Here is a 72,089-nt window from a genome sequence, read left to right on the forward strand (position 1 = left end):
TTGCATATAGGTTTTCTTTCTTCTATTTCTAGGACAATGAATAGGAAGAAATTGGAAGTAACCCCAGCAGTGGTAATCTCATATTTGTTATAACTTGCAGTTGTTTTATTTATCAAATAGTTACTGTGTATCTGTTAAAATTCGGCTAACATTTTTTTTAACTTAACGCTGGTAAAGCTACAGAAGAGTGCAAGTGAAGCTAAGGTCACTCAGTTTAGAAGTAATCAAACATTTGTCTAAAAAGCATTATGTTAAGGCGGTTTTTTTTGGGTCTTGTATGGTGTATTATAGGGATCTAGTTGCACTTGTAAAATTCTACGAATATGCACGATTGACTGTTTTTTTTGTATGAATAGCAAGTAAGAATGTTTTGCTCTGAATCAAAAACACAAAAAATGAATGCCTCTTTGGTTTCACAACTAATTTTGGTTTCGGGCATTATCATAAAAGGACTAAAATGTGTTGCAAAGTTCATTTTTGACTTTTGACCTGGTTTTAACTGAAGTTGCATATTAAGGTTGTTTGTTTTAAGACCGAGCGAAACAGAAAGCATAGAAAATATTTATAAGTTATCTAATGATATATAATATAGCCGTGTGTTACATGGACTAGTAGGTGGGTCCGTAATAAGAATCTTTTTGAAAAAATGTCACTCGCCTATTACCTTTACATATGAGAATAAGGCCCATATGAACCATTGGTTCTCAGCTCCATGCAATATTTCAGCTGGTGTATCGTAAAGTACGGAAGCCGTAAGGGGACACACAAAAAAATATTATTTTCAATTCGAGATCACGATAAAACAATACCGTTTTACCGAGATCTCGATAAAACGTAATTGTTATATCGAGATCTCGGATTATTATATCGTTATCTCGATTCATTGTATCGAGATCTCGGATTATTATATCGTTATCTCGATTCATTGTATCGAGATCTCGGATTTTTATATCGTTATCTCGATTTATTATATCGGTATCTCGATAAAACAAAACTCTTATATCATGATCTCGGATTATTATATCGTTATCTCGATCGATTTATTAAATCGAGATCATCGGATTATTATATTGTTATCTCGATTTATTAAAACGGGATCTCGGATTATTAAATATTATCTCGGTTAAATATATCGAGATCTCGATAAAAATATATCGTTATCTCAATAAAACGAAACTGTATTTCTGAATTCGCTTTTTGTTGTTATCTAACAAATATTCAAATTAATATCAGAAAAAAAAATGCAAAGCACTTTTTAAATTTTTTAACTCAATTCATTTATTTATTTAGTTTCGGAGAATAAACTAGTGGATTTCCCTAACTATTTTTAACCGAAATTCCTTTGTTCAATGTATGGACGACCTGACTACCAAAACATATATAAATATTAAAATACTCAACGTTACCTTTTTTTATTTTCACAGTACCTTTGCTGTTCTTCATCACATATTTATAGATATAACATGTTCATTGTGCCGCAATGACCATTAGTGGGGTTACAGAGAACCTAAATGCCAAAATACGCGTGAAAATTATGAAAATAGCCAATTTTGAATAATTGAAGGGATATTTTGAATAAGGGAATGGACTGCTGCTACCCTTCAGCTCCTATACAGATATTCATTATACCTCATTCAAAAGCTTATTAAAAGAGAAACAAAAGGAATGAATATAGTCAATATGTCCTGCAACGCATATTAGAGGAGTAACCAAGGACTAAAAATAGAAATACGGGTGAACATTATAAAACAGCTTATTTTGAATAATGGAGTGAACTTCTGCGACCCGTCAGCCCCTAAATAAGGAAAAATGTATACACCATTTGAAAGCTTATTAATAGAGAAACAAAATGGTTATAAATAATATGTGCCGCAATGGCCATTAGAGTGGGTTACGGAGGACCTAAATGCCAAAATACGCGTGAACGTTAAGAATATAGCCAATTTTGAATAATGGAAGGGATATTTTGAATAATGAAATGAACTGTTGCGACCCTTTAGTCCCTAATTACATACATACCTTATACTTCATTCGAAAGCTTATTTATAGAAAACAAAAGACATATGGTCAATATGTTCCGCAACGCTTATTAGAGGAGTAACACAGACCTTTCGGCCCCTTTATATACTACTTGAAAGCTTATAGAAAGAGAGATAAAATGGTATATTAGTAAGCTTTCGAATTAGGTATAATGTAAATTTGGAATTAGGGGTTGAAGGGTCGCAACAGTCTATTCCAATATTTAAAATATCCATTCCATTATTTTAAATTGGCTATTTCTTAATTTTCACGTGTATTTTGGCATTTAGGTCCTCGGTAACCTCTCTAATTTTCATTGCGGCACATACTATTTATAACATTTTGTTCCTCTTTTAATAAGCATTCAAATGGTGTATAAAGTTTTAGCTTTTTCATAATGTTCACCCGTATTTCTATTTTTAGGTCTTTCGTTACTCCTCTAGTATGCGTTGCGGAACATATTGACTATATAACTTTTGTTCCTCTATTAATAGGCTTTCGAATGAGGTATAATAACAGCAAAGGTAACATGAAAATAAAAAGAAGATAACGTTGAGAATTTTAATACTTATATATATATGTTTTGGTATTCAGGTCGTCCATACATTGAACAAAGGAATTTCGATTAAAAATAGTTAGGGAAATCCAATTGTTTATTCTCCGAAACTAAATAAATGAATGAATTAAGTTAAAAATTTTAAAAAGTGCTTTGCATTTTTTTCTGATATTAATTTGAATATTTGTTAGATAACAACAAAAAGCGAATTCAGAAATACAGTTTCGTTTTATTAAGATAACGATATATTTTTATCGAGATCTCGATATATTTAACCGAGATAACGATTTAATAATCCGAGAACTCGTTTTAATAAATCGAGATAACAATATAATAATCCTAGATCTCGATTTAATTTAATAAATCGAGATAACGATATAATAATCCGAGATCGTGATATAAGAGTTTTGTTTTATCGAGATCACGATATAATAAATCAAGATAACGATATAATAATCGGAAATCTCGATATAATAAATCGAGATAACGATATAATTATCCGAGATCTCGATATAACAATTTCGGTTTATCGAGATAACGATATATTTTTTATCGAGATCTCGGTAAAATGGTAATGTTTTATCGTGATCTCGAATTAAAACAAATATTTTCTAATTTTTTTGTGTGTCCCCTTACGGCTTCCGTATAGTCCAGTCGAATTGTGAAAAAATTGCTCAGAATGTGGTAAAAGCATCAAACTTTGCAGAGTGTTAGTTGAGGTCATAACTAACATTTTTAGCTATGGACCCAATTTAGAAAATCAAAATGGCGGCTCTGGGCGGCCATTTTGAAATCATGTCCAAAAAAATAATAAAAATAATTAGAAAAAAATATGAAAAATATATTTCTTTACCAATTTTGATAAACTTTCGTATTTCTTATGACAGAGAATATCAACTGAGGACTATTGAAGCATTTAGTGGCCATCTTGAATGGTGGCCATCTTGGAAACGTAAATTTCCAATATATCATTATTCGCTATCCTAAATTTTTTTTTGTATTAATATTAAGTTTTATTTGCATTTACAACTAGTTTTGCTAATCATTTATTTATGACTGTTAATATAGGATATATTCACCAAGTGCTCAAATAAGCTATGCGTATGTAAACACGGTTAACAAATAAATGTATGTAAAGAAATACGTACATTCTTTTAATTGCAGTTAAGCATATAGGGCTCAGTTACTTGTTTACCTTCAAAAAATGTGTATATACAATATGAGTTATGACCACTGTATGTTGAAAAGGAAAACTGCGTAGCTATTAAAATCACTGGAGCTGAAAAAAATAATAAAAAAAATAGACTGGAAAGAATTCCGTAACGCAAAGAGAGGACACGTAAGGATTTGCAATGCCAGGCAAATACAAAAAGAGCAGACATAGACATTTGAGCTGGTAATCAGTCAGTTGTTGTAAGCATAAAACTGTTCCAAGTTGATGAAGGACATGTAATGGGAGAATCACAAGGCAAAAGGTAATAATCCTTTCAAGGCAAATCTTAAGATGAAAATATATTTTGTCAGGAAAAACGAAAAAAGTCTGATGAGTCACGGATTGAAAAAAAAACAGTAAAATAACCAGCCACAATTGTGATGAATCAACAAGAACAATGACTGCAGGGTGTTTTGTTTTTCTTTCTTTTTGATGAGGTATCTGACTATCATTCATCATCAAGCATCGACAATTATGATCGACAATAGTGTACGTTACTGTCACTTGAACTACTAACCATTGTTCTTTTAGCCAGACTCAGTGCAGGAGATTTATATTTCAAGAGCAGATAACATGCTAAATGTTTGTTAAAACTGCACGATTAGACAATTAGACGGAATTCGAGAAACAGAATGAAAGTCAAGAATCTGTTATCCATGGAATGGGCCTCGCCAAAATGATAGAAAACAGTGACGGCTACAGTCTGGAATTGTTTTAATATTTGAAATTGATGATATCTGTAAATTGTACAGTGAATGTTCTTAGTAAATATGAGTTGTTATGAAAGGAATGATCAATACAACACTTCTAAAAATTGAAAACTAGCTGCCATAGATGATATGCAAGCACACATGAATAGTTGCGTCTTTCTCTGGATTCTCAACGAATATGTTAGGGATGTTCTGAAAAAGGCCATGTCTTTTAGTCGTGATGGTGAAGGCCTCTTCATAGTCAAAGTAACTAGAATAGTTTGAAGAGTGAGGCTTGCTACTATAAAAAGGTTTACAGGGACACTCAATATAGGCTTTCAAAATGAATCAGTTCCACAATCTTTGAGACATCTTACTCTCTATCCGATGGCTGATAAATTTCAGTTGTATCCTTTCGACTACTAGTTGCACAATTGAACTATTATAGCTGAGAAATGGTATGTTTGTCTGCCACTCAACGATATAACTGGACTGTGTCACGATGGTATGCCATCATGTATCATTCTTACTGAGGAAACTTATGTCTGTTGGACTGATTCGTGTCAACAGCGTTTACTGAGGGTCCCTGTAAAGCTATTTTTAGTATCAAGCATATATATATATTTGTCTGCTATGGCTATGGTGATGCCTTTATTTTTACCCTTTTATAAAGAGGTCTGTTCTAGAGCGTCACGAATACCTTTGTTGAAAATCAAGAGAACTAATTTATCTTGCTTGTATGCTTGCTATGGCAGCTACATTCCAATTTTGTTAACAGCGTTGTATCAGTTCTTCCTTCCATGAAAACTCCAAGTTGTTCCAGGCGTTAACTGTAAAATTTAGCGTGATGTGCAAGCTTGGAGATTAGTACAATACCTCTTCCAGACCGTGTGCCATCAATGTATTTTATTATTTTGGAAAGCATAGCTCTAATGATAAAAGATTCCTGGCTTTCTTTCTGTGTCTTGTACTCTCTGATTTGCTATGTTGTCAAGTTTTATCAATCATCAAGCAGGATATTAGTGAGTTGACATCTTCAGCACTTACTTTGGCTAGGGGAATATGTCTTGTAGTACAGGTGTACAGTCATGCCCTATTTTTGTCGATTTGAAAATGTCGATGTATCATGGAGATCTTCAGATACATCACCACAGAAAAAATACACTGCAGTCATTGATTTGGTTGATCCAGTATTACCTTACATTGTCTGGTTACTTATTGTTTTCTTTCAATTGGCAACCTATCTAGTATGTTTTCCCTTTTACTGATGAAATATTTTGAGATCTGAACATTTGTTTGACATGAGTTGTGCCATTATGCCTTGTGATTCTGGAGTGCTTCTGCAGTTCCATAGCCCTCATTCAACTGTTTTGAATTGAGCGAAAGGAAAAGCATTTCAAAACCCAACATCTTTATATGTTTGCATCAAAAGAGTGATTGCCAGCTCAAATGTATATGTCTGTTCCATTTGTATCTGCTTGGCATTGCAAACCCTCACATGTCCTCTCTTGTCGTTTCACACATTCCTTACAGTCTAATCGCCCATAATGTTCTTCTGATATCTAGCCCCAGAGTTTTCGAAATCTACAATTTGTATCTTTTCCAACAAAAACTTTCGGTCATAAATTATATCATGTATACGTAATTTCTGTTTTAAAAAGTTACTTAGGCAAACATGTAAGTAACAAAAATTCTGATACTGATATCTTTATTTTGTAAACATGTGCATGCCTTATCTGACTTCTTTGTGAATATCAAATATAAAAAATGTATGAATGCAAACAGTGAATTAATAAGATAAGCAAATAATGATATATTGGAAAATCATGTTTTCAAAATGGCCATCATTCAAGATGGCTACCCAAAAAAAAATCAATATATATGAAGTTCTCAGATGACAGGCCTTGTCATCTGTGATGAATATACCATATGACTATATAATAACTTCCTGCAGTAAGCGCTCAACTTATACATGTTATAAGTCAAAGTGAACACGGTTCCTAAGGAAATGCAAATGTGTAAAAAAAGTATTAAGTAGTACTACGATATGTAAACGTGGATGACAATGTGATCGAATATGATAGACAGAGTGTGATTTGGTAAAACATATACATTTCATTTATTGTTAGATATTTTTAACGTCAATTGAAAACATTTGCGTAATTGATGTTCTTTTAACATTACTTGCATGATATGTAAGTCATTATGTCTGCAACCAAGGTTTTTGAAAGTTTTTTTAAATGAGCAATATCAACAAAACGAATTATCCTGTAATCAGACAATTATTATAAACGACAGGTATACACATATTTTCTTGCTTTATTTGTACTTGTAAAATAAAATCTCCTGTTATTCTATGTTGAACAAGCGGTGGAACGAATATTGGTTTTAGAGTAATAGTTCATTTTATGATCCTCTTCGTGGTCCGCGTTTTAATGCTATTATACCCGATACACAACAGAAGAATAACTCGGGGAGGGGGGTATGCTCACTTTTTTTCCTATTTATATAGCTCAAACAAATACATTTGTATATCTTCGACAATGCATTTTTTTTTATTTTTATCGAAAAATGACTACATATTTTGGCTTAAAAAATCAAGACTTTTCAAGATGGCCGCCATTCAATATGGGAGATATTTCCAAAACTTTTGTTCAACAAGACAATTGAAATCGGCACTGTTGTTCTATTAACCAGGTTTCATGTCAACATCTTCTCTAATATCATTTTCATGATTTTTTGTTATTAATCTACAAAGATTTAACGGCCGCCATTTTAAAATGGCCGCCTCGTCCACAAATTTCGACTTTCAGAGTGGGTCCATAGCTTGAAATGTTGTCCATGACATATACTACTACTATGCCAAATTTCATGCTTTTACCACAATCTGAGCAATTTTGTCAAAAATCTGCACAAATCGACTGGACTAGTAGTAAAGTGTTAGTACAAGCTATTATTTTTTAAATTATATACTTTATGATATTGCTGAAAAAAATAATATTTTTATGCAGAGTATCTTAATATGCTTACTAAGGTCATGATGACGAACTTATACAAATTTTATTACTGGGTAATAAATTGCTTATGTCTTTCAGTCCTGAAAAAAACCCAGAAGTGATAAATTTATTTTGAAATAATGACAAGTATCATGAAAACCAAAGAAATACTTATTGCACGTTTTCATAAACATTTAGAAATTGCATGTAGGAATGACACCAAAAGGAAGAACATTAAAACTAGTGTTTTAAAAATTACTGATATGTACTGCGAAGACTGACATATCGACTTAGCCGAAAAAAATAGGAAAACAATATATTTAGTAAGTGTAAGACCAATTTTTGAACATGGTATTCATGACAAACAAATAAGAACATTTGCAACTTGAAGCTGCTAGCTGTACAAAATGAAATATGTTACCTAGTTTTTACAAATAATAAAATTGTGCTACAAGAAGTTGGTTTGGGATCATTAGAGGAACGTAAAGAAGAAATGAATTGCAAATAAAATTTATGTAACATAAGTCATGTAACACATATATAATGCTTCTTAATATCTATGCTTAAACCTTGGATGATGATTTTCTCTCTCACGGAGGAATCTAGTTACCTGTTCAATCAAAATATATGATAAAAAAGCGACTTAATGTTTCCAGCATTGTTCACCATTACAGTATCTATCTATAACGGTTTCCAAATTCATTTTAAGTCCTAAAAAATCTGTTGTTGGAAATTTCTTCAAATGATCCTAAAATTTGAAATGCCGATATAAAATCAAGTTTTTTTTAATTGAAACGAATGCATAATGTTTGTTTCATTATTATGTTTTAGTTAACTCTATCTGTTACATGTTCACCTACAATCATTTCCTCAGGAGACTGAATTTAAGGTATTTCAGTATAGTAGAGCAAGCAACGATAATATTGCTGGCTTCTTTGTCAGCCCGTACAAACGAAACATAATTTACCTTTCAATTTTGTTTAAAAAAAAATTGTAATGTTAGATACGAAGGGCTATAAGATTTATGAATTTATTAAAGAAATAATGGTATTATTATTGTATCAGCTGCTTCAATTCTGCAGTAATAGGAAGATTCATTGATAACTACAACGTGCTTTCCTTTTATTGTAAGACAGTTACATAACTATGTTACGGGATACTTTCTGAAAATATACATAATCTATCCACAGAACAAGCAAAATTTAATGGTCTCTTTTGTAAAAATATTAACATAAGGATCATAATTTATCGTATTAACCTCGAATATCATCAGTCTCAAGAACACGAGCGTCATTCTATCCTTCCGTAATATCTCAATTGTAAAATATCTCCACCTGTTGGCTATGATTAAACACATTTTATACCCATTTCTAGGAGACACTGGAAATCAATTTGAAATTATTACATCGCATTTTAAAAATATGTACCTATTAGTTACTGTAGTACATACCAGGTTGGGTTAATTTTAGCGCTAAAAAACTTTTTTTTTATCTTTATACCTGGTAACTAAAAGTAATTTGTTTCGCAGTTTGCTTTCACAATTCACTATTAAGAGTAATCAGTTTGGAATAGGAAGAATTCAATTTTCCACAATGACATGCTGCTCACTGTAACAAAACTTTGTTTTTACCCCCCTTAACCTCAATCCTAAAAACAAAATAATATTCACAGCTTCATATAATGGACACCAACTTTAAAAAAAAAAGTATTGGTGTACTACCTATTATAATTTAAAAAAGTTTAAATCCTATCGTGTTATTTACAACAACAAAAAAAGATGTTTTGAAAATTTGTGATTTTACTTTATAACAAAACTTCTGTTGTTTTTTTTTTATTAAATTATAAGATCAGTTTCACCAACAAATAATATGAATATCGACATTTCTACGCACCAACTGTACATAATTCTTCGGTGTCCTACATTTCCTGACTTTTTGTGTTTATTGTTTACGGACAGATGACGGACGAACAGATAAAAGGACAGATGCAGTGAAATCAATATATACAGGTATCTATTATCCGTACGCAGGGCCATACATTTTCTTTTATTTCATCAAATGTACATTTGTTCATATTAATGGATTCAATATTAACGCAAAGAAGAGTGGAATTGGATCACATATAATATTATATAATCTGGAACTATGAATATACGATACATGTCTTTGATTACCTTTTCTGTTTTGTAGACAAAACCGAAAACATCAAAAGATGAACCTGACCTGTAAGTAAAATAGTATACCAATGGTTTATGAACAGTAAAGCAGTAAAACAAATGGAGTTAGTTGGAGATGGTACTATAATACTCAAGGATGCTGGAAGTTAAATCCAGGAATACCTAACTTATCATTTTTTGTCACAATTACTTTTTAAAGTTGCATATCAGAAATAACTCAAAGAAAAACATGCGTTGTTAAAAAGTTTTCTCTTTATGTGGAACCCTTATAAGACACTATGGTTGCAATAAAAACAAGAAGACAAAGAAAAATATATTATACCAAGACCGAAAGATAAACTGGAATGATAAACATTATACATAAAACAACACAAAAACTACTTAGAAATTTCGTCACATCAACTCAACTTTTAAAAACGGTTGTGAATAGTCAGCTTCACATGATTTTATGATCTAATAGAAATTACTATAAAACATTTGATGGAATGAAAGGAAATTATAATTAAATTGTGAAGTCAATTAAAACAAAATGTGTTTCTATTCGCTTTTACGTCGCTTTTTTTTCAAACGAGAACAAATTAAAAAAACTATACCACTGGTAGGTCTTGCAATAAAGGTCCACGGGATGCTTTCAGAGACATATTAGAAAGGGACAGAAATTTGGTATGAAAATAGAACATATACGGACCCCTTAAAGAAGTTTTGCAAATGCTCTTAACGTACAGAGAGTGGGCCACACTCTCGACATGATGATAATGATGATGAGGAAGCGAAATTAATGGCCTCATTATGAAGGGACGTTATTACGAATTTATACATTCGAAAAGGTCGTCTGACTGCGGCAAGTGTTCTACTGCAATGCAATACAAGACTATATTTCTATATCTCAGTCAACCCTTACTGTAGAAGATTACAGGCATATGCTAGCAAAGCTTTTTTATGTACGTTTTCCTCTAGTTTTTCATGCGGTGATCAGGTTGTAATACAATCTTCATTTTTCCCATGAAATGTTAGTCAAATTGCTTTCAATTGCTTTAAAACAATGCAAGATGTTTTAGAATAAATAGTGAATTGCTGTGAGTAGTAGTTGTCCTCTTTAATTGCAAAGTTAATTTTACATTGTTATTTGTGACCAAATATTGTCTAACCTATAAGTATACGTTGTTTTGTTTTTAATTTGTCTACAAAAAAAAAACACCACCAGTGGCGCTAGAATTAAAACAGTTAATAAGGCAACATTTCATAAACACACAAGACGTTAAACGGTAATAGAAATTGAAATGAAAAGTAGCAAGAAAAAAGAATGATTACATGTGTGTCATTTGGAGATGCACACTTGATGAGAACAATTATATTCAATGAAGGAATATGATGTCTTATTTTTCTTAATGAAACTTTAACTTTTGTAGGGGGACACGTGAAATGAAGAAAATATTGGAGAAAATAGCACAAATCCGTAAAAATGACAAGTCATCTCCCTTTAATCCAGGAGAAGCTGTGCAAGTATTGGACGAAATACACAGTGATTTGAGGTAGCATACAGATTCACATATCATTTTTATTAAACTGGGTAGAAATACATCCATTTTTTTATTTTCCCAAGTATATTTGCCAATAGGGAAAGTGTCCCATAAACACACTCTTAACATTGTCTGGTATGTATGCATACATATAGATTGAGGTAAAGTTACAGTAAATGGGCTTTGTCACAGAATTTATTAATATTTTGCTTACACCTTTGGCTCGTTGAACTGTATCTGAAAATTGAAAAAATGATGCCTTTATTTCATTTTTACCTTAAATATTACTGATTAATTTTTTTTTCAAAATAGGTGCCCATTTATATAAAAAGCACATAATATCGTCGAAAAACGTTCTTTAATTTGTCTTTATTAAAATCATCAAATTTCCTGTTTTTTACTCCATAGATTTTCCTAAAAAATCTGTATGTTTTTGATACAAACATTTTCGATTTAATGATGTAAAATAATACTAGGGTCACTGACTTCGTTTTAATGGTTTACATCAAGCAATGTGGTGTACTCAGTGAAAAAAACACACAAAAACGTCAAAATGATCGTAACGTCATCACCTTGTAGACCCTAAATCGTCTATTTTTGACGTTTTATACTACAGACACCAAAAACGAAGTCGGTAACCATATGATTATTTTATAACGATAGAACGGAAATTTATGTATCAACAACATAGTTTTATGATTTTAAGACAAATTTTAGGACGGTAAAAAGGGGAAACACTTAAAATCTTTTATTGAAATAATGAACAAAAATAAATTGCATTTAATGGAAAGTGTTTTTGTGGCAAATCAAGCCACGACTTCAACAGGAAACCCACTTTTTTAAATGAGATGTTGTCAACAAATTTTAAAATTACACTAGTACAGGGTAACTACAATCGATTGCACCATAGAAGGTTATCTTGAATTCTGTGGATTAATTTTTTTCGTGGGTATCAATTTTCGTGGATAAAGAAAATTTGCATTTTCGTGGTTTTGCCAATCTGTGCATACGACGCCTCTACAAAATTTATAATTCGTTAAACATTTAAATCATGGTTCTCTTGTAAGCACGAAACCGACGAAAATTGGTATCCAACAAATAATAATGAATCCACAGTAGTATGTATAATTTTTACTTGCTGTAATATACTTGCTTTTTGCTTTGATGACATTTTTGGAAGCACTACATGCAGTATTACACTGACGATAAAGTATCAAGAGTACAAGGGAACGGACTACAAAAACAAACACTAACACAACATAAATAGATACAACCAGTTAGTGTGCTGTTAAGTCTTGGAAGCCTTCCAGGCAACACATAAAGTTTTGGTTTGAGCGTCACGATGAAAGGTACTTCGGATGCAGCAAATTTATAGAGTGCTATTTTCATTTACTTTCAACGAATAAAAACAAATTTGTTTCCGTAAATAAAATAAAAAAAAACCAAATTTTGCTTTGAAAAAAAAAAAGTGAGATTATTTAATGAAGCAGATATCTTTTGTTTTCATTTTAGTAAATTCTACATCGCACAGGAAACTCTAAATAAAGTTTCAGATATTCTTGCACAGAAACAGAAACCAACGACCCCTGTAGACTCTACCAAACCCGCAAAAAATCATTTAAAAGCGAATGCAAATGTTAAAACAGGACAGTCGTCTCCTAAACCCGATGCTTCTTCTAGATCTAGAGCAGGTGCCACCATGGTGACAAGACAAAATCAAAGGGATTGCTCTTCAAATAGTAATACATCAAGGTCTGACATTTTGCAAGAGATAAAAAGTCTTATTCAGACAAAAAATGATTTAGAAAAGGGTTTAAGGTATGTATATATCAAGCATCTAATAAAAAGGATATGTATGAAAAAGAAGATCTGGTATGATTGCCAATGAGACAACTGTCCATAAGAGATAAAAAAGACAAGGAAATTAACAACTATAGGTCAATGTACGGCCTTCAACAATGAGCAAATATGTAGTCTGATTTAATTTAGTTTATATTACTACATTTGTAACAATTGAATATATCATTTGATCATTATAGTAATCATTCATTTAATGTAAATAGCCCAAATATTATAATTACGAACAGACGCCATTGATGACTATATTTGTATTTCACTACAACCAATACAACTGTCATGGAAACATTTAATCAAAATGCATTCAACAACAAGAACAGTACACAACCATATTATAAGTCAATCAATACATATGTTAGTGTTATGATTTTTAATTTTAGTTTCTTGTGTATAATTCGGAGTTTAGTATGACTCCTCTGGGTGCGGAAGTTTCTCGCTACATTGAAGACCCATTGGTGACCTTCGGGTGTTGTCTGCTCTATGGTCGGGTTGATGTTTGACACATTCCCCTTTCCATTCTCGAATTCAATTTGGTTGACGTTTGGCAAATAATCACTTGTCAAAGGTGAGCGATCCAAAGCTGGTGTACGAAAGGGCGTCTAATTCAGCAATATTTCAAATTTTGCAGCTCGGCTATCCACAATCTGCATTAAATTAAGTAAATTTCGCCAAAATTGTCATTCGGACTATATGGAAAGAAAAAGTAGAGAACCACTAAATTTATTCATATAAAACATGACATGAATGTTTTTTATGATCAGATGCTGACCAAGTGCTGTAACTTTGTAAGCAATCAATCATCAAAGATGGCTTCTTTGTTTAGCATATGACCCTATGGACAATACATACAAATGTCTCTTTTTAGAGAACCACTGAATGAAATATAATGTAACCATAAATGGCATGAATGTTCCTTATGAGATGCCGACGAATTGTTATTACTTTAAAGCTAAAGTATCATAGAGAGGACCGTTTCGTAAATACATACAAATTCCTCCTTTTGAGAACCACTAGATTAGATATTTCGCGTTGGAAAGGTGTACACATGTCTGATTGACGTAAATCCTATATTTACGTTTATTTATAAAGACGGTATACCGTATTACAAAAGGTGTATTATATTTCTTTTTACGATCCCTTTTTGTCGAGCGTTCGACTTTTGCCAAAAAAATCGGGTCATAGCGATCCTACATTCCGTCGTTGGCGTCGGCATCGTCGTTGGCGGCGTCCACAATTATTCAATCTGTCGTAAAGTTTTTGAAATTTACTTTATCAAACTGTTCTGGATTTCTACCAAACTCGGACAAAAGCTCTGATTGTATATAGATATGCTTAATATTTTGTAGAAAGCACACAACCCAATATTGTGTTATATTTTTGTTTAACATCAACTTGACAGATTTTTTTTTTTAAATTGAGATTCACAGCAAGGCCTCCAAAAACAAAAACGCTGAATTGTCACTTTTTTTTAAAAATGCCTTTTTTAGTTGTTATTCTTAACTTTGTACTTTCTAATAACAAAGGTTTAATATACTGAATGTTTCAATCTGTCTATAGTCTAAAATGAGAAATACTTGTTTAAAGGTTGGAAGAAATAATGGTTTCTAGTACAAACAAAGAAAATGTATAATGTCAGGACAGAGATTACAACTAAAACAAAATGCAGGACAACATTTTGTCCTAATCCCTCTCCCCTAAAAATGTAGTGGTAGCTCCTTGATCAATAATTAAAAAATAGAAACAACTGAATATATGTATAACTATCGCTTTTAATAGCTTTTTATCCGTTCAAATATGTGTTTAGCTCTTTATTATGGGTCGTACGGATATATTGATATAGAGAGTAACACTATATTATAATCTTCTTTTGTCAAAGTGGAATATTGCAAACCTTAAAGCGTTCAACGGATCAAAGAACATTACTTGCAAATAATACACCTGGTATGTCAGTGGATTCAAAAACTGTACTAAATGAAATAAATCAAATTTTAATGCAAACATGGAAACAAGAGGCGGAATCTGAAAAAGATAAAAAAGAAACAGAAACCAAAATGAAAGTACTGGCAAAGACTAACGAAAAGGACGCTAAGGCCAAACAAATGGAGATCGAGTACGTATTTCAGTATCAATGTGTGACAGTATAATTAAATAGCAAAACTAGCTGAATACCTGCATCATGTCCGACATATGTGTTGCTTTAATATTTTTCTAATTACATATTATTTAAGGAATGACTGTTATATTTTTTCTGTCTATGAAGAAATAATTTAATTTTGGATGTAACGCGTCTTCTGATTGGCTGACGTTATTTTGTTATCAGCCCATAGACATAATTTAGTCATGTGATCGTGACGTCATCAACGTTTTTTTGTGGTTTTCTACGGTTTAAAATAGAATTTAGAATTAAATTATAAGAAATGACTGTAATATTTTTTCTGTCTATTCGAAATAACATAAAAAATGTGGTGCACACTGTTAAATAATTGCTACGCGCGTTATTCAGTGTGGACCAAATTTTTTATGTTATTTCGAATAGACAGAAAAAATATTACAGTCATTCCTTAAATAACATTAAAAATGTGGTGCACACTGAATAACACGCGTCATTTCTTATAATTTAATTCTAAATTCCATTTTAAACTGGAGTAAACCATGAGAAAACTTTGATGACGTCACAGTCACATGACAAAATTATGTCTATGACCTAATAAACAAAACAACGTCAGCCAATCAGAAAACGCGTTACATCCAACATTAAGTTGTTACATTATAACATCCGATTTATAACGATTACTGAAAGAAATACTGTTGTCAGTTACCCGTACACCACGTGATATATTGTCTTGTTGGTTAGATATAAATGAAAACAGTACAAGGCTACATATATGTTCACTTTGATATTGACTAATAAAACTACCCAGTTGAACTAACGTACATTATATAGGTTTCACAGAGTGTATTAGTAAGTTTGTCGAATCTGCTATTAGTCTCGAATAGATAAGACCTTTCAATCAGTATTTTTCAACATTGGTTTTTTGCTTTAATAAAATCCAGAAATTGTCATAATTCTTGAATAATTTTCTTTAAAACGTTGAAATTTGTCTCCACGAAAATAAAGTGATTTACTCTATGACAATGCATAAATTATGCATGGTTGTTATAAGACATTTAAGGAAAGTCTCTTTACCAATTGATGACACCGACTCTGACAGTTAAAGTGAAGGGGGTCATCTCAAAATAAAAGGTTCTAAATACTTACACAATGTAGCTTTTCAAGCACCCTTTTAACCCTCTTGCTGTCAGTAATGTTTTTCAAGGTGGCATGTCGTGTGCAAGAAAATACGACCACTCGACGTTTGTGACGTGACATGTCCAATAATGACATCATTCGATATGTGACCTCGAGCCCTAATGACCGTTACATTTGGGAGTCATGGTAGAAAAATATTACACTTTTAAAATCATCGGTCTTTTTTTTTTTTTTTTAAAGTGGTACAGTAATGATGAAAAGCTTGCACAAATTAGAACATGAACATATGTGTTCCTCCGGCAGCAAGAGGGTTAACCTCAAGGGAGGAAGGGGGAGGGGTTGTTGGTTATTTGTAAGAATTTGTTTTTCGTGAAAAGTGCGAATATCTTATTTAGTTTTTCGACGTTATTATTCAAACTATTTTTTATTTAAATTAACACTATATAATTAAGGGGGAAATCTGGATTCAGAATGTTTTTTAGTCATTTTCTTAACTACAATATATTTTTCTATCAAATTGGGGATCTGAATATTTTTTTAGGATATGACATAAGCACCACTCCCCCACCCACCTCCAACCCTGAAGTAAATGGTCGTTCCCAAAGGTTTGTCTTCTGTTTACAAATCCTGAACAAGTCTTCAGAAATTGTCATAGATTTTGTCTTTGGTGACTCCACAAAGTACCTTTCACTTTATAATTTTAAAGATCACCCATGGCATGTTCGACAAGAATCTATATTCTGCAATGACTATCAAATTTTTGATTCCTTCGAGTTTTCTGTTGATTTGCTATCGCGTAAATGGAGTATCTACGAGATGCCCATTTAGATAATTTTTATCCAATAAAGGGTCATGGGTAGGTCAAATAATTAAAACAATGATCCGCTGAATCAACGGTTGAAGTAACTCCGTTGAATCAGGAGGGTGAAGATTGAAAACTGAAAAAAATCTCAGGAAACGGGATCCATAAGATTGTTATCTACAAGATAATTATATAAATAAACCCATCAAAGATACCAGGACTAAATTTTGTATATACGCCAGACGAGCGTTTCGTCTACAAAAGACTCATCAGTGACGCTCGAATAAATTAACTTTCAAATAGGTAAGCATGCATGTAAATGTCGTATGAAATTCTGGAAAACTCTTTCACCACCCCCTCCTCCCCCATTTTCTACCACCTGCTCCCATGCGGATCGAGATTACATTAATTTGTTTGTTCTACAAGGCGTACGGACCATTTTTCTAATTTTCGATAATCGAGTGAAAATTGAATGAGTTAATCGAATTATTTAATTTTGCTTCGTACTTTTCGAGTTATGAATTATAAAAAATGTCTATCTTTAAAATATGGTATATGCGCGCTTAATAGTTTGGTTTGTGGTTTGTTTTTTTTTTGGGAGGGGGGGGGGGGAGGTTGTCAGAGATCTTGAATGACAATCGAGCACAACCGTATTAATTAAACTAAAATGTATCTCTTAAGTTCCACGTGCTATCGGCATAAATCGTCAACATGGAAGACTGTTTCTTGATAAAAGTCCTTTTTTTGTTATTTAGACAAAGGAAACAAATTAAATATCTTGGCCGTAATCATTCTATCTAAGCAATGTGTATTGTACGACAAAATTGATATTCTAAATGTGTAAAGTTTTTTAATAGAAAGATTAATGATGACAGATCATGGCAAAACGCATTTTATATCAAATATAAGTTTCATTTATATATAACTCTGGCATCAAAGATTATTCAAAATATCGTATCTGTGCTTTTTAGCTTCATATACATGACGTGTATGATTTCCGTTCATGAACTACTTACGAATCAAGTGCGCCGCTAAATTAACTTTTGAGACGACCCCTGTATTTTCGCTGCCAGAGTCTGAGTCAACAGTCAAAACCGAGACTTTCCGTAAATCTCTATTTAGAAGGCAATTTTACAATAGGTCTATATACTGCCAATTGGATGACGGTATTTAAAAATAGAGAAGATATGCGAATTGGATGAAGCGTTTGGTATATATCAAGTAGACAGCAATGCAATGACATAACAAAGAGCAAATAACACTAATAATGTTTTATGAAATCAGCTAAATCGTTTGATTCATCATTTTTCACAAATAGATATATTGTAATTTTCTATGCCTATAACCCGAAAAGTATGCGTCAAGGTTGGTATCAAATGAAACATCATGACTTTGAATCACAGTAGAAACGTTATTAAAATGTAACAACATAAATACTTGTGAAATTAAAATAGAAGGACATAATTGCTATATTGCTGAGACCGATCGTACCATGTTTGTTGTTTTTGTTATATAAATCATTTAGGGACCAGTTCGCTCCTATGTGCAATCAAGGGTTTGTTGAATTTTTCAGCAAATGTCGGGATGAGGTTCAGCTGTTTTTCTATGACATGACTGTCACTATATTTGAACTTAGGACAATATAGGTATTACACTTGGGTATTGCAAAATTTTACATTGAAATTGGGCTATGAATTACTGTTCTTTTTCTACAAACTCGTGTTTTATTGTAATATGCTGTGTTTTATGCACTCAATTATTTCATCGAACAGGTTGTGCCCTCCTGGTTTTTAATTGGTTCATGTTTTGTTGTTAAATTTTGTGTGTGTTTTTTTTTATTAGAACGTCGGTTTTCATTGTTTTGCCATTACATGTTTTCAGTTTTCATTTTAATTGTAAACCAGAAGGTTAACAAAACGAGATATTTACGAATATTAAGTATCTCCACAAAAGAGGCTTACTGAGTGATCACTGTACAGATACACACTTCCTGGGTTATATTACACTAGTAAATTGTATATTTATATCTCATACTCATTTTTCAGACAGCTGAATCTCGACGTGAAGGAGTTCAAGGAAATGGTTAAACAATGGCGACCTGACATATACGAGACTGCCACGAAAGCTTTCGGTCGCAATAAAAAAGGGTCGTTACTAAATTGTCTTCACGATTTGATTATTACAGAAGTAAAAGGAGTTGTAGAAATTAAGGAGGAAAATAAAAGAACGAATGAAGAAAAAGTGTAATAAACTTTTTATTTTCCTATAATGAATTAGAAATCTATAAGTTCAACGTGTAGTCTTTTTGCTAATTTTGTCGTTAGGTGCTCTAATGTTTTATTTTCATGCTTTCTGTTTGATAAAAATAAATGTAAGCAACACTTACCACAATTTAGACAATATTTGCGTCTGATATATATATATGTGTGTGTGAATAGACATTTTTCTAAATTTTGATTTAATCTATTCACAGAAAAGCTGAGGCATGCGTTGCTGAGTTTATTGACTTTGTCGAAAAGAAAACAGGACGTATCGTTGAGAAAAAATCTGTAGATACACTTGAACCCAATTTCAAAGAAATGTTAAAGAATTTAAAAAATCATATTGAAGAACATCAAGTGGAGTTAAGGTAATGTTAACTACATAGTACACTCCCGCAATAATTGAATAGAATATGACAACATTCATAAAAATTAATCCATGCTATCATGAAGCTTTGAAAGGAGATACTTGAATGAACAAAAAAAACCCAACAGATGGCTGATAGCTATGCACTCAGAACACTAACAGTCATGTTTATTGACATGTCTACATGATACTTATAGCAACTCACGCTTTCTAATTGTAATAGAACGAATTGAAACAAGTATTGTCATTTTACATGTACATATAATTCGACATTTCCTGCCAGATTACTGGTTGTTGTGTAATAATAATTTTGATATTGGAATGCACATTTGATACACAAATAAGTTTACAATTGTATGTTCATTTTGTTTGGTTCTTCAGCTCATTGCAAGCTTCCGTTGGTTTTGTTCTAAAAACATCAACAGATGCAAGCACGTATATGAAACAAGCGTTGAGGTTGACAACAACCACTGAACGGCTGGACTTACTTAAGTACACTGGGATAGACAACAAAATTAAAACAATTCACATGCAGATTCAGGAGATGACGGATACGTATGCAGAACTGAAATCACAAGAAGCCAATCTGAGGTAGGTGTTGAATTAAAATGTTCCACAACTATAAAAATAATAATGGCATTGTACTTTTTGACATGTGTAATATACATTCAATATACTTATTGAGTTACATAAAATATATATTTTATTTACAGGAAGGAAATTAGAGAATCCCAGAAAAATATTCAAGCAAAAACTACCGAGTGTGATAATTTGCAACTAAGGTAAATTCTTTTATAAGTATACATCATTGTTTAATATATTTTTGTTGATTTATGCGATCTAATGATGTAAGTCCTTTCGGACTGATTTTTACAGGTTTTTTTATCATATGTTCAATTGTGCTGTTTCAACAATGTACTTATTGCTCGAAAATGTGTTAAACCCAACCACATTTTCAATGTTACAGTTTCAAAACTGGAAGATAGTCGGTGAACATTGTGTCTTATTAATTCATATGGCATGATTGTCAATGAAAAAACTATCCATCATAGTTCAAATTAGGAGGAAACAAACATTTGTAGACAACCATACTGCCTGCTTTGATTGGAAAAATCCATACCTTAATTTTGTTAGCCATATTTGTCTATGACTTCAGAGTACTATTGCTTACACAACCACAAAAAAAAAATTGACCGCAAATAAATATACAAGATGTCTTTAATACGTAAGGTTCTTTCGAACCAGTTTTTACATTTCGCTCTGATTTTAAACTATGTTGATGCATCAATCATTATGAATTAACTGTTTACAAAACTTTGAATTTTTGAAATATTAACTTAAAGACTTTTCTACCTAAGCTGTATTTAGGAAACATTTTAGGAGTGTTTGGTCCTCAATGCCCTTCAACTTTGTCATTAATTTGACCTTCTGGACTTTTGTTTATTTGAGCGTCACTAATGAGTCAATTGTAGAAAGTAAACACGAGTCTGGCGCAAATATAAAGTTCACAATCCTGGTATCTATGATGAGTTTATTAACATGTTTGATTAAGCACTTGCAAACGTATTATACCAAGACCCCATGTTTCCTAATGTTCCCTTAACAAAAGGACACGAGTGGCCAAGTGGTCATATTAGTTCATATACAGTGATAACTAAAGCTGTATTTAAAATAACGTTCACGATACATGGAATGGTTCAAATGAGACAACCTTTCAAAAGAATCCAAATGGCGTGAAATTAAACCACCACAGGTCAAGGTACGACCTTCACAAATAACGGACCTTTCGCCACAATACTTATAACTGACAGGATAAACCATAAGTTATATTTACTGTACAAATTTATATAAAGAAAGATATGGTATGATTGCAAAGAAAAAACAACTCAATCAGAGACCTAATGACATGGAAAGTAACAACTATCGGTCATCGTACGACCTTTAACAATTATCAAAATTATATCCCATTGTCATCTGTAAAGACCCCGACATTTGGGCATTTTTCTCAATTCGTTATTTGTTTGCCCAATATTTCTACCTTCCTCGATTGCATGTTTAACTAACTATTTTCATTATTACAATTGGTTTCATGATACAGTTTCCAGAAGTACCTTACATACTAATACTGTAAAATCTTGTTTAAATCTTACCGTTGCAAGAAAAGAATAGGAAAAACAAGATTAGTAATTTTTGTTACACATTTCATATGCAGGCTGAGTAAAATTGCCGGAGCAAAGTTAACAGATGGAAATCCCAGCATCACAAATTTAAGCGATCCTAACCGGCCTATGAAACTGGGAGATAAGTTTTCCGAGCTTTATGATAATGAATGGACTGATTTACTTGATCATTTCATTAAGAAGATGAAAGGAAAAGAAGATCAAGTCATTCAAAATATTTTTTATATTTTGCAGGTATACTAAATATTTTAATAATATTTGTTTCTTTGATTTATAGCCCTTGCGTACTGCTCGCAAATAAAAATGCTAGTTTAGCCACCATGTACACAATTCGAACAAGGGTTTAATTTACATTTTAATTTACATTTTAATGTAAATTATCATTAGAAAAGAATTTTTATTCAACTGACTATAATGTTTTACATATACACTCGTTCACCAACTAACATATTTGTGTCTAGATACGTAATCAGTCTGATGTGGTGCTCACAAATGCATATCGTTAAATTCAAAATATGTCCTTTAGATATAGCAAGATGTGGTGTGAGTGCCAATGAGACAACTCTCCATCCAAAAAACAATTTAGAAAAGTAAACCATTATAGGTCAATGTACGGCCTTCAACACGGAGCCTTGGCTCACACCGAACAACAAGCTATAAAGGGCCCCAAAATTACTAGTGTAAAACCATTCAAACGGGAAAACCAACGGTCTAATCTATTTAGTGTATTTAACTGTAATAAAGATATAAAATAAATTGTTCCCAAATAGAAGGTAAACGTGGCCTTCAAAACTTACCAATCGACTAAATGAACTACAATGAATTGTGGGCTCCTACGAATTCACTACCACTTAAAAAACGTGGAATAGTGGAGAAACTGTCAATTATATAGTGTCTGGTACTCTCATAATGAATGATTTTGTTCAGCGAATGTGTTAAATGTGAGATACATAACATAATGTTTGATGTGCATGCTCAGATTAAAACAAACACTAGCAGTACGATTCGACTTGTTAAAGTAGTTGAACAGATTTTTTTCATTATTATGAATTGCATCTGTGCATTGACTTCACGTGAAACAGTGCAATTTCAAATGAAGTGACCACTGTCCAGTATCAAAATCACTATATTTGGAGAAATAATCTGGATGCAATTAGAGTAAAGTTTTAAAATCACAAACGAAAGTTGCGTAGAGGAGAATTTCAATTATGGATAAATGGTAATATAAATGACAAAACTTTAATTTGCTTTCTATTTTTCATCTTATGTTACCATGTATAGAATTGCTATTTATATTCCGAAAATCGCAAGACCAAATAGATATGTTCTAATGGAAACTCCTCGTAGAAAAAAGTAAAAAAAAAACCAACTGAGATATGCAAAACAAATATCAATAATTATAGACTTTGTTAACCTTGTCAAACTAGAAATAAGAAATTTCTTGAACAGTTTTGATACAATATGTTAGAATATATCGGTTTCATACATGTTCTGTACCTGTTAAGTTCAAAATTCTAAACATAAAAATCTTACACAGAAAACTAGTTAATCTCTTTTTTCGAGATAATTGAAAACCAATCTTTCTGGAAGGCATTTGCATATAAAGGTATGGCGATGTGGTATTATTGTCAATGAGGCAAGTTCAAATGAAGTGAAGTGAATGTGAGCTATCATAGAACCTGTAAGGCCTTCAACGATGAGGAAACCCCGTACCGTATTAGTCTGTTATAAATAGCCCCGATTGATGATTGCATGTGTTTGTTTCTTAAAGACACATTAATAAATACATACCCTTACTCGATTTCAGTGACTTTAAATCATAATAGAAGCTAACAATATCATATTGACATCAATTTTGGGAAAGACTCGGAAGTTTTAGTGACCTTCTACAGATATTTGACACACTCTAAGTCTTCCCCTTTTTAACGATCTCAAGATACAAGGATCCCTAGTTTTTTTATTTATCTTTCTGAATGACAGTTAATCGTATGGGTGATTTTGCATTTCCCTGTGGTTTTGTTGCTGTCTTATTGGCGGTCGAATATCTGATATTTTTCATTTAATCATCAGTCATACCAATAACTACATCGATTCGGGTAATTTAAAACTTGTTTCTTCGCATTGAAACATCTCTTCGTTAATCTGAGTATGGAACGAAAACTTTGTATCACTTACTATTAATGTGAATATATTTATAAAAAGTAAGCGAAATTGATAATCTCACAATGCATGAAAATGTGTTGATTTCAGTTTGTAACACGTGTTCTCTGTTGATCGTAAACAAGTAGTAGACCATCATGCATTGTTAGTTATTTAGTGGATTGGTCAATATCCAAGGTTAACATCATACGTCGTACATAAATTGACAATTACAGGTGCGAGGACATAAGTATCTTAGTTTATACTTATCCATATAAGTTAGTGTACCCGACCAGTGAAATGAAGATCGTATACTCTGATTGTGAAATGAAAAACAATAATGTAACAAATTTTTTAACAACTGACATGACAAAGTTGAATATCAAATGGGCTCGCACAGAAACCAGTAACAATCTTAAAACATTCGAAACAAAGCCTGAAAGTTGATTTACAGGTAATTGTTTCGATCAGCAATCTCAGGATTAACTGGTGTTGTCGATTATATTGTACGGATGTAAAAACAACGTGGTCACAGGACTAAAATAGTTTCAATATTTGTTTAGACGGATCGATTTAATGAAAGTTTCTTACTTAAAAATTACCAGAAACTCGTTCCATTTGACCCAAAATATCAAAAGTCTACATGCTTTTTGATTGACGTTTTCCCTTTCATTCTCTTATATTTAGATTTGCTATAAAGCATGTCAACAGAAGGCATCGACGAAAGTGACCGAAGCAAAAGAATATGCTAGAAAAGCTGCAGCTGTCATTTTAATGGACGAAAAACATCCAGAGGTATTTATAAAGTTTTATGCTAACACAGTTTGAAATTGTCCGCGGCTTACCATGCTATAATACTCTGTCTGTTTTTCGGTTGTGTTAGCAAAAATTGTTCTATCATTTATCCTTTATTTTCAATTAATTGTACAGGTGTGCACGTGAGAACTTTAACAGGCAGTTTAACATTAATAAGAAATGAAATAAAGCTATATCCAGATAGGACAATTATTTCCTTGACTTCAAATTGCAATCATTATCGTCATAAATATGCATAATATATAGTTAATGCATAGGTGATACAAAGAAAGTAACACAAGTAACACATTACGTTATAAAATCAAAAGGTACATTTGCATTCAAATGACACTTTTTATTACAAACGAAAATTTAAACGTAAATATTTGTATTTTATTTTGGACTCTCTTGGTATATCTGATTTTGTTTCTTTCATTATTGTGACAAAATCTTGGTTCTATCCAGTTGGTATAGATTTTCAGAGTAAACCTCATGCGTATATTGCAATGTTAAAAATAACGCTTAAATGTCAAGATTACTTGACAGGGATACGGTACGAACATGCAAAACACAGATTAACAACAGACACCTCTCATTTAATTTGTTGACAGTACACAAGTTCACCACCATAGAAGTACGAAATATGTGTCACACGAATGTACCAATGTAGTTAAACTTAGTATTGCATCCCAAACAGACATACTTTTGAAGTGGCATGTAGCTGTAAATTTCGTTGTCGTTTGGTCTCTTATGGAGAGTTGTCTCATTAGCAATCATATCTTCTATTTTGTATAATAGGTTGATGTGACAATAATTGAGTTCAAGCAAGCAAACTGTGTAAATATACATCTCAAACATAAAAGGAAATGACAAAAAAGTTCAAACAATCAAAGTAATAAATTTAACAATGACGCGAAGAAAAATGTATTTCAGTTGATAGTTAATTTGACGAAAACGCCAATTTAAAAGTTGTTGTAGTGGATACTACATACGATGTTTTAGTACACACTTTTTCGACAAAGTACAATTCATACATTACCAAGACACAAACTAACGATAAACAAAAGCAAAACAATACCGTCGAAACCTCATGCGTACGAATCACACATTTAGACCGCAATGCATCAGAAAAGACTAATCTAAAACCCCGATTAATATTGCTAGATACATGAATGGTCAATATTCCAAAATTCGTCTCTGCCTGAGGAACACAAAAGTTGTGCGTAGACATAAAATCTCTGTGTAGTGATATTGGACATGTTTCTCTTTTAAACAACTGACTGTTCTAAACCATTTATGTTGATTTTGGAAAGTAGAGGACCATGGAATAAATCAGTTTTACCAAAGGAAGACGCATAACGAAATGATTTTCGGGGTGTATTAATTAACGAAAAAAAATCAGACTAAGGACCATTAAAATTTAACCACATAATTATGTGATAGTGAAATGAGCCAACATTACTATCAAAGTGTACGAACTGAACTATAGAAGAAAACGTTACCATTTCCGTCTATCGGAAATTAATGACTCAAATATCGAGTCACGTCAAGTGTTTTAGTAGAGTAGCATGAGAAGTAGCACATAAATGCTATTTATTTTTTCGTCGTTTTTGCATAGACGTATGTCCAAATTCATTCGAATTCTCAAGGAGTTCTAAAATTTAACACAAACGATGTTTATGGGACATTTGTCCCTCTAATCATTGTATTTTGCAGATTGATAAAGTCTTAGAAGAATATACCAATGATAATCGACAACTTATGGAAGCTAGACGACGATCGGGGGATCAAGTAGCTGCGTTATTAGCAAAGGTACTCAATTGTAATACGATATATTCATTTATGTTGAGAATTAGCATTTTATACATATTGGAATATAATGAAAACACATTCAAATCGGATCTTTAAATGGTTACTTTTATGATCATTCTGCTTCATGGTGAGATTTAAAATGCTATGTTTTATGTTCAATTAAAACAGTAGAAAATAAGCCAAAACGTGTTGCAATACATCTAGAAGAAAAGAAAGGAGAACACAACGTTTTAATCTGAATAGCTCTAAAACTACGTAAATTGCAGTCATTTTATTAATTAAAGTCTATTTTAAGACTGTGGTTAATTCATAACTGCTCAAGCTCTGATCTGTTTTATCTGTTAAGAAGTTGTTAATTACCTTGAGCCAAATAATGCATGCCATTTGATTTAATGAAAATGAAACCAATGTGATTACACATGTACCATATTCCGTTATGCAATTTTGATATGTCTCATATTATAATTTTGACATACATTTGATTTCGGTATTATGCAGAATACTACATTTGTTTTATTTAGGAACTACCCAAAGATCCAGCCTTTTTAAAACTGACGAAGGATTACAAAACTGATAAGGCAGTTATAGAAAAAATAGTACAGACGAGTTTCTTCAAATCATGTGTCAATATTTGTTGGAAAATGGTTATTCAGGATCCTCCAATGTTTCTACATCCTGGAGTTAAAAAGGGTGGTACATTTGATAAATCTGTTTACAGGGAGTACACAAGTAGTGGTCAGAAAGTAGTTTTTACTGTATGGCCAGCCTTATATTTACACGAGGGTGGACCTCTTCTGCAAAAAGGCGTTGTCAAAGTGGAATAATAGTTGTACAAAAACATTATGGATATTTTAGGACTTTACATGGTTATAAGGAATATAAGAGATATAGGCGAGTGATATGAGAGCCAAATTTACATTTTTAATGCACCTATCTAACACACGGCTAAATTATATATCACTGGAAAGCTAAGAATGTGTACTTTCTAAATATCCCGGTCGTCAAAAAAAATTATGGTGCATTTTTTTTTAAATCGAGGTCAAAGGTCATGGGTGCAATTTCAATTCAGATACTTCCAGTAGAAAAATCGAATCAAAACAAATGCAAAAATGAAACAATTTTATAGGAATGCTGTATTACTGTTGGGAAAATATATTTCTATCATAGTATTAATTAATTTTGGTTGATTTTAACGGTAACGCATGTTACGTAACGTTTTCTCTCGGAGTCTTTGAAAATCAACCATTAAGTCACACAAATGTATCTGTAGTCGCCCTTGCATTATCTAAATCTTATTATACCTCCATATCATTTGATTGCACGTATTTATAAACATATATCTGCAAATTTGATATAAATAATCCGAAACAAAATATTTGAAGCAAGGGGAAAATATAACATATGACGTATTTTTAATTGTTTAGAAAGTCCCATGATGAGCTGTACATTAAAATTGACGAAGCCTATGGTCTCCTGTTAGTTTGAAAGCCGACCAACCGCTTCAAGATCAGATAACCATAGGGCGGTTTTTTTTTATTATTGTAATGCAATATGTTGAGTCTGAATCATACCGCAATTGCATTTACCTCACTAATTCAGATATGATAAGAGTACTAACTAACATTACTAAAAGGAGTAAAGTGCGACTAGTATATTTATATCAACAAATTGACAATTTTAATATAAAACATCACAAGGAAAATATGACCACTCATTGTACGTCAAACTGTGTTTGATTTTACTTTAGTCGGCCGCCGTGTATCTTAAGATATCTTATTAATCAAACAACACTTGACAAAGGAGTTTGTACTTGTTTTAAATTACGCTGCTACTTTGGCACTACGTATTACTTTTTTATATCTTGTTTTACCGCTTCAAACGGAGGACAAGGTTATCCTAATATTGAACCTTTTATTTGGCTTTCTTATGTTAAAATCCCGTTAGCGTATAACCTAAATGATCGAAACGTCGCACCAATGGGATGAAGGACTATTTAGGTGTCGGAATATTGCGATATCGGAATATTATAGCCTCATTTTAACTTGTAATCTCATCATTCTTATCGGTCAAAATATCCATACAAAGACAACTTCCTTGGCAAGGGCATATACCAGTACGGCAGAGGTTTTGCTCAAAGAGGACACAAGATCTACTATATACAGATTGAATTAAAAATTGGAAATGGACATGAGGGATTTGTCAAAGAGACACCAACCCGTTCAAAAAGCAGGCAACGGCCGAAGACCACCAATGGGTCATCAATGCAGCAAGAATCTCCCAAACCCGGAGGCGTTCTTCAGCTGGCCCCCTAGTTTGAAATGATAATGGACGTCATACTAAGCTTCAAAATATACTCAAGAAATTAAAACAAAAAATCATACAAAAATAAGAAAGGCCAGAGGCTCCTGACTTGGGACAGGCGCAAAATTGCTGCGGGGTTAAACATGTTTTTGCAATCTCAACCCTCCCCCTGCGTGAACAGATCAAATCTTGTAGAAAGTTGGATAACATCATACCGGACCGATGATACCTTTTAACCAACAAAGTCATACGGAGAACTTTCATTGTTTCTGTAATTAGGTCGACATTGTCTTGGATAAAATTTGGACCCCCAGAAGAAAAATAATACCATGTAGAATATATGCCCCATTTTCAATTTTTCTAATCTGTTGATCAGTCAAACTTGTTAATAGTTATCAAAGGTGTGTCCATAAATACGGTGCATTTGTAATGATAAATCTTAATGAAAAAGAGTTAAAAAGAATAAGACAAAAGTATAGAGCTACTGTATACAATATTGGATGTACCTTGGCCTTGTTGAGGCTGTATACATGTACATTGTAACTATGAATAATTGATCATATATTTTTAGTATTTGTTGAAGCTGATAATATGTTATGTAGTTTTCTCGGCGGCGATCCTCGGGCATAAATTAAGCCAGGTTAACTGATCAAGTAATTAAAGTTGTTAACCAGAATACTTCCTTGTGTACAGGCACGTCATCTTTAATCGTCGAAATGTTAGTAAAAGCTGTTTTATGTTCAGAATAAAATAGCTCTTTACCTTCTGACTTCAAATTTTGTAGCAAATATTAAGCGATGCAAGCTCGATGGTATAAAGATTTAATAGTAAAATTATCATAAGTTATTTTGTAAATCAGATCATTACGTCCACTTGTATTTGTGTCCATCTGATGAGTTAAGCCTTTTTCAACTGATTTTTATAGTTCGTTCTTATGTTGTACTGTTATACCACTGTCCCAGGTTATGGGGAGGGTTGGGATCCAGCTAACATATTTAACCCCGTCACATTATTTATGTATGTGCCTGTCCCAAGTCAGGAGCCTGTAATTCAGTGGTTGTCGTTTGTTTATGTGTTACATATTTGTTTTTCGTTCATTTTTTTACATAAATAAGGCCGTTAGTTTTCTCGTTTGAATTGTTTTACATTGTCTTATTGGGGCCTTTTATGACTGACTATGCGGTATGGGCTTTGCTCATTGTTGAAAGCCTTACGATGACCTATAGTTGTTAATGTTTGGGTCATTTTGGTCTTTTGTGGATAGTTGTCTCATTGGCAATCATACCACATCTTCTTTTTTTATATATTGTAGGAGATATATGTATTAACACTCAATACAGCTTGAGTTTGCTACTCAGAGTATACCTTATGAAGTTGTGTAACTTGCTTATAGGCTTTATATATTTGCAAAATATACAAACAGACAAATCAGAATGAGTTGTAGATCTCAGTCTGCCCTCGTTGATATATGAGAAGAGACTGGTCGATAGAATTGGTACATGTAGTACAAAGTCTTTGTACAGACAAAACAGAAGATGATAGGTTGGGTTTACTTTTGAAATATTCATAGCAACTCTTATGATATTTTGTATTTTCAAATGGGATGTTTTCATTTTTTCATATTCATCGACCAGTCTTCTGTAAACTTCATCTTTTCGTTTTCCCACTGCGGCAAAACAACTGTATCTTCATTTAAGTGTTTAACGAAATAGTTTCTATGTAGTAAATACATGACAGACTATGCATCTGTGTAAATCAATGGATGGTTTTTGCTCTTTAGCATAGGAAGGGTTTCATTGTGAACTGGACTGTGAAAATTTGACACGACTCGGAAGATTTTCTACAATTTTCCGATACGATTCCTTATTTAGAAATGGGTGAATTCTACAGAACTCAAAAACTATGTTTTACTTTGATTTGATCTAAATTTCGGACGATTTTATAGCTATTTAAGCTACACTGAAGTTCAAGATAGAAATAGAACCGTTTAAATATGATTTATCGTACTCTAATAGCACTATTAAGTACACGGAAATCGACTAATATATTCAGTAAAAAAACGATAACGAAATAGATAAGAGATTCCGGAAACTATAGTGATGTTACCGAACATCATAAAATTACAGAAATTCGTGATTTTAAGAAATGTTGAGATAAAGTCTTGATCTTGAATGAAAAAACGATAACTGATGAGTGATTTGGTGTGTTCTAAAACGAATAGAGTGCAAAAGCATTTAATAAAAAATGTAATTGTAGATCCGAAAAGGTCAGGATTATGAAAATTTTCGTACAAAATGTCAAATATTTAGAAGGAATGCAAAAGCATGCGGAGTTATAGTTGTAAATATTGTTTTTCATTATTTTAAGAATCTAATTCACTTAATTATTCTATCTAAAAGAAGAGATACGACTAATTTCTTTTGCTTGAAAAACATGTCGTAATTTTATTATTTTCAACTAATTTCTGAAATAAACGTCAATTTTACAAAAACTGCACCGTACGAGTTTGTGACGACCGGGCAAAAATCAAAGTTAAATCATTATTCTTTCATTTAAAAAAGAAATTAGCCGTGTGTTAGGTGGGTGCATTTAAGTCCTTAACTAGACGTCTTTTTCAAATATTACACTCGCCTAATAATAGTTGTAAATAAATTGTGAAGTAATTTATTTTTTATTAGTTAGACCAATACTGTATTTTACATTATACATCATGTTCATTGTGCAAAATGTCAATAGTTAAAATTAGTGTACAAAAACATTTTACATTTTTCTTATGAGTTTTATGAACTTAATATAATTAAAATGCAAATACGTGTTGATTTTCTTTTATTGGTATCTTCATTGAACTTAAACAAAATCTTACATGCTACTAAACATCATAGTGATTTGAACCTCTAAAACCTAAATGAAACCATGCAGAACTAATTACTTATCAACCGCATAGACAATACAAGAATTGTTGAATTCATACTATCCTTAAGTGAGATACATTTCTTAATTTAAAATGATTTTCTTTGATTTATAACGGCAACTATTTTCCTTTTAGTATGTGTACATCAGTATTGATATATTTGGGCCTGCAATATTCACAGGACAAACAGATTAACAGGATAGGTACATTTTATTGACCCAGTTGATCATATAACGATATCAAATTGCTGCACCGTATTCGCATTTAGACAAATAAAGACTCATCAGTGCTCTCGGTCAAATATTTTAATTTCAGGACCAAAAATAAACATTAGAAGCATATATGGTATTTCACTACTTGTATATGCTCTTAATCACTGTGTGGAGGACCCATGTGTGGCCTGTGGCTGTTTTCTGCTCTTTGGTGGGGTTGTTGTCTTTCTGACGCATTTCCAATTTACATTATACATCTATTATCTTAAATGTTCTCTTCAATATTTTTGACGTCGGATTTCAATAAATACATCCAAAGACAGACATTAAATACAATTACCGTTTCACACAATTGCCAATTGGACCTTAAATAACCATTTCGAATAAAAAAAAAGTTACTCATTAAATCAATATTTATAGAGAGAACAATTAAACGCCCATTTAAGAAGCGGTAACAGGATGGACATGAACTTCATATACGCTGATTGAATTTAGTTTGTAGATAATATGTTACATATAATGATAAAGAAGCTACGATTTTTCGTTAGAATAATTAATAACGTTCTTAAGGTAGCACAATACAAAGATTTTTTTTTATTTCCGATCTCCAACCTTTAAAAGGCTGTCACTTTCTTAAGAATGCATATAAGTTAATAAAAGAGGAATATATAGATAGATAAAAGATTAATCTTTTAAATGAATGCAATATTTTTTATCTTCTATATTTAAAAAAAAAATCCGTTTTTTTATCGTGTTTTAAAACGTCGCCAATGTTGACAGTAATAAAAATCTGGAGAGAATTATTTCCCTCAAAATTTCAAAAAATGTTTATCTCGAAAACAAGCACATGGACCTTAATTCTTTTCCTGATACATCAGTTTCTTTATTTATATACTAGCAATTAGTAACAGTCTTTTAAAAAGTTTGTTATTTTGAAACAGAGTAGGGAACATCCTTAAATGACTTATCATCAAGTTTTTTTCTTTTCATCTTTAAAACCGTAACAGAGTGATGGCAACTGTTTTCAGTAATCTTTACCAACAATTCAACATCTATTACCTTGTCTATATATTTGTAACATTGAAATAATGCAAGCAGAAGTTATTGCTCCGACATAACAATTTTGACCGGTTTCCAATTTGTTGGTTTTTTTTATCTTGACAACTAGACCGAAGTGGAAAATTGATCCTTTGTAAAGGACATTTACAAATTCTAATATTTTCGAAAACATTGGGTGACTTCTGAAAAGAAATATTGCCCATAAGTGACGATTTTGTGTTTTTGACTATTCTTCATGCCTTATATATCAAGTACTGTGATACGACGCTAGATAAAAAAAAACTGACGAAGAAAGGTAATACCCGGCTTACACAAATTTACAGATCTAACATTGTTGTGCTGCTATCTAGACAAATTCTATATACATAATGTATTTTTAGCTTTGTATCACCATTACTGCTTGTGATCCGATGGCAAAATGATGGTGATCCGATGGAAAAACATTTTCTAAAAGACCAATATATATACTCACATAAAATATGTGAGCAACAAATAGGATAAACTATACAAGATCTAAAAAAGAAGCGTACCTTTAGATTTATCTATGTAGAAGTTATTGCCATTAAAAGAGTACATTTCGACTTTTTGAAAACATTAAAATATAGTTAGAAACTTTAAACAACAACATTTGATCGGTATACACAATCTGTATGAATGCCAACATGATTACAGACAACATTGATAGATGTTATTGATCTCAAAGGTAGATTTTTTCCTAAATTGTACGTTTGTTCTTATTGTTTAAATTTTCAAGACGTATTGGTGCATAGTTTTCTTTCGTAAAAATCATATTCCATTTTTCGATACAGTTTCGTTGAAATTGTGAATTAGATATATGGCTAAAAACTTTGTTTATGTTTAAGTAAATATTAGTCAAAGCACCTCCCTCCAACCCCAAACCAATTGCATATAAATAGTACAATAAGCGTATTGCCGTCGCGTTTAAAAAACAAAAACCCTTATAAACAAAGGATTATCGAATATGGGAGAAATCTCAAAAAGCTATATTTTTGTCAACACGGGCTTGCTCTGTTTGATGGGATGAAAGAATGACAAACAAACAAATATTTAAGAATTGAAAACTGTCATTTATTATTAAAATGACGAAGAAGCAACACAATGGAAAACATGTATAATGAAATCAATAAATCATATTTATAAACAACATATATGGTTATAATGACAAAACCTTATTGACCCATCCCATCAAAGATGGGGTTACATTCGCCACAATATTGTTACCCAAAGCCTTCCTTGTAACAATATCCCCCATCCAAGCCAGTGATAAAAAATTCTAAAAAAAAAAAAAAGAAAAAAAAAAAGACAGAGTCCTAACTACCAAAAATAGGAAAAACAAAAAATATCAAAAGAGAAATCACACATTTGAATAAAGCTACTTCTATCTAAGAGTATTCATTATATACACTAAAACGATAACTATCCCATGATTATAATGTATTAACAGATTCTAAAACAAAACAAAAATGATAATGGTTGCCGGAGGCCCCTGTCCCCATGGCAACCAAAGCCAGATTTATACATATATTTACATTGAAAATTCTAATTTTATTTTATCTTATTTATTTTTATTATTTTTGATTTCGTATATCTATTTTTTTTATTTTATTTTATTTTGTTTTTATTTTGATCCAGTTAAAAATCTATTTTATCTGTGATAAACATTTTTGACTGCTCAATTTAACTTCTTGAAAGATAACATCATTACCCGCATAGTTTATAACAGTGCGTAAAGTTAAGCAATATCTTTACGAGATTCCTTAAATTTTATGACAACAGGTCGACCAGAGTTCACCCCATCGTCAGCTGCAATGACAGAAGGGGATGATTCATTACTGTTAGTTTTATAATTTCTCTGAGAAATTAGAAAATATGGCATAAAATTGCATGACCATGATTGCAAACCTAAATACTTCATTTTATTATGTGTTAAATTATCCTTGAAAAATAATGGTAGCAAATGATTGTATTTCTGATAAATATCTCAACTTAATTATACAAAGAAAAAAAAAAAAAAAAAGAAAAACAAATCCAAAAAGTAATAAAAAAGCAAAAACAAAAAGGAAAATACAAAAACAAAAATAAAACAATAACCATATACACTATACAAAATATTACCGTAAGTCTGTTAAAAGGGATTGAAAATAAAGAGGCCCGTGTCCCCATTATATTTCGTAATCACAGTTACCAACATAAATACAATTAAAAATGAGTATCAAATATAATGTCAACAAAGTTATTACACTCTTATACACTCTTATACTTGTAATGAAAATACACTTCTAGATCTAAACATGATTATCCGTTTATGGCACAGTGGCGAGAACAAGGAACCCTTAAACGTATTTCAAGAAAAGAACAGCCTTGTGTCGTATCAGAGGTCCATATCCCCATGATACAACATCAAAAACACATAAAACAGATTCAGATGTTAAGGAATGGTATCCGAATATATTTTTTGTACGCATCTGAATGCCATCTTCCCATTAACTGAATGTTATCACTTGAAATGCCCATCATAGCTGCTGAACTCGCAGCCCCAATCCTAAAACTATGTCCTTTATACACGGCGGTGTCACATCCAGCCCATTGTAACGAAAGTTGAAACTGGCGTGTAAAATACTGCCTAGGAATAGGTTTACCATCCATAAAACAAAATAAAGGACCATTTTGAATCCCCCTCATCTTGCAATATTCCCATACCGCATGCACTGGACATAAATCTACATTTTTTACATTACAGTTAATTTGAAATTTATGACAAGATTTTCCAGTGTGGTGTTTGAAATGACTCATATCTAACAAAACCGCAAAAGGATGCTCTCCAGTTAGTAAAAAGTTTACAGACGTGAAACTAATAATATTCTTGGGACTTGACGATGTGCTGGTTATTTCCCCAACTCTCAAAAAAGCATGGAAAGCCATTAAATACATTGCTTTCAACAAAATTTGCAAAAACTTAGAAAAACCTAAATGCGTTAGTGATTCTATCAACCTTTTTAATATGGCTGGTGTTATAGGTAAACGAGTATCCGCCCTTGCCTTTTTCTTTCGAAAACCTTCCAAACATTTTTTAATAACAAAGCTTTTTGATAAATCAGGAACCCCTGCCATTGTCTGTACGTAATTCAACATAGAAACATATGATGAAACAGTATTGAAGGATAACTGTCTGTGCATACAGTATGCTATAAATAACACCAGGTATTCTAACGAAATAGGCAATACTGAACTTGCTGGAAAATATAGAGCTAAGAAATCTTTATAATAGTTGATTGACCTATTATAATTTTGAAATGAATTCTTAGTTAAAGAACCTTCTAGAATTTCTGTAGCAATCATTCTTAAAGATCCTTCATAAGGTGTGAAACATCTGTTGGTGTTTGATCCATCTCTGGTGCCAAACGTTTGAAATCTGATACCTGAAAACGAGAGAGTTTGTCTGCTAAAATGTTTTTTAAGCCAGGAATGTGCTTTGCTTCAAAAAAAAAATATTGTATTTAAGAGCCTGCACAACTAATCTTCGAACTAAGGCCATTAATTGAACGTCTTTAGCTGTCTGTTTGTTGATACAATGGACAACAGCTATATTGTCACAATGAAATTGGACATGTTTATTTCTCAAAATCTGAGACCATAACTCAACAGCAAGTACGATTGGATAAAATTCCCTAATAGAAATATGTAATTTCAGCCAAGAATCTGTCCAGCCATGATAGAACCAATGTGTTCCAAGGAAACCCCCAAAACCTAAATTACTAGCATCTGTATACATGTGTAAAGACTGAGAGGTTTCAAACTTGTGCTGTACAATCAAACCTTTACCATTAAAATGATCAACGAATAAAGCCCACGCTTTTAAATCTGACTTTGCTTCTTTATTTAAACGTATCTTAAAATGCGGGCGCCTGATGCCTTTAGTTAAATTTATTAAACGCCTCAAAACGATCTTCCTGGGGGGACAACATAACAAGCAAAGTTAAGTAACCCAATTAACGACTGAAGTTCTAAAAGGGTTACCTTTTTCTTATTACTGAAAAAGCCAAGAAGATTTCGTACTTTTTCGAGCTTGTCTAATGGGAGCCTAATTTCCATTTTCTCTGAATCTAGTTCTAGGCCAAGGAAAATTAATTTTGTTGTTGGAAGCACAGTCTTCTCAGATTTAATCGGAAGACCTATTTCCGCTGCAAAGTCTAAAAACTTTTGAAGGTTAAATTGTCCAATTTCTATTGGAGGGGGGGATATAAATAAAAAGTCATCTAACAGGTGAACACAGCTGTGAATGGCAAGTTTTGTCTCAGCAATCCAATGTATAGCTGAACTAAATCGCTCAAATAAATTGCACGAATAGCTTAAACCCATAGCTAAATTTTTGTCAAAATATAACCCCTCCTCTAACGCAAAACCCAACAAATGGTAACAGGAAAAATGCATTGGCACCAAGCGGTAAGCTTGGACTACGTCGATTTTAGACATGACACAGTTTTTTCCGTATTTAAGCATCAACTGGCAAGCATCATCCACCGATTGATACTGTACAGCTGAATTCTCCTTAGAAATTCCGTCATTAACCGAGGACCCCAAAGGGTGAGACAAATCATGTATAACTCTAAATTCCCGTGGTTTCGATTTAGGGACCAGACCTAAAGGAGAGATTCTAAAGTTTTCAAAAGGAGGTTCCTTAAAAGGCCCAGCAACCCAACCGGCCTTAATCTCTTCTGTAATTTTTTTCTTTAAAACTAAACAATTTTCCAGAGTTGACTTCAAATTTTTACTGAATTGGTTCTTTTCAGCGCCTTCAAAAGTAATTTTAAACCCAGTTTTGAACCCCTCTAATAAAAATTCAACTTTACTTGTGTCATACCCTTTAAGGTACTTGCCCAATTGGTCAATGTGAATAGGTGTAGATATTTGAAAATCACCTGGTTTTAGGTTTCTGTTTACTGGACTGTTTTTCTGAATCAGGGCCCCCCTTCTATTGGTGGAGTTAAAATCGGCGTTCTCGTGTTTTGATTGTTGGCAATCCCTCCTGCTGTGGTCTCCACCGCAATTTTGGCAGGAGTGCTCGTATCTACAAATTCTTGCCGTGCAGCCTGATTCATTGTTGAAAGCATAACAAAACCTTTTCTGTTTAAGGGCTGGAGCCGTGAGGCTTTGTGTAAGAAAGGGCTGTTTCATGGCATTAGTTTTCCCAATAAGCCCCATAGCTAACGCCTCATTGAATAATTCCCCATTTACACCATCCCATGGTAAGTGTAAAGGGTCTACTTCCCTCCACTGCCTATAAGCTTGATCATAAAAAAATGCAGCCTCAATTCCAGCTTTTTCTGCCAAATTTGCAATGATAGCCGCATATTTCATCAGCTTCGGGGATTCAGTAGGGTATTTTTCAAAATAAATTGCCCCATAAATGCGAAAAGCTTCATGCCACTGTGCCATTGACTCAATTTTTGCCTTACTACTACTATTTTTAACAAATGTTAAACAATCATCTTTCTCTACTGGAACATACTTAACAACTCTGGATTTGGATTTCAATAAATCCTCCAGATTAATGTATTTGTTAGACCAAATATCAGCTTTCAGTTTTGGGTCCACACCCAAAGCCAGTGGGCGTGATAAACCCTGGCCTCCTAACTCGTTTGAACATGTACCTGTGTTTGGAGTGCCCTGTAGAAGATGGTTCACCACCTGTTGACTCGGAGATCCTTCAGTTGGCATGAACCACTGTTGACCGCTTCTGCTAGTAACATTTGAGCAGGACGGATGACTGCTCTCAGATGATTGTTTATCAATAATATTTGTTGAGTGGGACTGGGATGGTGTCGTCATCTCTATTGTATTACATGTAGTGGTATCTTGCCTTGGTGGACAAACGGAATTAACACCTTGGTGTGTTGGTATCAAAGTTGGATCAGGTGAGTTTACATCCCTGCCTTGAATAACGCCAGTGCTTTTGAGTATTGTAACTACTGTTTGGGTGATAATTGGAGTTGCGACTGTCAATATTCGCAGAATTTGGTCATCATTACACGTGTTTGGATCAATTGGATTGGATTGAGCAGGTGGATTATCAGCTGACAACTGGCCGGAATTAATATTTGGATTTGAAGAGCTTGGTACAGAATTATCTATAGATACACCCAGTCCCAAATCTGAACTGCCTATGTTTTCAATTACTTCTCCAAGCCTCTGTGTGCTTTTCCGTTTACGATTACTTCTTTTTGGTTCTTTGGGTGGCATTTCTGATAAAACGGTTGCTGGAAAAAGAACACAAGATATATTAAATGCATGATATAGAACTACCATATCAAAATAAGAGCCATAAGAACATTTTGAACATATTTATACTATCTGCACTTTTCTTTTATACCATATATACTCTATACCCTTAAATTCATCCAAGTGCCGTGTGTACTGATTCTAAATATTATATTTAATTAACCACAACAGAATTGACATAAGTACCCTAAGCACTGCCCATCAAAAGCACCATTTGTACTAGAGCGTCACAAATTCATCTAAATGCTATTTGCACTCAAAAACTAGATACAATAAGTACTCAAACACAACAAATCTATCTATATGCCATATGGGCATGCTCCTCAACGCACCATATGGGTACTAGAGCCTCATAGAATTCATCTAAATGTTATAGGCACCCGTCATGCATACAAATATGTACTCAAGCACAATAAAACTATATAAATGCCATATGGGCATTGCTCATCAAAGCACCATATCATGCATATGTACTAGAGCCTCATAGATTCAGATGCGCTTGTGTTAAGTACATAAATGTATCCAAGTACACTATTTATCTCAGTGGCTCGTCAAAAGAGCCTTATAAATTCATGTAGGTGCCATAACACCTGTTTAAAGTACACAATGTATCCAAATACAAAATTTAGGAAAAAATAAAATAAAAAATTAATCATATTCTATACATATAAAGCACCATTTGTACGAGATTCATCTAAATGCTATATGCACTCAAAACTAGATACAATAAGTACTCAAACACAACAAATCTATCTATATGCCATATGGGCATGCTCCTCAACGCACCATATGGGTACTAGAGCCTCATAGAATTCATCTAAATGTTATAGGCACCCGTCATGCATACAAATATGTACTCAAGCACAATAAAACTATATAAATGCCATATGGGCATTGCTCATCAAAGCACCATATCATGCATATGTACTAGAGCCTCATAGATTCAGATGCGCTTGTGTTAAGTACATAAATGTATCCAAGTACACTATTTATCTCAATGGCTCATCAAAAGAGCCTTATAAATTCATGTAGGTGCCATAACACCTGTTTAAAGTACACAATGTATCCAAATACAAAATTTAGGAAAAAATAAAAATAAAAAATTAATGATATTCTACATATGTGTCATATGCACTATTAACTAATAAATATGTGAATTCTAGTTGCAATGATTCTTGGTGAAAAAGTCTTCATGTATAATGTTACACTTATAACAAAACGCAAGAAGAAGATTTAAGCTCTGTAAATATACGCAGTTCTGTTGCCAGTATTTAATTGCCCACCTAATTTGCTATGATAAGGATTGTTAAATAAATTTCTCTTAGTTGTTTTCATGAACTCTATCAGACTGTCTGAATTCCGTTAAAATTAATGTAAATATGCAGCTGTGTTTTAATTTGTTAGGGATAAGGTTGTTAAATAATTTTATCTTAATTGTTTTTATGAACCTTAGCAGACTGTCTGGATGACCGTTAAAATTGATGTATGATGCAGCTGTGTTGTTACTATCATGACTTTAATTACAAGCCGTATAGTTTATAAGTTTGTTTATTTATCTTCTGCTCCAATGTGTGGTCCCGATTCGATACAACCACGCGAGAAAGTATCCAAGGCATATAACGTGTTCTGTTATCATAAAAACTGTTATATTGATATGACACTCCGGTTAAAACCGTAATTTTAATAAAATTTTCCTGCCACTTCTAACTGCAACTGAAGCGCCTTCTGAGATCATATAACATGATCAGGGGAAGGAATAACTTGGTATTTGCGTTTCTACCAAATAAGAACAAAGAGTTATGCCGCTTTCCATAGTACCGCCTAGTTTGCCAAAAAATCATTTTTAATAAAAATTAGCATTTACGTAAAAATATACCAAAGGGAAAATAACAAATCTGAAAGAAACAAAATAAAACCACAAAGCATAGATTAACAATTTGAAAATAATGAAACATTTCAGGGACCTTTTTTATTTATTATTGGAATACATGATATATTTTTGTTATTGAACATTGTTCTCAATATAACTATAGATATTGCTATGTCGCATAGCAATGATAGATTTGTAAAAGCTGTTTTTTTTTATGAAAAATGTAAGCAATTGCAGATGAAAAAATAAACCATTCAAGAGGAAGCCTAATTTAAATATACCGACACACAAATTATCAAACTTGAAGGCAGCGATTGTGTTATAAATAGAACCCAATACAGAATGGATGTCTTGAATCTTCTTAACAACTCAATGCCATAAAGGCCATTGGTTGCTATCTAACAAAGTTACTAGAACACACCCGCGAAGTCGCGGGCATTCAGAGCGTAGTTTGAAGTATGTAAAGTGTTGTTGGAAGAATTTTGTAAAATATTGAATGACTGGAGAATTTCAACAAAAGTATAATAAGTCATAGGTTATTGGAGAGGAAAATGATACATTTTATCCCTCCTCCTTTATTTCCAAAATTCCCAATTTTTAGTTTTCTATCAATTTCAATATGAACATACCTTTAGTATGTTATGAACATTTAAGTAAGGAGCCTGTAATTCAGTGGTTGTCGTTTGTTTATGCGTTACATATTTGTTTTTCTTTCATTTTTTGTACATAAATAAGGCCGCTAGTTTTCTCGTTTGAATTGTTTAAAATCGTCATGTCGGGGCCTTTTAAAGCTGAGTATGCGGTATGGCCTTTGCTCGTTGTTGAAGGCCGTACGGTGACCTATATAGTTGTTTATTTGTCATTGTTGGTCTCGTTTGAGAGTTGTCTCAACATGGCAATCATACCACATCTTCTATTTTTTGTAATCAATGAATTTTGTAAAAGATTTAATGACTGGAGAATTTCAGAAAAGGTACCTAAAGCTCACATGAATTATTTTAGCGCTTATCTGTATATTATGAACATTCATTACTATATAAATAAAGTGTATTTACTTTCAATTCAAAGTTTACTAATCGATCCATGGTGGTCATTGATATAGTATACAGATCCTCTATTTTATAAACTCTGTGACTGCCGTGGGTAGTAAACTTGAAAATGATAGCAGATAGAATTAAAATACACTTTATTCGTAGTATATGTATGCTCAAGGAAAAACGCAAACCGGAAGTCTAATCGAACTTAAAATTTCGTCCAATGACGGGACAATATCCGGATGCCTTTTTTCTCGTTTTTCACCAAAAATAACTCAATCTGACTAATCATATGAATGGATGACAAATATGACTATGCACTGTACCTATAGGACACAGAGGCGTGTTGATACACAAAATGAGGTCTTCTCGTTTAATAGTATAGATGCTTCTTCATTATTTTCACTTGTTTTGTTTATCTCGACATTAATGTTTTTACTTTTGCAGCTGAACAATACTGCTAAGCTACTGGTGTTTTATTGTATATCTATGGGCCATTTTAACAAAATGCTCATTTCAGTCATGTTAAAAAAATTATTATCATATAATGATATGACAGATAAATCATAGTTTATGCAGATCATTGATCAATATCTTTTTTCTGTTAAATAGCTAATGATATGATAAAGATAGAACATAGAGGAATTTACAAATAGTGTATATACTATCTTAAAATAGTTAATGATAGGCAAATGTCATGTTGCAATATTAGTAGAATCTACTAAGGATCAAATAGCAACTCATTAATGGGACTATTCCCCTGAAGATAAAGACAATTTCCTTTTGATATGTTTTGTACATATTAGTATCAAAGACATACATCAAGTTAAGTATGTATTAAAAGCAGTTTTAAAGGAATGATATAGTCTATCTTACAACTGCTCACGAGTATCATTTGTATACAGATCTATACAGTGTAATAACATGATATTATGGCAAAATTGAAATGATGATTTTTGAATCAATCACCTTTTAAATGTTATGAACTTTGCTGCCACTTCGATAGTATACAGAAACTTATGGGAATCACTGAGATATCATATGAAATAATTAAAAAGGTAACCTGCAGACCCATAAGACAGTTATAGCTAGGTTTAATTCACAAGGATCTTGACTGATTTCTTACCTTAATATCCGCGTTTAGTTTCCCCATTCCGACAAAATGTGGCTACTAATTTATACATCTTGCGGAGTCAAATGGACGAGAAAGAATTAACTACCGATTCGGAAACCGGAGTCGCGTTCATATTGCTTTACCCTAGTAAATTTTTGTCAACGATTTATGGAGAACTTTTAATTTTAAATTAATTAAGGTAATAGTGTAAATTTGTCAAATCATAAATGTTTCATACAAAATTGAATAACCAATTTAAGACGTATTGTTGTCATCAAAATGTTTAAATATTTTCTGCTGACTCTTATGGATTGATAAGACATTGAAAACACTTCATGTTTGTAACTTATTCTAAGAGTACAAACAAATGCAAAATTAAATGTGTATAATCAATGAACTTGTTCATACACCTTGAAAAATTTATCAAACTTCCTTTTCAAATAATGTGATGCTGTTATTCTCCGTTGTACATTTATATCTCCTTTCACCTATTGTCCATATATACACAATGTAGCTTCTGTATTAGCGTCTCTTGTTTCATATACCGCTGGAAAACATGATAAGTGTGTATTGCTCAAAATGTAGATACCTATTTATTGTTTGAAAAACCCGAACCAATTCCGAAATATGACAGTCGTTTTCCATTTGGTAGATGTGTTTAATTGTTTCAGTTTGCCATTCTTATAAAGGACTTTCCGTTTTATATTTCCTTTGTAGTAAGGTAGTTTTGTTATTTAACTTTTCGAATTTTGATAAAAATACTGTCGTCTGGACGATTAACACGATAACGTTTTGAACGTTTAACCTTTCATGTTGTTAATGTCATAAGGTTTAAATTTATAACAACTTTTGAGTTGTTTTAGTTAATTGTAATATCAGTGCATGCAGTGTTACATGATTAATTAAAATATCTAGCGAATGTTACTTACTATTTCGAAAAAAAGTGGTTTCTGTTATACAATATTAATATCGATTGTGTTAAATTATGAAGTAACGAATACAATAAAATGATAATCTTTTTCATTATTGTGTCACATATTAATTGACATATATATTATACAATACCATTAAAACATACACAGAATAATTAATACCCTATCATATCAATTTTGCTTTTGAGACACATTTCACTAAATATGTACATGTTCTTAGAAATTCAACGATACTAGGAAATAATATATATTTTTAACTTAAAACTATGACTTAAGAATATTTCAACATGATGAATAAAACGAAAAAAAAAGAAAAAAATGTTTTGTAAACAATATTTATTTTACCTTATTCACAAACATATAAAACTTCACACATATGTGAAAATATTTACGTAAAGATGTCACTATGAAAACTTACAAACTTGCTCGTGCATTTTTCATTGTTATTCAACGCAAATTTATTTTCTAAGATACCTGGGACGATCTTATTTCACAAAGGATTTCTATTGTCTACTTATTGTACCTCGAACTTATTTACCCGATGTAGGTCTTTAAGTTGAGGGTCAATTCATTAAAAGTTATTCGGGCATGACTAATTAGATACGCCCTCTTAAAATCAGGGGGTCCGAAATAGGATTGGGAAAAACACCCAGCAAAATACCTTAATTTACCATTTCAAGAACTTGTTTGATTCAAAGTGCTTTTGGTGCTTAAATATCTTCGATCAATAATCAGGTGGTATTTTGTGGAAATAAATAACCTGTCCCGAACCGGGAGATGTTGGCTGTAATAGGAATTAGTTTATAAAAAGTCCATATCTCATTTACTTATAATGGCCGTTATTGTTTGTAAATTCATGACGTTTTGTATATGACATTCGTCTATCGTGCAGAAAAAAAAGGAAAGAGGGCTTTATAACTTACGAGTTCGATCATTATGGTTCAAATCTATTCTATTATAGCTCTGAAACTAAAGCATTCATAACAAGTTAACATGGGGCTCAAAATGTTTATCAGGTCAAGATATATCTTCCCTGAAATTTTCAGACGCATCAAAGAACCCGTTTTTGGGTTGCTGCCTCTAAATTGGTAATTTTTAGGAAATTTTTCATTTTTTTGTTATTATCTCGAACATTTATTATTATAATAGATAGAGATAAACTGTAAACAACAAAATTATTCAGAAAAGTTAGATCTACAAATAAGTCAACATAATAAAAATAATCAATTGACCCCATTAAGAGTAATCGCCCTTTGAAGTATTTTTTTTACAATTTGTCGTAAATTTTTGTAAGTTTTTACAAAAATCTTCTTCTTTGAAATTACTGAGCCAAATTGGACCATACTTAGCCTAGTTCATACTTAGGATGTTTTATTTGAAAAATATATCCGATAACCCGGCCATCAACCAAGATGTTCGCCATGGCTTAAAATAGAGCATGGGGGTAAATTACAGTATTTGGCTTATAACACTGAGAATTAAGCATTGAAAGTAAATCTGACATGTATAAAAATGTTTATCAGGTCATGACCTATCAGCCCTGAAATGTAAAGATACATTTGGCAACCTGTTGTTGGGTTGCTGCCTCAGAATTCGTCATTACATTTGAATTTTACAGTTTTTGGTTATTGTCTTGAATATTATAATAGAGAGAGATAAGCTGTGAATAACAAAATTGTTCATCAAAGTTAGATCTACAAATAAGTCAGAATGACCAAAATGGTCAATTTACCCCTGTAGGAGTTATTGCCCCTCATATTCAATTTTTGACAATTTTTGTAATCTTTTATACTCTAAAACTACTGAACAGAATTAATTACGCTAAACGATTTAGTTTCCACACCCGCACATCAAAAAGGCTCAACCATTGAGTTGTACAATTTTGTTTAAACGGTATAGAACACACCACCGTATGAAATAAAACGTTCAAAAACAGCCCCTTGAGATCGGCCTGGTGATTTTGCTAGTTCCTCTATTTTTTTTTATTGACTGTAAGATTTTTGTCAAGCCAAATCCCAATGTATTTTTAAGACTCCGTTATTGTTAATTCATAATTACTGTAGGAAAAATGAAAATTTGAAATATCAAACGATTACGGTCTAAAGTGAAAACCTTTTCTGGGTTCATGGACAACTTCCAAGATACGCATCAGTCTTTCATGCCATTAAGCATGCGCTGTAAGTCAATGTCATCAGCATAAGGCAAAATGCTTATTATTATATACTTTCGCTTGAAAATACTTCACAGTTCTATAAACACAGAATAACGTAGGCGAAAGAATACATTCCTGCTTAACTCAAAAACATGAAACTACGGTACTAATTGTTTCCCATGGGATTGATATTTATGCTTTTGATTTTACCATGATTTTATTCGTCATTACATTTGAATTTTACAGTTTTTGGTTATTGTCTTGAATATTATAATAGAGAGAGATAAGCTGTGAATAACAAAATTGTTCATCAAAGTTAGATCTACAAATAAGTCAGAATGACCAAAATGGTCAATTTACCCCTGTAGGAGTTATTGCCCCTCATATTCAATTTTTGACAATTTTTGTAATCTTTTATACTCTAAAACTACTGAACAGAATTAATTACGCTAAACGATTTAGTTTCCACACCCGCACATCAAAAAGGCTCAACCATTGAGTTGTACAATTTTGTTTAAACGGTATAGAACACACCACCGTATGAAATAAAACGTTCAAAAACAGCCCCTTGAGATCGGCCTGGTGATTTTGCTAGTTCCTCTATTTTTTTTATTGACTGTAAGATTTTTGTCAAGCCAAATCCCAATGTATTTTTAAGACTCCGTTATTGTTAAATCATAATTACTGTAGGAAAAATGAAAATTTGAAATATCAAACGATTACGGTCTAAAGTGAAAACCTTTTCTGGGTTCATGGACAACTTCCAAGATACGCATCAGTCTTTCATGCCATTAAGCATGCGCTGTAAGTCAATGTCATCAGCATAAGGCAAAATGCTTATTATTATATACTTTCGCTTGAAAATACTTCACAGTTCTATAAACACAGAATAACGTAGGCGAAAGAATACATTCCTGCTTAACTCAAAAACATGAAACTACGGTACTAATTGTTTCCCATGGGATTGATATTTATGCTTTTGATTTTACCATGATTTTATAAGAGATTTTTTAATTCTGAATTTTCATTCAAGGTCTCAATTTGTTTTTTTGTTGTTTTACTCTTTGTATATATATACATGTATATTTCAACGAGATATATGAAAGGATATAATAATTTATGAATCCGTTTCATTTTCAGTGCATGAAACATTTCTTATGATATTTGTGCTTTTGATTTTACCATTTTATTAGAGTCTTTTCATTCTGAATTTTCCTTCAAGGTCTCAACTGACTTATTTGTTGTTTTACTCTTTGTATATATGTTACAGTAAATAGGTTAAATTGGGAATTACATGTAATTACTAAAATTTAGGAATAACATGTAATCCCCGATGTACTCAGTAAATACAAGTAATTCCTGAAACGGCACAGTGATTACCAGTAATTTATTAAATCTAAAATTATTTTTTACACCTATTTACTAACTGTTAAAACAATGTTTTAATGTGGTACGCTGATCAAAAGTTATGGTATTCTAGCTATAGAAGATTAGTGAGTACTCTTGTGATCAGCCTAAAATGTACCTTTTTGTTATAAGAGCATTAGCTACGAGATATAAAATAAATTAAATATGATTCTATTTCACTAAAATAAGCTGAGAAACATGGTTGATGAGTTTTGCACTTGCAAGTGAATAATTGGACCACTTTGAATACGTATTCATGTGCCCTGCGATTCAACCCCCAGCTGGAGATTGGATACCGATGTATTCAGATTTAAAATTGTAAGCGTTTTGCGGAACCCAGTTTCTGACCTAATTTAGCTGTTAGTTACAGGCTCCCGAAAAATGGGAAAAAAATAATAATTTTCTGTCCAAAATTGGCTAAGATCTAGGATAGTTTATGAAATCTAATAAATGTTTGAAAATAAAACTTTAACCGCGGAGTGTATGTAATGTCAACTTGGGGAAAAGGCGATGTCCATTTATAAAGAATATACGAAAAGAGATTTTTTTTAACAGACTGTACTTCTGGATATTATCTTATGATCATAAACAAGCTTCTGTACAAGTTTGGCAGAAATCCAGGATATTTTGAAAACTTTATCAAAATTCTTAAAACTTAATCCATAGTGTGAATGCAATGTTAACTTGAATAAAAACCAAGTCTATTTATAAGTAAAATACGGAAAAACTATTTTATTTTTACTTCTTGGAAAGTATCTTATGATCATAAACAAGCTTCTGTTCACGTTTGACAGAAATTCAGGATAATTCAAGAAAGATATAAAAATTTAAAGAAATATAAACACATAGTGAATATTTGTGGACTATGCTGACGACAGAAACGAAAATTAATTTTGTCGTTTAAAGTTTGAGTTTGGAGGTCTTGAAAAACTCTTAAACGATAGAAACAACACAAAAATATGAAATGTGACTCTTAACACCATCAAATTGTAAAAATTTGTTTGTGAAGAATGTCAGCGTCATCACAACAGTCTGATAAAAGAAGTCGTAAATAAATATATTTTTTAAAGGAATTTGACATACAAGTTTATATGCAAAGTATGCCTGATGAAGATTTTAATATAAAGAAATTATGAGATTTTTTGAAATATCAAGATTATTAAATCTAATTTGGCATTATTGAATGTTTATTATCACAAATGTATTTCACAATTTTGTATTGATATTATTGTCTTACATGCAGCAAATGATTTTTAGGGAGATTCAGAAACTTTGAAAACAACCATTTTCCAGTTTCAATTCACAAACACTATAAGACGTGCCTGCTATTCATTTATCCTTAATTAAGTAAGCCCTAAAATACCTACCCTTTTACTTTCTTATTTGGTATCTTGAATTACATCTTTAATTTTAAAACACAAATATCAAGTTAGTAAATAGCTGTAAAAATGACAAAAAAAAATCAGCGAATACCAGTAATCACTGAAATACATGTAATTACTAAATCTGCTAGGTATTCACTGAAATGTTTAATAATTACGCGTAATTCCTAATTTTCATCTATATACTGTAACAAATACATGTATATTTCAACGAGATAAATGAAAGGGTCTAAAAATTTATGATTAATCCGTTTCATTTTCAGTGCACGAAACATATCATATAAACATTTCTTTTGATTTATCTCTCTACTTTTCTGCGCGAGCTCCTTAATAAAAATGTTTTTATGTTAATACAACCCATATGACTTCTGTTTTTGCTCATCACAAACATGGAATTGATACAAGACAGTCTTTTTTTCTCTTTCAAATTTATAATTGCCTTATAATAATAGCATAGAAAAATATCGAATACAACATGTGTTTAAATGATTACGTACAGTGTTTTCAGTTATGACAAGTCAAAATAATTGCATTAATTATATCTTTTTTGTATTGATACATTTTAATTGTATATCATTATGTATAATATATGATTATTTGAAGCATTTAACAAAGAATTTGTTTATTCGTCAGAGATCATAACTATCATTATAAAAGTAAATAAAACCTTTGAATTCAATGAATGAAATCAATAAAAAATAGTTTGTGACAAGTTTTATGTACCTCGTATTAGTTCGAGAAATATTACTTTATAAATTTGTCAGCAGTCATGTCTGTAAGAAAAGAAGATGCGGTATGATTGCCAATGAGACAACTCTCCGCAAGAGACCGAATGTAACTTATTTCAATATTAAAAATTTCTGAGCTTTTATCGCTTATTCACTCATGCTCCTTTTATAATAATTTAAATGTAAAGCATCCTTTCTTATGCGTTTTCCTAAATATTGTTTTGTAATTTTTTTTTTTTTGACATAAGGACAGAAAACAACAAAACAAGATTACACGTATGTAAATTTATTAAGTATGGTCTGAAATATACAATAGCAAGACATAAGACAAAATATAATTTTCTGTAAATATAAGTACATTTGTCTTGGTTATTTGTCGTTGTTTCACTCATCATTTCTAGAGCAAATTATACAAACTCTGCAACAATGTCCATTATTTATGTACAACTTTGGTTGTTGAAATATAACTATTAATCCTCTTACAGTAATAAGAACCTAAGCCTAAAAAGTTAAGACCTTTTTTTAAAGATGGTCATTCACCTATATCAAATCAATAGGGAATATAACATCTTTAAAATAAATTGTACATTTAGATTTCAGATGTAGGAATCTCCGAAACCCCTACGCTAGTGTAAAAGTTAAGAAAAATGACGTTTCTTCAATTACAAGGTAAATTAATCTTACTCAAATCTTCCAAAGTGACAATGCTTTAATCCAAATAAACGCACTTCGAAAATGTAGTTATATATTAGGATTGACGAGTTTACGTCTTAGTATTAAATTGAATGGGCCATTATTATTATTACTATAATTATTATTTTTATGATCATTAGTATAATTTTTATTATTATTATTATTATTATTATTATTACTATTCAAAAACATATTTGACATGTTACTGGGCCAAGGTTGTACTAGATAGTTTTCAAAGGTACCAGGATTATAATTTAGAAATAGTATTGATTTAATGATATTGATGAAACTAGGCTTAAAGTTCTTTCTTTATTCAATTTAAAAAGTCAAATTACTAAGTATATAAGTTCAATAACAATTGTGTTTTTCAATAATGTTGTTACTTTTATAATTGTTTAATGATATTGGCCTACAAGAGGACTGTTTTGTTTGTCGATGATTACGTATGCAGTTAAAACAAGCCAAACCAATGGTATTAATAACTATAATCATTTTGTTATTAATGCGTTTAAATTGTATACCATAATGCATAGTTTATGAATGCTTATGAGTATTTACGGCAAAATGTGTTTAGGTATCCGATATAATTATAATCTTTCAAAAACAAATAAAACTAAAACATGCAACGAAAGAAATCATCAAGAAACCAATGTGTGCCATGGTTTCTTTACAACGTTTTAGTCGAGACATTTTACTCTATAATTTCGTCAGCAGTCATGCCTAGAATAAAGTTGTACAAAGTTGGGCTTTTATCATTTGTTCACACATACTCTTTAATTATGATAATGAAAATAAATTTACTTTGTTAAATCCACCATCACAAGTCAGGAATATGACAATTGTTTTCACTCGTTTAACGTGTTTGATCTTTTACTTTTGTCATTTGATTAGAGACTTTTAGCTTTGCATTTCCCTTGAAGTTCGGTAATTATACACCTTTTTATTGATTGGTTTGTTTAATATGATTGCCCTTTATAATTGACATAACATACAATCGTCTTTTAGCGAATCACTAAGTTTAAAGTTTTGTTCGGTATTCGTATATCCATTATTAGGACACCTCCATTCTAATCAAAATGTTTGAAATTGAGCGCATAACGTTTTACAGTAGCCAAAGTAGTTTAGAAATTGACAAAACCTCTACTTTAAAGGTAACGCAAATGATAGTATTGAAATAAAATCACTTTATAAATAAGAATTTGATATTTTTCAACTATTAGAGTCATGTTTAAATTACTATTCCATTCGAATATTTAAAGTTATAATAAGTCAATTAAAATCAATTTATAATCCTTTGCTTTATACTAAAACCGTTAGTGTTTTTGATAAAAAAAATGTAAGGACTCGCAATCAATGTATTTTGTAACATTACTTGTCGACAAATTGTGTAAGCTTTTACAAAGTTTCAGAGGCATACATGTAGCTTACGAGTTGGTAATTACAGTTCAAACTCACAAACAAAAAGCGGAATGGTTTAGATAAAAATTCGTTGAAAGACGCCAGGATGGGCTTGGGTACATTCATTTTTTATCATTTACTTGCAAATCAATACTTCAACCTCATGTTAGTGCGTTTTCATGTGACCTTCTATTCAACTGTTTCGCTGACAAGTGGTTACGTGTGTACTAGGCTTGTTCAACCTTTTCAATGAAACGTATGCCAACATTGAAACTAAAACAAGGGTGACATATTTTGATAAATGATTCGATCAATAAAAATATTCTTTCACGGGTAGAAATACAGGCAACAGTTGTATTTCGCTGTTTAAGAGTCATAATTGGATTTTGAAAAAATACATCCAGGTTAAAATAATAATGTGTAACACATCAACTATAAGAAGAAAATAATTGAGGACAATAGAAACATTGAACTACAACAAAAGAAAACAACAAGATGCATATAAATGGACTGTAGATAACAAATTAAGAAATAACAGTACTGTAGTTGAAGAGTTGCCACCGTCAATTGTAGATTTGACGGTCGCAAATGCAATTTTACTGGCGACGCGTAGCGGAGACAGTAAAACGGAGATTTGCGACCGCCAAATCAAAATTGGCGGTGGCAACTCTTCAACTAGAGTGTTATTCCGATTCTAATGTATTTCAAAAAGAAATAATACGATAAAACTTTGAAAAATGTCTAAATTTGACAAATGAAAAAAATCCGCGAAACTTAATGAATGATTTTGGCGCAAAGACGTCATGGATAAACGTGACGTCATACAAGTGAAAACTTACAAACTGAAGGTTATTACGTTACCTGTACGCTTCAAATTCGGATAAAATAACATTAAAACGGCGAATTCGAGGTAGATTTTGTTTTATTTTCAATTATATAGTAGTAATCGAACATTTGTTGATTCAATCATTTCAAAATGGTTGTCCCTCCTTAGTTACGCCTGGTCAACTGTGGATTTGACGGCAATTCTTAGCCAATGAAAAAAAATGTTACATACAAATTGCATTTGAATGTCATATTCCTGTCTAGGAACATGATATTTAAAGACTAAATGGTGGGTTAATCCTGGTTTTCTTATTAGCCAAATCTGATATGACAATGCGACAAATAACCACAAAAATGACTACACTACGTAATAGGAATACAGTATAAGCGAACACTCCGCACTGAGAAATTCATACATAGATAATATATAAGTAAATTATAACATGTAAATCTCAGAATAACAACGAACATCTCTTATGCATTAACGATAGCACACCAGGACACAACTATTTACTGCGCGTCACATCAATTTATCAATTCACCGAAAAAAAGCCACAGTAGTATACCGATGTTTAAAAGTCAGAAATCGATGGAGTGAAAACTAATCGTGACATTTATATGATCACATGTTTATTCAAAAAAAGAAAGATAATTTTATGGATAGATATGAACTAGAATATCAACCTGGGACTAGGTATGAAATTGTATTATTCAACTGTTAATACATATTGATAATTTAAACAATATTTGGTTGGCTGAGACTATACCATATGTCATTGAACAAATCGTCATATTCCCCTCTGAGGATCATATACCCCTCGAAATTGTTGACTACATCATGCGACTTTACGCGCGGTTAACGTACATAACGTTTGGAAATTCTTATTTTCTAAATAACGATAGCAAAACTCACCATAAGGTTAAAATTGAGACGTAAAACCAAAAGACTTATACATGTTATACTTAACTTTTGATCCGTAGTGATTATTAAGGTGTTTGTCATGTTTAGTAACCAAAACAAGCGAATTAAGAAGAAATGTATGCAAACTCATATTTCATGTTCAGCATACTAGCAGTGGAATAAAACATTCATTTCCCTTAGCTTCTTCGAGAGGTATGAGGATTTGCTCAGCCTCGAAAGTTATATTTCCCTCGGGCAAAGCCCTAGTGAAATATGAATATTCTTGGGTGAACAAATCTTCATATCTTCCTCATGCACGTGATAAGAGACTACAGGAATTGAAAAGTTATCTAAAAAGACAAAACTACCCAGACAGTTTAATTGACAATGGAATAAAAAATGCATTGGGCAATCGCTGAACTAGTAAAAACAGTATCAAGGGATGACAAAAAAGATAAACAACAGTCAATTCCGTTTGTTATAACTCATAATCCACGTAATCACCAGATCTTTAATTCTGTTAAAGGTTTTTTTCCTATTCTACATCAACCAAAGAAAATAAAAGATCTAGTCGATGAATCACAGCTTATTGGGAGCCTTCGAAAAGCACCAAATCTAAAGAAGCTTGTTACACGAGCAAAATTCAGTACACAAAAGGTAGCAGAAATACAAAAATGCGGGGATCCCAGATGTGGAACGTGCGCAATGCTAGAAGTGGGACAAAGAAAAACGCTGAAATCCGTCACAGTAATCAAACCGAATAAAAGCATGAACTGTAAATCGGAAAGTATCATTTATTGTGCAACCTGTCCCACTTGTAATCAAAACTTCATAGTCAAACCAATAGACTAATTGATAGAGTGGTGATCGAATTATATGAAATTCGGTTAAACCTTTTTTTATGATTCAGAGATTATGTTAGAAGCTAACTTTTGAAAATTTTATTTTCCTTTTCAGTTTTTTTTTCTTCTAACAGATGGATTTAGCTTTTATTATACGGTTAACTTTCCGATTCAGTTTAAAATTAAAGTTTTTCAGTCATTGATAACTGTGTCAAATGAACAAACTCGGTAAAATTCCTTTGTACTGATAAATTCATCAACAGGTACCGTTATCTTGATGTTTTTTTCGTTTAATAACTAAGAATCTTGTAAATATACTGCTGACATTTATCCAATGGAACTTACTTTAAATAAATCAAGTATTGACAGCAATAACTATACTTTTCTAGATTTAGATATTTCAGTACTACACCAGAAACTCTATAAAACAAATTACGACAAAAGGGATGATGTGTCTTTCCCAATTGTAATTTTTCTCCCTGTTGGACGGTGATATTCCTTTTTTGGCGCCGTCTTACGGTGTACTATGAATTGAGTAATTATACATTAGTATTTAGCTTTGCTTTTTTTTTTTTTTTTTGATAACAGATGCATATTTAAAAATTTATACCTTTATTTCCTCATATTTTAAAAATAATAAAAGTTATCTTTGTTAGTATTTTCAATAGTGTCCTGGTACTTCAAAGGTGCCTTCTAAAGTTTAATAACCATGCTTTTTAACAATTTGCAGCAGCACCAACGACAGTGTCTACTACAAAAGAACCTATATCATCAGTAGAAAGTGAGACTGAAGTCACGTCAGAACATTTATCTACAGCGTTAAACGTGTTCTCCCATATATCTTCTGTCCTCAGTACAACTTCCACGGAACAACCTCAAGGACCTACACAAACAACTACATTTACAGATGATGCTACAGCCAAGACAACACACACACAAACTGACAGAATTAGACCAACCACCAGCTCTTCGCCAAAGGGGAAATCTAAGTGTTCGCAGTCCAGTACAAACTCTTGTCGCTGTCAGAAAAGAACAGTGGCCAATACTACTGAAAACCAAGAAATGCAAACTTTGAAAGTTACAGATTATATCTGGCTTAATAAATGTACCTTGCAACCAATGATAGATTCTGGTATGATAAAGGTATCAAATTGTCCGTATGTTTGTAAGTGCTCACCAAAAGGCAGCAGCACAAACGTTCAAGAAGATATGTTTGCATGTGTAAGACGGCCATAACATGTGAATGTCTATATGACTTCCGCTTTATGTGTAGTTTCAAGATACGCTTTCCTATAACTCAAGAGCTTTACAGAGCAATGATTTATTTCTGCAAACAAATTTGACTTTTTCCCTTTTTTTGTGTTTATGTGTAGTTGACGAATACTTCTGTCCAATAATACAGAGTTGAAAATAAAGACAACATTTGTATATATCTCACAGTACACTGAATGATTTAGTGTGATTTGGTTGGAATCAGAAACTTTTTAACGTATACCTGATTACGTATAAAAACAGATGCCTTAATTATAACGAACATTTTTTTATTTATTAAAATTAGTATAGATGTTAGTAATTTTGAACAAGATTTGAAATTCAAATGACAAATAATATCAACCTGTAAGAACAGATTCAATTTATTACCCAGTAGATTGATCGGGCTGGAGTAGAAGCAGGTCTCTATCTTCCGTTGAAATAGAAAAGGAACGCTATCAATAAGTGATGCTTTAAAATTTCATCTGAAGTAAATTTAATCAGTTGTTAATCATACATTTCATTAACAAGTAGTTCAAATAATGTAGATCTTTAAACATAAATGACATTGGGATAAATGTACTTTCTGCAAGTTACCGAAGATATTGAACACATATTTTGGACATGCCATAAAATAGCAGATCTGTGGATAAGACTCATTGACTAGATTTGTAACAAAACACAAAAGTTATTGGATTTAACATCGAAATAATTTTATTCGGAAATTAAGGAAAACAGAAATTAATAAAAAATTAATAATACCATTATCAAAAGTCATTATCTATAGAAAAAAATGTGTGAAAATTTAAAACAATTTGCAGGTCTGAAGAAATATCAAAAAGAAAAGTTAATGCTAGAAAAGAATTTATTTTATAAAACGATGCCACATTGACAATCTCTACTGGGACCCCTGGCTTCAATTCCTGCGTCCGAAACCTTTACAATCTTTACGGTAAATCTGTTATAGGTGACTGTGTGTCTTTACTTTTTTCCCCAAGACGTAAGGAGTATTCAACCACAAATAAGACAATGCATCTAATTATAACGAAATTTTATCTTACCTTTAGATATGTCATACTTGTTAAATACTTAGAGAATTTTTGTCAGTGTTCCAGCTTTATATGTTTCTACAAATGGTAATTTGTAGTTTAACGCTTATACATGTATACCATTTTTGGTGACAAACGTTTTCTTTTTATATAAAAATGTAGAAAAAAAAAATAAAAAAAAAAATGACATTGTTTCCTGCAGAGACAATAGCATATCAATTCCTGCAAATGAGACAATTTCAATGTATTGCATCTTTAAACTATGTATCTGAAATTCCATAGATCAAGAGTTTACATTTTTTTGTTAGCTCTCCTTCTACGTTTATGTTCTGCAATGGGGTTGACAAAACTTTTATTTAATTTCATTTGAGTGAACAGCAACTCCTAATGCTTCAAAGAGAACTGGTTTCTGGATTAATTTGCCTGAATATATCACTTTCAGGTAATGAATCATTTAGATGGTGAACAAAATGAATAGAAGGATTAAAATTGATATCAATGGGAATTGGTGAGAATGAACATTTAGTTTCGTGATTTAGTTATAATCTTGCATTTTTTATTTTTATTTATAATGAATTCGAAGCAACTTGCTATCTTAGAAATAATTCAAGACAATAATGCAACATATCTTTTTTTAAATACAATATTATAGCTGTTTTGACAATTAAAATAGATTATTTAGTCAAAGTTGTTTTTATAATTCTAATTTATTTCTAATAGTCACCTTACATTTCCTCATATCCTAATGCAACGAATAATACATTTGTAATTAAAGAATTATACAACACAAAATCGCAATAAAATAACAACAAAACTGAGACAACACTAGAAAGACTCTACTGGAAAAAAATTGTATACCAGTATTAATTGTGCTCTGGACGGATATGAAGATCCGAATCATTTTTACATTTGACCCGTACGAGTTTGTCAGCATATAGTTGGAGTACCAGGTTTGTCACATTGTCTATCCAACTTTACGATTCCCGTCTGGCCACACTAAGAAATTATCCATGTGTCTCATAAACTCATTTTGGATACTGGGATTAAACCTGTGTATGTCTGGCGCGAGTTTCGTCTACAAAATATAGTGGTGCTCAAATAAAAAAACAAAACAAAAGGCCAAATAGAGTACGAAGTAGAAGAACATTGAGGATGCACAAATTCTATAATCTATTCCTTGGTACAGAGGTAGAATTAAGCATGGCTTATTGCAATTATACCCTAGACCGCACGAGTGTGTCAGCATAAAGTGAGGTACCCAATATGTCGTCTAGTTCAACTTTATTATTGCCGGCTGGCTAAATTAGGAAATCTCCACATGTGTCACGGTATCAAAGGTAAAAGTAGGCATATGACAGTTGCTTTTCATTTAATCAGTGTAAGGATATAGTCTAACGTTTGATTTGTCCGGGTTTTTTTTTACATCTTAATCTTTTTGAGCACAATTATCACGAGAGAGAATGTTGTTTTGTAATTTAGTCAGCAATTCTAAATGCAAGAGCATTTTTGGTTAGGGACCATTGCTGATATCCATACAACTTGTTGGTTCATGAGGCGATACTGGAAAGGCTTAATCAGACCTTTACATTGTTTTGGATATTTGGTTTACGCGTGGTCATACATTGTATTGGATGCATATATATTTATTACAATTTCTTTTAGCGACATAGACAAGTGTGCAGTATGTCCTGTAATTTTTCGCAAACTGGAATAGAAACGTGAACAGTATATCACCGTGACATATACACCACTGTTTCATTTTCATTCTTTCAGGGAGGCAGACGAATAATATTACAAACTTTACATGTCTTAATTACCTAGATCAGCTTTATAGACCCTGATTGTATCAGGTATTGGTGTTTGAACAGCACACAAATAATATTTGGCAAAGTGAGATCAGTCAATTTGTTATTCTGTTTTAAAACAAAACACTCGGAAATTCAGAATTATAGATATATATACACTGTAGCTCTATTTCTCGTATCAAACATAAGCTAAAAGAACTCGCAAAGGAATTTGTTTTTGTTCCGGAGGATAAGGCTGCCAATATTATCATTATTGTTTGACGTACATTTTATATCGAGGTTCTGCTAAAGAAATCCTAGCTTCACTAACATCCCAAATGACTTCATTTTTGGGAAGTGACATCTATAACTTAAATAAACTTTAGCTACCTCTTCACAAGCAGAATCAAATACAATGAAAGTTCCAACTATGCACTGGATTCCAAAGCTGCACAAAACAACTTACAAATATAGGTTTATTTCGTCTTCAAGCCATTGCCCCACTTCTAAAATGTCTATTTAACTTAGTACACTTGCTACAATAAAACATCTAGAAATAAGCGGAAAAGACTGGAATTAATTGCAATTGGAGTGTCAAAAAATCGTTGGAAGTACTAAATAAATTACATGCTTATATTGTTAATTGCTACCCTATATACCACTTTGTCTCATAATGTTATTAAGAAAAAAATTTCACACCTTATTAAATGGGCATCAAAAAATTCAGAATGCGCATATAAAATTTTTAACTCTTTTAGGTCATTTTTGTCGAGTCTGAGAAGGAATATTTGTCGAATATGTGTCACCGATTACACACACACAGCCTATAGCCAGTAACAGGGTGTGATGTAGAACTGTATACAATATATGTTATTGAGACTGTTGCAATGAACAAAACATAACTGCCGATAAAAAATCGCGTTGCAGAATTTAAACAAAAATGCATCAAAAGGATAACAGAAATTATCAAAAATATCGAATATTATTACACCTTACAACAATCAACACCAAATTCTTTCTAGAAAATCGACGAATAAACAAAGAAAACCAACAGCGAACCACATGGTCCAAATCACCTTTTCCTTGTTACGGATAGATGATGTATTAGTGGGCTCAAATAGTCTTTCGTAAGCACAATCTCTTCCTTTGCCTATTTATACCATCTGTCGTCAAACTTACAATAACAAACATGTACAATGTAGAACCAGAAGGATGACCACTGACTTGAAAAAGGATAGTAAATCAAAGTTTGTTCTTGTTAAAGATCTCATTTATAAAAGTAAAGTCTTAAGATGAATAACTATTCTATTTGATTAATATTGTACATTCCTGACACAGAAGAAATGCAATATAAAATTAAAAACCAATTATTCTCTTTCTACATCAATGTTCTAAATTATTGATGAGAAGCTACTTCCGGTTTACTATTGGCGTCCAAGCAAAGGTTACTTCAAACTGATTCAACAAATAAATGTTTCTAAATATTTTTGACTGAAATAAAGGAGATAATTGTCAACTTCCAGTTTAAAAAAAATGTCACTTCTACTCTCACACGATACCTTTGTTTTTAAAAATATACGGTTTCCATATACTTTTGCCTGTAATAAGGGAGACATTAGATACTTCCAATTTATTGAAGGTCATTTTCGGTTTCAAATGATAGGTTTATGTATGCGTATTTAAAAGTATTTAGTTTCCATGAAATAAACGCAAAAAAGGCTCCTTCGGTTTACTTAAGGTCACTTCCGGTTGATAGTTTTCGAAACCATATGTCAACCAAGAGTTTGTTAAAGACCCTATGGCTTTATCATGTATAAAGTTGGAATTATAACAACAAACCTTAAATGGATTAATTTCAGGGACAGTAACTCCTATAAGATGTCATTAAATTGTCTCAGATTAAAACTTATCATTTCGTAATATATATGATTAAATCACATCATTTTCTTCAATAAATGAAAACGAAACTACGAATCGATTGCAGTCGTAAAATCTAGACCGATTGTTTCTGCAAATTAACTTTCCAAGATAGTGGAATACCTACCAAGATAGTAATCTCCGTTTTAAAACTGTTGTGAAAAAGTCATGTTACAAGATACGTCATTCAAAAATTTAAATTATTAGTTTTATTCATACATGTACTATGGTAGCCGCTTTAAAATTAAGGAACAATTTTTGACAAACTACTAGTATTACCCAATCCAAACGTTGCAATCTCATCCGTTAGTAAACACAATATGCATCTGCTGCCAAATTGAAAACGTCTTTTATTGTTGAACGAAAATAGCGGCAGGCTTTTAAAAAATGTCCATCGTATTTACAGAACTGAAATGGAACTTAAAATCGAATTCTTTACAAAACAAGAAAATGTGCTTCATGAACCCAATAGCTTTGAATAATACGTGAAATTTGATTCAGTAAAGTTTATCCTTAAAATATGTAGGCTCTTAGAGAGTTTAAAAAGTTTCTTCAAATGAAAATCCGCGTTTGAATTAGTAACTGTGAGTGTACGGAGCAAATTTATAAAGATCAACGTTGTTATTTTACATGCTAGCAATTCAAACGCATGAGTTTGATGAGATATAGAAGATAAGAAGAAGCATTTTTTTCTTTAACAGTCATTCGACGACGATCGACGTCGTTGCATATAAAACAGGACTTTTTTAAGGTTTGCCTCGGGATGTTTTTTTATTATTCCAAATAAGTCTAAGATTAATCAGAAGATTCTCAAGAAAAATCATAAGAAATTAAAAGCTTTATTGTTTTAACAATCCGAAAATAGGTATCCTTGCACTAAATTATTTAAAAACAAAACTGGCGACTATGGTAAAATAACATAAACGGTACTATTTCCTTTTTTTTTTTTTACACCAGATGAAATTGAGAATGGAAATGGGGAATGTTCAAAGAGACAACAACCCGACCAAAGAGCAGACATTGCCGAACGCCAACCATGGGTCTTCAATGCAGCGAGAACTCCCTCACCAGGAGGCGTGCTTCAGCTGGCCCCTAAACAGGGGTCGACATTAGCGCTAGTCCGGTAGTCCGGGACTAGTAAAATTTGCGTCGGACCAGTAGAAATTTGTCGATAAGAATCACTGATTGCATCGCAATCTCCGTTTGTTTACAAAACAATTCACCTGTGAAATCAATTACACCGTACTGGGGGTATAACAATTGATCAAGTTAATTAATATCTCGGGTGAGCGTCCTTCACAACAATACAAAATGTGGAAATTCCTTTGTTACTGTCTAACTTATGTAAACGAAAGCATCAAAATAAAATTAAACATCTGTCATTTATATTAGTGTTTGTCAAATTAATGTCATTTTTGTAGGACCAGTAGATTTGGAGCCGGACCAGTAGAGTTTTCAGTCCACTGGTCCGGCTGGCTAGTACACAAAAAAGCTTAAATTCGACCCCTGCCCCTAAACAACTCCGATTTGAAAGATGCTCATTTGACAATCAATGTCTTTGCAGTAATGCTCGAGGCAAAAATATTTGAAAATCCATAGCTTAATTAAAAGGATGTAGAGCTATAAATAAAAAAAAGCAAAAAAGTATATCAAAGCCGGGCAAGGAATTAGAGCCGAAGTAATGGCTACTGGGATGGTGATTCCATCAACAGAGGTATTGACCCAGTGGTAGACATAACATAAAGGGTACCAATTTTTCTGCACCAGATGCGCATTTCGACAATCGAAGTGTCATTGTAAAATCCAAAGCTTATTAAAAGGACGAAGAGCTCAAAAAAGCATATATTCCATTGAGTTTAAAATAAATATGATTTCACAGATAACATAATGTCTGCCTCATATATCCTGACTTCAAATTTGAAATGGACTAGATTTACAACAAAGGGGATGACTTTTTTTGTAGCTTTATTCCAGCATTACATTCTAATTTAGTAAATGTTTTAGAGTTCATACCATTACCATGATTACAGTGCTTGCGTTTTCTATCATGATGTCCTTGATAAAAAGACGATGCTTACAGGGGAGTAATTGAGAAAACCAAATGCTCAAAGTAAAAAAGTTGACATCATCCCTTCGAAGTTTTATTTATAGATGCCTCCATGCGTTTGATGGCCGTTATGCATATTGAATAGTGTAGCATAGTTTGTTAACCGTTCGTGCATCTGAAATCATACGTAGATTTTTGTGGGATTTGTGTTGTTAATTCTTAGTTTTATATACAATGCTTCATGGAATTGTTTGTCTTTGCGTTATCTCACTTTTTTTTTTATCTTAGAATTAGAATTTTCTCTTCGACTTATGCCATTTGAATTTTCTTCGGTCTCTCTCGGGTTTTTTTAATTGAAAAATACAGAACTTCTGTTATTCGATCCAAAATTGAAAACATAATAATAGCTAGATATATATTTATGCCAGTATAATATAATACTTAGCAACGTATGAAAGTAATGATTTAAAGAAGACAAATAAAAAACAAAGAAGATGTACGTTCAACTCTCTACAAGATTCCAAATGATATAGAAGTCAACAACTATAGGTCATCTTACAGCCTACAACCAAGAGCTAAACCTACACCAGCATTATAAGCAATTAAAGTTTAAAATAAAAACAAACTATAAAATCAGCTAAAATAGATTAAACTCATCAAAAGTACACAAAACACATACAATTCCATAACAAAAACACGAAAGACAAAGAACTGAGAGTACTCGGAGTGAATACAAAACCACTGAGACACGTATATATTTCGAATTTGTATTGATTATGATTCATCAAATTGACAGTTTGTTAATGACATATCCTAGTTTAATTTAATTTAAACATATTTGTTTATAGTGGATTGGAAAACAAGTAATTGCAACTTATATAATTCCCTATTATATAATGCTGGCTTGTAGCGGCATAAGTCTGCTCGAAATCTACAAGGGTGTCTTTCACGTGAAAGAGATATGGCTCTCTCTTAACACGGGTCAGCCATTTATCGTTCCCCTCCGACGGACTATCATCATTTCTCAAGACCAAATTCGCAATTTTATAATGTCTATTTATTCTTGGTTAGGTTATAAAACAAGCAATGGACATACGAAAAATGGCAGCAGAATCAACGTCTGATCAACTGTTGGAAGTAAGATTTTATATTTTATGTTTATCTTATTAATTCTTGATATGACCACTTAAGCCCCAAAACCAAAAAATCAGAACGTTTTCACTTCCATGTGCAAATATTCCTTGCTTGTTTATATTTTGGACATTTCTTGAAGCATTAAATTCATTTTTATCCTATTAATGAAATTAAAAGTTTAGATACATTTTTTGTTTTTTTTTACGAAGGAAATCGTAAATAATCCACTGGCTTTCAGAGTAGCATTTTCAAATAAAGAATCCATTTCCGTACATAAAAAAAAAAAAACCAAACGGCAGTTTTTGGAGTTAGTTTGATAAAAGATGTCTGAAATTTTCGTCGCATTTTGCGAACGAACTTATTTGAATTAGAGCGTCCTGATGTTTGGTAAAATTGGCATGTGAGCACCGTCTAACGTCTATTTTAATCAAATCCATACGTCATTTAAGCCTCGGTCACATTTTACAGCTTTGGTCACACCTTACCGAATAGCACGAACAGACGCCTAGCGGATGAAAATAAAAGTTGTCCGTTGACAAAATTGTTATCCGTTGGGAGTCCGTTGATATACTGACCGAATAAAACAGACGTGTAACGGATGCATAACGGACACACACCGTATATGCAAAGTACGAGAAACGGACACGTACCGGACAGAACGGATGTCGAACCTACCTCCAACGGACGAGTACCGCATAAAACATACGCCTAACGGAACATTTTATCCGTTTGACATCCGTTCAAAGTTTTGAAATTGCTCAAAATTTTCCACCGGACAGAACGGACGCCGACGGATAAAACGTACGCTTAACGGACAGGCAACGGATATGAACGGACGTCTAACGGATAAGAACGGACGTCTAACGGACATGAACGGATTGAAAAAAAGTTATCCGTTAGGCGTCCGTTCGAGCTATCCGGTAAGGTGTGACCGAGGCTTTAATGGATAGCACGAACGGACGCCTAACGGATGAAAATAAAAATTGTCCGTTGACAAAGTTGTTATTCGTTGGGAGTCCGTTGATGTATTGACCGAATAAAACGGACGTATAACGGATGCATAACGGACACACACCGGATATGCAACGTACGAGAAACGGATACGTACCGGACAGAACGGATGTCGAACGTACATCCAACGGACGAGTACCGCATAACACGGACACCTAACGGAATCGTACCGGATAAAACGGATGAACAAGATATACGGAAAAATAAAAAACTACAATAATAATACTTAGTACATGTAAATCCAATAAATATTCAAAATGTTTCTGTGTAACTGGTTTTGGTTTGTCTTCAAAATTCCGCCAAAGGGCAGTGTCTGGCCTGAATAAGAACTGCTTCATTGTGAAGACGTGCCTATACTCGAAGATCGATTATGAATAATAAGAATTCATGAACCTTAAGAAATCTGACATACCAATAATTGGCATTTCTGACGCGAAACTTTCAATTTGCATTTATCCGTTTCTCATCCGTTCAACATCCGTTTTATCCGTTAAAAGTCCGTTGGTGAATTTTTCTTCCAGACCTCCAACGGATGTATAACGGACACGTCACGGATACAAAACGGAAACGAAACGGACAAGTACCGTACAAAACGGACGCCTAACGGACGTTCAACGGACATTTTATCCGTTGGACGTCCGTTTAAAGTTTTGAACATGCTCAAAATTTTCCACCGGACAGAACGGACGCCGACGGATAAAACGTACGCTTAACGAACAGGCAACGGATATGGACGGACGTCTAACGGATAAGAACGGACGTCTAACGGAAATGAACGGATTGAAAAAAGTTATCCATTAGGCGTCCGTTCGAGCTATTCGGTAAGGTGTGGCCGAGGCTGAACGGATAGCACGAACGGACGCCTAACGGATGAAAATAAAAGTTGTCCGTTGACAAAATTGTTATCCGTTGGGAGTCAATTGATGTATTGACCGAATAAAACGGACGTGTAACGGATGCATAACGAACACACACCGGATATGCAACGTACGAGAAACGGACACGTACCGGACAAAACGGATGTCGAACGTACATCCAACGGACGAGTACCGCATAAAACGGACACCTAACGGAAGCTTACCGGATAAAACGGATGAACAAGATATACGGAAAAATCAAAAATGACAATAATAATACATGTAAATCGCATAAATATTCAAAATGTTTCTGTGTAACTGGTTTTGGTTTGTTCGTCAAAATTCCGCCAAAGGGCAGTGTCTGGCCTGAATAAGAACTGCTTGATTGTGAAGACGTGCCTACACTCTAAGATTGATTATGAATAATAAGAATTCATGAACCTTAAGAAATCTGACATACCAATAATTGGCATTTCTGACTCGAAATTTTCAATTTGCATTTATCCGTTTCAGATCCGTTGATCATCCGTTTTATCCGTTATACGTCCGGAAGAAGTCCGTTTCTCATCCGTTCAACATCCGTTTTTTCCGTTAAACGTCCGGTAGAAGTCCGTTGGCGAATTTTTCTTCCAGACCTCCAACGGATGTATAACGGACACGTAACGGATACAAAACGAAAACGAAACGGACGAGTACCGTACAAAACGGAGTTTTGAACATGCTCAAAATTTTCCACCGGACAGAACGGACGCCGACGGATAAAACGTACGCTTAACGGACAGGCAACGGATATGAACGGACGTCTAACGGATAAGAACGGACGTCTAACGGACATGAACGGATTGAAAAAAAGTTATCCGATAGGCGTCCGTTCGAGCTATCCGGTAAGGTGTGACCGAGGCTTAACTTTACCTAAACCAAATACTCTAACATAAAACGGGGAATTATTAATGATTAATAGTTAACAGATCCTCATTTAGAAAAAAAAAACCGTGTTACATGTAGTTGAAACAAATAAAAGGCACTGCACGTTATGAACTTGATTTCTTACATGTAATTTCCTAATTTCAAGGGCACTTATTTAATTGATCATTGCACATATTTATTGCAGAGTATTCGCAAAAGTAAGGAAGAAATAATAGCAACGTACTTTAAGACCATGGATAAAAAGATTTTTGAGACGATAATGTCGACATCATTCTTTAACAAATGTTTTAAATTATGTTGGAAGATGGTAGTTCAAGACCCTCCAATGTTCCTTGATATAGGACCACAGAAAGACAAAGCTTTCGACAAAAATGTTTTTCGAGAATATACAAGTAGTGGAACTAAAGTGGTTTTTACGGTGTGGCCAGCATTATACTTACATAAAAATGGGGCACGGTTAGTGAAAGGTGTAGTAAAAGTCAAATAAGGACTCATATGGAATAAACATTTGAAATGTTTTGATATATTTTCTTAATAAAGAGCTGAAAGAATATGTTTTGCTCTGTGAAATAGTTTTAGGTTACTCTCCAAGTACAAATTATAAAATCACAAAATAGAGAAAGAAACACAATTAGTTGTATTAGACCTACACTATGAGTCGGATATGAAGTACAACAAGTAATTGGTCACATACAGACATGTGGTCCTCCTCATTTATATTATAATTTTGTTACTACGATTTTTAGATAACGTTGCCTCAAACACCACTGAGGAGACATTCGTTCCTAAATGCTCATCTGGTGCAGTAAATTTGGTGCTTTTTACATTATGTAAAGCAAATATTAAAATGTGCTTCACATTCCAACACATAATGCAAACAATGTATTCTTATAAACATTGTCTAACAGTTCGTTCAAATAAACCATGGTAAGAATTATCTCACAAAATCGTATCGCATTATTTTATACAATCCGTGCAACATTTTGTTGAGTTTGAGCTTTTGATTTTGCCATTTATAAACTAATAGGAACTTTCCTCGGAGTTCGTTTTTTTGTTATTTTACCTTTTTGAACACTCTTAGAACATCACAATACTATATTTGGAACTAAGCGCTATACAGGTTGAATTTAGTAAATACAGATGTTTCTCAAACCACGCCTCTTTTAGAGAAATTTAGAATATTCATAGATAAACTAATTTTGTTTACATACTGAATGTTACCGGTAAATATATATGTGAATATTGTTTATATTGAAATCTACGGTAACCCTACAGTCGAGGTAGCGATTGATAAGACATTTAGTGTTAGTTTAAACTCTCGGAAGTTCGGGGCATATAAACGTTGAAAATATCCCGCACAGCCCTATATTTTGACCTTTGAAGACAATAGTAGTGCGTATGAACTTTCCATTCTAGGATATGATCTTTTTCAAAACTTCATAGTAAAAGTGGTGTAGTTTAAGCCGTCAAGGGATTTCCTATGGGAAAATGCATTGTCAATATTTACAGAAATGCAACCTACAGTGACAATGGGAAAGAGTGTTAACAGACGACACACAATTATAATAAACATGACTAACGCGTAAAGTAAGCAAGTATGGAATATTGTTGGTTTTCAAAAGAATATACTATTGCAAGCAGACTTGGGATAATCGTAATTGTTATCATTAATCATCTGTATTCTATTACATTTTTTGAAGTAATCATTGTAATCATTAATAAGCCAAACATCTGATTTCATGTAATATTATTTCATCAATCACATCTCAAAATGCCTTGTTACTGATTACCTTTTGATTTCAAAGATTAATAATTATTTAATCGTAAAGTGTGAAGGGCCATTATCAGTGACAAAATGTTCATGTTGTAAATCTTTGTGGTATATTAAATCAATGAATAAATCAATGATGTTTGAAGTTATCATTTAATAACATTTCAAAAAATAAGATTACAAAGTACGCTGAACATTGAAAGTAATCGGACTAATCTCTGCATGCAAGTAGCAGCATTTTTCAGTATTGGCCGCCGTATTGGCCCTGTCCGAATGTCAGACGGACTTAATTTTCAACTAATGGTGTACATGTAGCTGTATTCCTAGTGGAGTGAAAATTCGTTATTTAAAAAAAATGCCAATAGGACCGATCTGGTTTTCTATTGATTCACAAAAGAATCAATTAACGTACAGTTGCTCAATACTGTAAATCATAACTTTATTCCACTATCATATAGAAATGAGATAAGATAAATGCGTTTAAAATTATATTGAAAGTCACTTACAAAATAAATGTTGAAGAACTATTTTATTTAACGTAAATTTCAAGTAAATAACAACAAAATTTCTTTCTTACACACACACTAGAAATTAATATCATGGAAGTTTAACATCAAAGTAAAAACCATAAACATCTTTTTTTCATCACACCTCAAGAATATTGATAAGGACACAGCACTATTGGTTTTACAATGTAAAACATTTTCCCCCGTATAAGAAAACAAAAACAAAACTCACAAAACAGCACACAAACTAGACAGCTTTATCTTACATGTACTTGCAAATTGAAACGATTATATATGTTTTTATTATGATACTTATTAAAAAATACATAAATACTAGTACTCAGAAATTCTATGAAAACACACGCTAAAAACTGAAGAATATATATTTTAATAACTGATTTCAAATAGATACATAAATGAGGAGACCTGCTTTTGTGTGTCGCTCTTCCGTACTTCCATATTAAATCAATCAAGCTCTTTGTCTTTATGGTAGTATACAAACTGTAATCGTTTTGTCTCTAATAACTATTCAGTTTAAGTTGGTTTTAAATAATTCAGAAAAGAAACTATTTCCAGATTTTCTCTTCGTCAATACCTTCGATATCTGATTTTTAAATACTTATTCTGCTTTCACAGTCAATCAGAATGACAATTTAGTCCAGGAGTAGTCAGTAATCAGTAGTTAGTAGAGCTCACTCAGTTGAATGGTTTGTCATTTAGAATGTCACAAAAAGCTGTATGTCTATGTCATATTGATCATTATTGTGTATTACATTTCAAGTAAACGCAGCTTTCATTTCTTCGGTAAATTTTGACTTGATGAAGATGACAGTTGTATATGGATCTGTACTGTACATGTGTAAACCCGATTAGGAAATTTCAACAATTGTGAATTGCATCAGTTATGAAAGAATCGTTTTTGCTCAGCTGTCTTTTATCCAATTGCAAGATTATAACATTTTCCAATAATATTAAACAGTAATAAATGTTTAATGTAATTCAGAAAATACCAAGACTTACTCACAATCGAAAAATCTAGAATAGAAATGATAGCAAAAACAGGTAAATAAAAAAGAAAATAAGATACACGCAGTTAAATGGGAGTAATTGTTACAAGCTTAGGTGGATAAAAAGCAAAATAGTTGTCGGCGATAGGAAATGTAATAAAATGATCAAAGAACTAAAAATTATGAATACGAACATCAATTATTATTATAATGATTATTTCCGCGCTTGAAAACATCAACAAATGTGGTTTTAAATAAACATAAAGTTACCTTTTTTTCACAAAATTCCACTTCCACCTAGATAATGTTTTATAACGTACAACTTGTTCTTGGTGGTTGGTTTTTTATTTAGCTGCATTTTCAGGTTTGGTCTAAAATATTTCGGCTCCAAAGCATTCGCCAAACTCCGTAAAATATCAAAACAACTTTAATAAGTTTGCTGGCTACATTTTACCATCACATCAATGATTGACATGTCGTTAGTAAGGATTAAGTCGCAATGTCGACTAAATGAAATCAATTAACACGAATAATGTGCAGACAATATAAAGGAATACAAGCAAAACAAAAACAAAATCCTCATGGTGTGCGCACATAGGTTATATTACAATTGGATTTACGTGGGATGTAAATTGTAACATCTCTAAGACTTCGCTAAATATTATATGTACAACGAATTTCTCAACGTCCTCTGGTTGCTATTCAAAGGCTGTCATAATGAACAATTGTACCTAGTCTTTAATCCCACAACATCCCGACCATAATTATCAAAATATAATTTAATGTTTTTTTCTGTGTTTCTTTTCATTTTGTACAATAGTTGGAACTGCTATCCTTTGGTTGTCCTCTGTGTGTTTTTCAATTTGGCTCATCTGTACGTTTCGGAGTTTAATCTGGTTTCATTTTCACTGACCTGGGTACCGTTTCACAAAGCCTTCGTAAGTCTACGTGTCATCGTAAGTCCATCGTAAATAAATCGTAGGATTTACAGCCGTTTCACAAAGCCGTCGTAAGTTAAGATGATCGTAAATAATGCGTAAATCCTGGCGTTACTTACTACAGCTATACCCAGTCGTAACTCCATCGTAGTTTTTCTACGAAAATGAATTTATCCATCTATAACATGGCTGGAGCTAGTCCAAATAATTATGACGTCTTGAAAGGCTATTATAATTTTTTTCTTTGACGCCTTACGTCGAAGTAAGGCGTCAAAGAAAAAAAATATAATAGCCTTTCAAGACGTCATTATTAAGCTAGTCCAAATAATTATGACGTCTTGAAAGGCTATTATAATTTTTTTCTTTGACGCCTTACGTCGAAGTAAGGCGTCAAAGAAAAAAAATATAATAGCCTTTCAAGACGTCATAATTATTTGGACTAGGCGCTGGAGCGTTCTTTATTCTTGGTCAAGATGCCTCAAATGTTAGAAGACGAAGAAGAATCTTCAATATTATAAAACTACACTTATAGTCTTTCTTCGTTTGTTTATTTGTATATGCAAGCAACTTACTTAATGTAAATTTAAGGTATTTTAAAATCATTGTTTACTCATCTTATTTCCTACCGGCGTACGTCTTTTTAAACAATTTAATGAATAGGCTTTCTATCACGTCCGCGTTCTGAAATCTATTTATAATTATATCACTACAGGCACAGTGGTAATCGATAAAACGTTTAAAGAAGGATGTTTTATCCCCATTTTTGATTCATTTTTAAAGTTATGTGTACAATATAAATCTGAAATCAGTGTTTCACAGTCAAACCAGATAATAATTATTTTTTTGTTATTTCGGCCAAAAAAGAAATGTATTTTAATTAGAATATCGAAATAAATATCTGACTGTAATTAGTTTCGTGGTTAATATAATTTATTGCAACTATTTAGATATGTTACTGTATGCCTTTCTAGTGACTATTCAAGTTTGGATCGAATTTAATGTAGATCATATATACAAAAACTAATAGGGGGAGGGGTAAGCTGCAGATCAATAAGACTTTGTGTAGATGCGATATGTCTTAAAAAATTAATACAGTAGGGAAACAATTTGGAAGGGGGAGGGGAAGTTAAAGATTGAAAAGTGAAGCATTTTTTTCTGTTTACTTTATATAATTTTTTATTTAGGGACATTGCCACA

The 72,089-nt window shown here is 32.3% G+C and overlaps 1 protein-coding gene across 1 annotated transcript; it reads left to right on the forward strand.

Annotated features, from left to right (window-relative positions):
* The first annotated feature begins 9,667 nt into the window (after positions 1–9,667).
* On the forward strand, positions 9,668–31,729 carry LOC139485055 (uncharacterized protein MCAP_0864-like). The gene is made up of 12 exons (XM_071269170.1): positions 9,668–9,697; positions 11,059–11,181; positions 12,682–12,987; positions 14,903–15,136; positions 19,124–19,321; positions 19,552–19,707; positions 20,088–20,297; positions 20,420–20,488; positions 21,919–22,120; positions 24,713–24,820; positions 26,537–26,632; positions 27,154–31,729. The coding sequence occupies exons 2-12, from the start codon at positions 11,072–11,074 to the stop codon at positions 27,454–27,456; spliced, it is 1,992 nt and encodes a 663-aa protein (XP_071125271.1). The 5' UTR covers positions 9,668–9,697; positions 11,059–11,071; the 3' UTR covers positions 27,457–31,729.
* The last annotated feature ends 40,360 nt before the right edge of the window (positions 31,730–72,089 follow it).

This window comes from Mytilus edulis, chromosome 8, assembly GCF_963676685.1.
Source record: "Mytilus edulis chromosome 8, xbMytEdul2.2, whole genome shotgun sequence".
NCBI lineage: Eukaryota > Metazoa > Mollusca > Bivalvia > Mytilida > Mytilidae > Mytilus > Mytilus edulis.

Coding starts and splice junctions, on each gene's coding strand:
- LOC139485055 (XM_071269170.1), top strand. CDS start 11,072: ATGAAGAAAATATTGGAGAAAATAGCACAAATCCGTAAAAATGACAAG. Junction 12,988..14,902: donor GATTTAGAAAAGGGTTTAAG/GTATGTATATAT, acceptor CTTTTGTCAAAG/TGGAATATTGCAAACCTTAA. Junction 26,633..27,153: donor TAGCTGCGTTATTAGCAAAG/GTACTCAATTGT, acceptor TGTTTTATTTAG/GAACTACCCAAAGATCCAGC.